Source organism: Eptesicus fuscus, chromosome 1 (genome assembly GCF_027574615.1).
Source record: "Eptesicus fuscus isolate TK198812 chromosome 1, DD_ASM_mEF_20220401, whole genome shotgun sequence".
NCBI lineage: Eukaryota > Metazoa > Chordata > Mammalia > Chiroptera > Vespertilionidae > Eptesicus > Eptesicus fuscus.
This window is the reverse complement of record NC_072473.1, coordinates 14,887,313-14,959,401: the sequence shown is the minus strand read 5'-3', so window position 1 is coordinate 14,959,401 and position 72,089 is coordinate 14,887,313. Positions and strand designations below refer to the sequence as shown.

The window sequence follows — 72,089 nt, the reverse complement described above, 5'->3', positions numbered from 1 at the left end:
GTGAGGATTAACAAAAAAACAAACAAAAAAATTAACTAGTCAAAAATTAGCAAGGATATAGAGAACTTGAAAATATAATCAGCCCTGGCTGGTGGCTCAGTTGGTTGGAGCGTTGTCCCATACACCAAAAGGTTTCGGGTTCAATCCCAGGTTGGGGAACAACTGATCAATGTTTTTCACAGCGATGCTTCTCTCTTTCTCTAAAACCAATAAAAACATCCAAAGAAACTGGGAACACCAATCAGAAAGGATATATGCACCCCTATGTTCATAGCAGCACAATTCACAATAGCTAAGATTTGGAAACAGCCTAGGTGCCCGTCAGCAGATGACTGGATCAGAAAACTGTGGTACATCTACACAATGGAATACTATGCTGCCATAAAAAAGAAGGAATTCTCATCATTTGCAGCAACCTGGATGGAATTGGAGAATATTATGCTAAGTGAAATAAGCCAGTCAATGAAAGAAAAATACCACATGATCTCACTCATTTATGGATAGTAAAGAACATTATAAACTGATGAACAAAAAGATAGATACAGAGACAGTAAAGCATCAAACAGACTTTCAAATTACAGGGGGAAAGTTAGGGAGAGGTGGGGGAGATAAGAAATCAAACGAAGGACTTATATGCATGCATATAAGCATAAACAATGGACGCAAAACTTTGGGGGGTGAGGGCATGTATGGGTGTGGGGTGGGGGGGTAATGGTAAGATATGTACACATATAATACCTCAATAAAAAAAATGTAAAAAAAATAAAATAAAATAAAACCAATAAAAACATATCCTCAGGTGAGGATTCACAACATTTAAAAAAAAAAGAAAATACAGCCCAAGCTGCTTTGGCTCAGTGGATAGAGCGTCAGCCTATGGACTGAAGGGTCCCAGGTTCGATTCCAGTCAAGGGCACATGCCCAGGTTGTGAGCTTGACCCCCAGTGGGGGGTGTGCAAGAGACAGCTGGTCAATGATTCTCTCTCATCATTGATGTTTCTAGCTCTCTCTCCCTCTTCTTTCCTCTCTGAAATCAATAAAAATATTTTTTTTAAAAGAAAATACAATCAACAAGCTTATATAAAACTAGAGACCAACACTAAAGAGATTAAGAAAACTTTTACTACTTGGAAGTTAAACATATTATAAAGAGGAAATTAAAACTGATAATGTGATCGCTTCATAAGGTCTAATCACTAAGTTGTACAACAGAAACTAATATAATATTGTATGTCAACTGTAATTGGAAAAAAAACTTAACTATGTAGAACTATCTAGAAAGTGATAAAAAGAACAATTCATTTGCAATGGGACACAGCTAAACCTATTTGTGTAGCAAAGGAAATGCGCAGCTTTCAAGGCGTTCATTTTAAAATAAATTAAAATAAATGATGTTTGAAACATAAGACAGTTTAACTAGATCAACAAAATAACCCAGAAGAAAATTGGAAAAGAAAATTAATAACAATGCATGAGGAAACTAATTAAATAGAAAACCAACAAATATAAATAAACAAAATTGAGAGCTGCTTCTTTGATAACATCTATGAAATGGCTAAGCCTCTGAAAGCCTGTTTAAAGAAATAAGAGAGATGAAATAAAAACATTCAGGATAAGAAAGAAGATGCCATCCGAAATACAAGAGATTAAAATAATTATAAGAGAAAAGTGTGTGCATCTTTATGGCAATAAACTGAAAATCTAGAAGAGTGGTTCTCAACCTTGGCTACACATTGTAATCATGTGAGAGGTTTGGAAAATTACTGATGCCCGGAGCCTCACTCCCAGAGATTCTAATTTAACTGGTCTGGGGTGTGGCCTGGGTAGTTGGATGTTCAAACTGCCCCTGAATCCTTAGAGGGGGATGTGTGGTCCATGGACCAGCAGCATCAGCATCTCTAGGGCGCTTGCAAGAAATGCAGAGTCTCAGGCCCCACCCCAGATCCACTGAATCTAAACGAGTCCTTTCACAACATCCTCCAGGTGATCTGTGTACACATTATTATGTGAGATGTACTGATCCAGAGAAAATGGGCAAACTCCACGGGAAATATACGTGCCGGCGTTTATTTAGGAAGAAAGGTTGATGGATGAATTCATGTTGAAGAGATCAGAGAAGTGAAGACCTACCGTTTATAAAGAGGCGTCAGACCCCAATGCTTTCACTTAATCCTTAATCCTTAAAAATCAGACAATGCCTCTGGTTTTTAAACCATTCCAGAATATAGAAAAGTTCCCCAAGCTTATTTTATGGAGCTAGAATTACATTAGTATTCAAACCTGATCGTAATGGTACAAAACAAGAAAACACCAGAATTATGAACATAGATACAAAAGTCCTACATAAAATACTAGCCAATTTATGCTTCAGTATTTTGAAAGAACAATAAAAATTGCCGAAGTAGGGTACTTCTATCCTAGAAATATGAATAGGGTTTAACGTTAGAAAATCCAGCACTGTAATTCAATATTCTTCATTACATCAACAAATAAAAACAGAAAATCAAGTAATTCTATTAATAGGTGGCTAAAAGACCCTTGATAATATTATTTAGTCATTGCTAATAAAATCTCTAAGTAAAATAATAACGGAAGGAAACTACCCAACCTTGGAAAATGCTATTTTCCAAAACCACTATTATACTAAGTGGTTAATTACTGAAGTAGTGCCATTAAAAGCAGGCATAGCACAGAAATTCCTGCTCTAATATATATTATTTATTCAGCATTGTTTTAGAAGTTCTACCTAACATAAGACACAAAAACGAAATAACTGACATCTTTTTGCCATATAACTGCACACATAGAAATTCAAAAGAGTACTAAAGCACAATTAGAATTAGGAAGATAATGTGAAAAAGTAGCTGGGTACATGAAAAGTATATAAAAGTCTTAATTGCTTTTCTCTATACTTTAGCAGTATCTAGGTGGCTAAAAATTATAATGGGCTTATGAAAAGTATATGACCTATATATGAAGAAAGCTATGAAGATTTTATTTAAAAGATATAAAACAAGACCAGGATAAATGGAGGGATATGAATATGAAGACAAGATGATAAAAATGCCAGGTTTAATTTAATATTGAAAAGTCATGCAATTTGCCCGGCTGGTGTGGCTCAGTGGCTGAGCCTCTACCCATGAACCAGGAGGTCATGGTTCGATTCCCAGTCAGGGCACATGCCTGAGTTGCAGGCTCCATCCCCAGTGGGGGGCATGCAGAAGGAAGCCAATCAATGATTCTCCCTCATCATTGATGTTTCTCTCTCTCCCTCTCCCTTCCTGTCTCTCTAAAATCAATAAAAATATATTTTTTTAAAATTCATGCAATTTGAATAAAGAAATCCCAATGGGCCGAAACCGGTTTGGCTCAGTGGATAGAGCGTCAGCCTGCGGACTCAGGGTCCTAGGTTCGATTCCAGGTCAAGGGCATGTGCCTTGGTTGCGGGCACATCCCCAGTAGGGGGGTGTGCAGGAGGCAGCTGATCAATGTTTCTAACTCTCTATCCCCCTCCCTTCCTCTCTGTAAAAACTCAATAAAATATATATATATTTTTTAAATCCCAATGGGTCTTCTTAGTGGGGTAAAATGATCTTAATGTTCCTATGGAAGAATAAATGTCAAGAAAACTATGAAAAAGAAAAGAACTTGCATTCTTGATATTCCAGTTCACCATCGAGCGCCGTGAGTGAAAGGATATGTTGGCACAAGAAGAACAAAGAGATCGATCGGTAAAGCAGAAGAGACTTCAGAACTTAATCCAAGGTTACATATGAACAAAGTATCGTTTCAGTTCAAGGGAGTACTAAACAAACAGTACCGTAATAACTGGCTCTCTATCCAAGAGACAAAAGAAACTAGACCTACCGAACAACACAGACGAAAACAACACCTCAGGCCAAAATGGCGGTGGAGTCTCGATCCTTCGATGGATCCATCGATCACGGCCCTGGGTCCCCCCAGAGCTCAGGTGGATTGGGCTGAGCGACAGTAGCTGCGGCTGCGACCCTAAGCGCAGCGGCATCGAGCAGAGAGTCTGCGGCCTGAGGATAGCGAGTGGGAGCAGTCGGTGGGTTCACTGGGTGGTGGAGTTGGGGGACTTTTAAGGACGATTACGCCTTAAAGGGGTAGCGCCTGGCTTTCGCACTTCAAGGTAGTCCCTCCCCTCCGAAGTCTTTTTCCTCTCTTTTCATTTGTGGGACCTTTATAAACGCTGGGTGAAAACGATTTGTTATTGTGGTTGTTGATGCCATGGAAAGACGCCGGGTCTTAGGAGACGCGGAAACCGGAGTTCAAATCGAATTCTATTTTCTTGCTGTGTGACCTTGGGTGAGTTCCTTCACCTCTCTGAGCCTCAGTTTTGTCCTCTCTGAAATGCCGTAATTAGTTCGTTTCACAGAAGATATTGTATAAGGCAAGTTTTAGTACTGTGTCAGACACTCAGCTGTCAATAAAGGCAGCTGGAGTTAATGATATCAATAAAGAAAAGCTAGTATGAAATTTCACTCTACTCAAAACCAAAAAAAAAAAGGAAATTTCACTCTAACTTAGCCCCACAGGCAGCCTTGCATTCTCAGCTTCTCTTTGTTGTTCTGTCAGTGGGGCACTCTGGAGATTTTATATATATATATATACACACACACACACACACATATATATATATACATATATATATATATATATATATATATTTTTTTTTTAATTTCAGAGAGGAAGAGGAGGGAGAGAGAGAGAGAGAAGCATCAGATGAGAGAGAATCACTGAACAACCCACACTGGAGATCTGAGCCCACAACCCAGGCATGTACCCTGACTGGGAATTGAATCCTGACCTCCTGGTTCATAGGCAATGCTCAACCACTGAGCCACACTGGCTGGGCTCTCTGGGTCCTGTGTGTTTCATCTATACTAATAAAAGCGTAATATGCTAATTAGACCAGACAGCCAAACGACCTTCTGGACGTCCTTCCGGACAAAGCCGCAGTGGCAGAGGCTGAGGCAGGGGCGATCAGGCAGGCAGTAGAGCAGTTAGGGGCATCAGGCAGGCAGGCAGAGGCGATTAGGGGTGATCAGACAGGCAGGCAGAGGGGTTAGGAGTGATCAGGCAGGCGAGCAGTTAGGAGCCAGCGGTCCCGGATTGCGAGAGGGATGTCCGATTACCAGTTTAGGCTGGATCTTGCAGGGGTACCAGATTGGAGAGGGTGCAGGCCAGGCTGAAGGACCCCACCCCCCACCCCCGTGCATGAATTTCATACACTGGGCCTCTTGTTTATAAATAATTGCTTTGGAGTTAGACCTGAGTTCAAATTCAGGAGCCTAGCGACCTCTGACAAGTCCTGTCCCCTCTCTACATTTCATTTTCTCCCCGTGAAGGTGAGCTTGATAATAGCACGCATCTAGGTTGTGGTGGTCATTAAACCTGGCTGCCGATCTATTCCCACCATATGGGGAGAATCCTTCTGGGCTCAGTCAGCAGTTGGTAATTATGGCGCTTCACCCTTGAACAATACTCTTCGGAGTCTCCGCTCTTTCATAGTTCCCCATGAAGTTGGCCTTATCCAGAAAAGACTGATTTTGAGCAGGTCTCGTGGGAATATTGAAGTAAAGGAGAGTTTGAGACCTGTCTCTTTGCATTAAAATATAGGCGCTGACCCTTACTAATGGTCTAACCTGGGCTTTGGGAGATACTAAAAGATCTTGCAGTGTTGCTGTTCTTATTAGAGGAGATTACTTAGAAAGGACTTGGCCCATAGCGGGTATTCAAGCAATGTGTTTTCCTTTTGCTTTTCATAGGATCCTGATTATGATCAACCTCTTGTCTCCTAATCGTCCCACCTATATCACTGTTATTTTTCTAACTGGATTGTAAGCTGCTTAAGGACAAAGCAGTAAAGCTCACTTATATGCTATTCGTTTCCAGATGCTTTTATTAATATTTTCTCATTTAATGCCAATTACAATGTCATGATGACAAAAATCTAGGTATAAGAAGGGTAAATGTTTCATGTAATCCTTTCAGCAACCCTAGGAAGGAGGTATGTTAGTTGTTCTCAATGTACAGATAAGGAAACTGAGGCCTAGAGAGGGTAAGTAACCTGGCCAAATGAGATAGAATCAAAACTAAAAAGAACCAAGGACTGCTTTGTCTGATCCAAAGCTTTTTCTGTTATACACAGCCTTCTCTTTGCTTCTCAGTGGCATCTAGCAGTGTAAGCCAAGCATGTCAAACTCGCGGCCCAAGGGCCGCATGCGGCCCACAACGAATATTTTTGCAGTGCAGCCAATATAACAGTAAGAAACATTTTAATAAAAATTTCAATAACTTAATTTTTACAATATCCTGTATATATAATTATTAATAATGAACTACAACGTTCGCTAATGACTGATTACTATAATCATGTTGCATTCATTTCCCTTACGCGCCTTACACGCAGGCGCACCATTTCTCTCCACTAATACCAGCAGCGAATATTTTAGCAGCCGATGGCCACATCATTAGTCTTGGACTGACTTGTTTGGTGTGCACAACAGGAAATATTTCACTTTCGGAGAACAAGAAAAATAGTTTATTTGCGTTACGCTTATTAATTTGTGCAGTTATTCAGTGTCTGGTAAGTTAATGTTCAAGAAAAAATATTAATTTTTATTAAAATGTTGTATTATTTTATGTTCATTATTAGTCATTTATTTCAGCCCTTTGTATTCAGCATGTCTCTATCGAAATAAACCTACATTTCTATGAAAATTGAAGCTTTTGTTTTTTTGTGGCCCACAGAAACTTAAACTTGTTTATTTGGCCCGTGTCAGCCTTTGAGTTTGACATGCTTGGTGTAAGCACTTCATTGATGAATTGTAGAAGACACAATATAGAGAAGGTGAATAAGAATTCAAGCCTTAACCGTTTGGCTCAGTGGATAGAGAACGGCCTGTGGACTGAAGGGTCCCGGGTTTGATTCCTGTCAAGGGAACATACCTCAGTTGCAGGCTCTATCCCCAGCCCTGGTTGGGGGCATGTGGGAGGCAACCAGTCGATGTGTCTCTCTCACATTGGTGTCTCTTTCTGTCTCCCCCTCTCCCTGCCACTCTCTCTAAAAAAAAAAAATCAATGGAAAAAAATATCTTCGGGTGAGGATTAAAAAAAAAATGAATTACAAAAACTGCAAAGTATAGACTATCATATGTTGTCAACAGAAACCGACATATAACATTGCTGAGGGGATGGAGGGGATGATCATTTCAAGGAAGGATTCTTATCCAGAGAGGCCCCCTGGGAGAAGTGAAAGTTTGAAATCCAGCAGGTCCTCAGATAACATTGTTTTGGTCAATGTGTGGGCGAAAAGGGGGGCCGCATGCTAACCTGGCTAAGTCAGCCAAGGCCTGCGTAGCGGCCTTGCAAATTCAAAGATCTACACCACAAAGGACGGTCTGACATTAAAACCTTTTAATGAAAAAGCAGTTTACAGTGGGTAGTCATGTCCTAGGCCAGTATCTTCCCTGCCAAAGATCAGCTTCGATCTTTACTGAGCCTATTGACTTTTTGCATCTAAGATAACTTACCTGTGGAATGTCAGGGTAATTTGTAACTTCCCTTTTTCCGGACCCCCCAGGGCACAACCATTGTTATTGTTATTGAGGTCATTGTTGACTGTTAAGTATCCTGTACCCACTTGTGTAAAGGAAGTATGTGCCTATCATTTTACTTTTTACCCAATCCTAGAGGTCCCCCCCTCTCCCCCATTTGCTTTCTACCGCCTCCCTAATCTATCATCAATGGATTTCTTGTAACCCACTTAAGTCTCCTCTTTTTATTGTAATGTATAAGACAAGGTGAAATTATCTCAATCCAGTTAATTGTCGACAGTTTGGCTCAAATAAACTCACAAAAATTCTTTACAGGTGTGAATGTTTCTTGTCTCCTTTCATTATAAAACATTGATGAGATGTCCTAGGAACTTAACTCTTGTTTATATCGATTAGCCTGTGGTAAAATTGGTTTCATTATATGTCATTTTTAAAAATATATTTTATTGATTTTTTACAGAGAGGAAGAGAAAGGGAGAGAGAGTTAGAAACATCAATGAGAGAGAAACATCGATCAGCTGCCTCCTGCACACCCCCCACTGGGGAGGCGCCCACAACCAAGGTACATGCCCTTGACCGGAATCGAACCTGGGACCCTTGAGTCCGCAGGCCGACGCTCTATCCACTGAGCCAAACCGGTTTTGGCAACCTTTTTAAGTAGGACAAGAAACCCCAGGAATCATAAAAGGGGGGGGGAGACATATATTTGATTAAACAAATATTAAAGATTTTGGGGTATCAAAAGGCAACAAACAATAACATGATAAATCACAGACTAGAAAAATATGCAACAAACATTAGAAAGCTAATAGTGGTGATGGAAGGAGACTTGACTTGGGGTGGTGAACACACAGTACAGTGTACATACAGATGATGTGTTGTAGAACTGTACACCTGAAACCTGTATAATTTTGTTAACCAGTGTCACCCCAATAAATTCAATCAAAAGGGGAAAAAAGAAAGCTAATAGGCCAAATGTACAAAAGGCTCTAAAGAGAAAATGGACCACAGGATTTGAATAGGTGATTCATGATAGAGAAAACTCGAAGGGTTATTAGACATATGAAAGTACCGTCTTACTTAACTCCACTAAGAGCCAGGTTAAAATAGATTGAGACAATGATGGGAGAGCGAGCTTTTCTTAACCGTGCTATTGACTCTAACACCCACTGTTTGTAAGACGGAGAATGGGCCCTCCCATATGTTGCTGTGGGAGTGTGGACCTGCTAATGGTAAATAACCTCACACTTTGCTAGTGGGCTAATGCCCCAGGACCGACCACCAGAATTGGACTAACCCCTATTACTTCGCTAGAGGCCCAATGCATAAAATTCATGCACGGGTAGGGTCCCTAGGCCTGGCTGGCGATCAGGGCCGATCAGGTTCTCCGCCTACCCGCCTCCTCCTTCCCTGTCACCCCCGCACCACCACCGCAGTTCCCCACCTCCTGCTTCCCTCACACCCTCAGTGCGCCGCTGGTCGCCCCATGTTCCGCCCCGCCCCATGGTGGTCAGCGCACGTCATAGTAAGCGATCGAACACCCGGTCTCCCAGGGGACACTTTGCATATTAGCCTTTTATATATAGAGATGAGGATGACATAAGGGAACACTTCTCTGAATCTGGGCCTGGGAGTTCTGGGGAGAATACTGCAGCCAGTCTCACCCACGTGCTCCATTTCTCTGGTGGGAAGCTAAGCGGTCTCCCTCTAGCTCACAAAGGGGAGGGTGGGCCGCACACCTTCGAGTAATTGGCTGCATCACTCAAGGCCTACACTGGGGGGGGGAAACAGATGTGGCCTCCAGACCTCCCAACCCAGCTTTACAAAATGAAGTCACACACTCAACTGGTGGTTTCTTTTTTTTTTTTTTTATTATTTTTTTTTTTTCCTAATATATTTTATTGATTTTTTACAGAGAGGAAGGGAGAGGGATAGAGAGCTAGAAACATCGATGAGAGAGAATCATCAACCAGCTGCCTCCTGCACACCCGCTACCAGGGATGTGCCCGCAGCCAATGTACATGCCCTTGACCGGAATCGAACCTGGGACCTTTCAGTCCGCAGACCGACGCTCTATCCATTGAGCCAAACCGGTCTCGGCAACTGGTGGTTTCTTGTGTCTATTTCCAATGTAGTTAGAACCCAGAGAGGATGGGTATAATTAGAACCTCCAAAACCCCAAGACGCTTTGCAATCCCTCCCCTTACTTCAAAAAAGCCCAGGCAAAAGGAAACGGGTTCTGCTTTTAAAGCCAAACATAGCATGAAGCAGAAACTGGCCTCTCTTAGATAAAAGCAAAATAATATAGTTCTAGTGAACTATTCTGTTTTCGTCAATACATTTGGATATTTCTGTGGTGATTCACATCATGAATAAATGCCATCTACAATTCCTAAGCAAGTTTTCTGTAGCAAAGTATCCTAATGGCTTTACAGTATCAGCAGATCACTATAATGCCAAATCCCTTGTGTTCACTGATACCAACAATACAAGTAACTTGGGATCAAGTGAATAGAAAAAAAAACAAGGAGAATCAGTCTTGAGTTTTACCTCAAACTTAATAACTACAAGAATTGCCATCTCAGAGATCACAAAAGTGATTTTAAAGTCTAAGCAGGTGCCCTAGCTGGTTTGGCTCAGTGGCTAGTCGGCCTGCAGACTGTAAGGTCCCAGGTTCAATTCTGGTCAAGGGCACATGCCAGGGTTGTGGGCTTGATCCCTGGTGTGGGTTGTGCAGGAGGCAGCTGATCAATGATTTCTCTCATTATTGATGTTTTTCTCTCTCCCTTCCTCTCTGAAATCAAAACAATTTTTTTTAATAAAAAAATGAAGTCCGAGCCGGTACAGGTGTTATACCTATATGCAACACTGATACTCTCATTGGTGCTGTAAGTGCTCAACTACTAAAGGGGTCACATCACTTCCAGTTTATACTGTGTCAAGAATTTATTAACCCTGTGATTTATGTTTCTTCATTTCCATGGGTGTGTGTGTGTGTGTGTGTGTGTGTGTGTGTGTGTGTGTGTGTGCGTGCGCGCGCATGCACGCACACACCCTGTCTATAGCCAACACTCCACTAGGGTAACTTAAAACAAAATAGGAATTTATTTACAACAATAGCAGATGTCAAAAATAACAGGAACAATATATAACAAATCCAAGAATTATTTTATGAAAAAGGCAAACAATATATACACAAAAGACAAAACAAAACCCAAATGGGCAAAGTTAATTTTTACTTTACCTAAACAGCTACCGATATGGGTTTTCAGATATGAATTACTTAAGTAACGTCGGGCCAATTAATTAAACACATACACACTTTCCAGTCCTTCTCTTTTACTTGCTGACTCTTCCTCTGAATTCTTATCCACCTTTGAGGAGTGTAACTTAGGGGAAGCCATACAAGATTAAGTGCAGGCTATTTACATGTGGACTAAAGGATTTACTTACTGACCAGCAGGCTCACACTTTAAAAGGGGTAAATCCAAGATATAAACTGAGTCCCATGTCACCTTTAACTGCTTATCTCTGGCTTGTGTGTATGTGTGTGTTTCTAATCTTTGAAGTTCCTCAAGTGCTCTAAAACAGCGTTTCCCAAACTTGAGCATGCAGCAGAATTACTTGGAGGACATGTTAAGACACAAGATCACTGGATCCCACACCCAGTTTTCTGATTCAATGGGACTTGGGTAGGGCTGAGAATTTGGCAGCACTTGAAAACCACTGCTCTGAAACAGCAACCCTTTAAGAGTTTGACTGGTCATGCTTTTCTTTACATGAATTCTAGAATTTGTGGGAGATCAAGGAAATTGTCAATACTAGGATTCCCAGAGAACAGAGCGATACACTGCCTGGGATCACAGACTGGTATGATGTTATCAGGTATTTTATCACAACTCAGTTTCTCAGCATGCTACGATTTTTGTCCGATTTACAGCTCTGGACAGTGACATTCACCATGTCCTCTTGATCCTTTACCTCAAGTTTTTATTATTCACTGTCTCAACTATTAGGCAAATACTTATTCCTACATAGTTGAAGATCAGCAGGATCTCATCTTTAAAAATCCATGACTGCAATCTAGTTCTCTTTTAACTCCTGATAACTTTGACCTAACTTCTCTTATTATGACAATAACCATTCTCTAGTATGTTAGTGTCTTCTAGAACCCTCCAAACTGGGCACAAAGGGGAAACTTTAGGGCAGGGTTCTGTGGTGGAGGTGGGGACAACCCCCACTAACCCAATATGCTATGCATTGATACTAAAATGAACTTTAAGTGCTCTCAAAAACCACTTTATGCAAGGGAAATTTATCTCCGGGGAATCTGAGATGCTAATAAAACAAATCCTTTATGAAGATAAAAAGAAAAAAATAAATTTCAAGGACATGCTCATCAAAGGACTCACCAATCACCTCTTAACTCCTCTGAAATACTTGCAAATCCGCAGGGCTGAAATATTATCAGTATTTGCATTCAAGTCATAAAACTCAAAGCAATCAAGCATTTTGAATTCCACTGCTGCATAAAAGGAATTAAGAAATGGGGAAATGAAAATAAACCACTGCTTTTGATGTTTATTAGGTTTACAAAAACTGTACATTTTTTTTTCTTAAGAAAAAGCATTAACTTAGTACTGGTATCAAATAGACTAAACATTCAGTAACAGGAAAATATTCTGATTTTTATTTTTGCACGTTATTCTCAAGTACACAATTACAATAATGTCACACATCCCTATATGATTTTCTTTTTATGTATTTTACTTTTTTTACAAAGTGTACAGAGGGAGGGACATACAATATTTAATAGGATATTTCTACAGAACAATAACTTATATTATGTCCTTGTAAAAATCTGTACCTCTTTAAAACATTTAACTGAAACATCCATTTTTTTTAGCTTTGCTAATCAAAATTGTTTTAAGTAAAACTAGGTTGTAACTAATGTCAGTACATAACAGTGACTACAATTTCATTTTCTCTTTATACAGACAAATACATTTTATCATATTCACTTGACCAAACCCTTAAATAGCCTTTAAAGGTTTCAATATTGTGCTTTAAAAAGAAAAGAACTGTGTATGATTCCAGACTATGTAAGAGAAATATAAAGTGTGTAAAATGCTGTGTTCTTTATCTTTCAGTTTATTTAAAAAAATATAATGACCAATTATTTATATTTTCTGTATTAATTTTATAGGATGTTTTAAAATTAATAAATTTCCACTTTCACTGAAGTGTTTTTACATTACCTCTGGGAAAAATTAAAAATTAGGGAAATTTTAAAGGTTCTCAAAAAAAGACAGAGCTTTCAAGAATAGTACTGCAGGGCAATGAATCACACAATTTTAAGTTACTTTTTTTTAAAAAGCACGTTATAGAGGCCAAGAGGGCACAGGAGCTCCCACTGGGACAGGCCCATGCCTTGGTTTTGACTGGCATTCAGGTTGGAGTTCATACCAGCTTAAAAGTACTTGACTTAGAACTGAAGTAAATCAATCCAATACTTCAGACGCTTGCCAAACACACGATATTTAGAGTTCTAATCCTATAAACTCTTGAATACAGATCAACGGCAAAGAGAAAGATGAAAGGTAAAAAACCTAAAAGCACAAAGAGGATGGAGCACCATAATGAAGTGGCAAGGCAGCTATCAAGTGGGAAGCAAAGTCCAAAATCTCCCACGACGTGCCAGGTACTCGTATGTGCTGACAGCCAATTTAAAGACCCCTCCCCCCCAAACTGTCTTCTGTTCTCTAAAATTTATTCTAACATAACCAAATTCTAATTAACTTTAGTGTTCCTTTTATGAATTTATAAATCTGAGTCTGAACTATCAGTTTTAAAAAAAAATCAACTCAAAGAAAAATAAAACAGTGAAAGACATGATGATGTTCCAAATAAGGCATCAGATTATTTTCCTCATGCACTTAAAACATACCTTTAATGTTATGTTCTAATCAAAGCCAACTTGAGCGTTAAGTTTTTGAAAGTTTCCTAACTACAACTAAGAAATAACAGAGTAGGCTGAACTTGCCAAGTGTAAATCATAATTAGCACCCGATCTCTGATACTGAAGCCGTAGCTTCTTGAGTCTCCCTCGCTTGGTAACACCGAGTTCCCTCGGGGGCTTCTCAGAGAGAACTGAGGAAGGTCTGTCTGGATACTCGTTAGCTTTTCAGAAAAATATAAAGGCATGGAGCTGAAGGTGTATGAAAACATTCTATCTAGAAACATCTTAACTTCTATTTTTCAATTACCAAAGATATTTAAAAGAAAATACCTTTACTCTTTAAAAATACGAGTGTCCTTATTTTCCTTCTAATTCTTCACCTGAGTAGTCTCTCTGAAGAGCATGATTTAAAAAATGCTCTCATACATCCCTGCATCTTTCATGTTATTGTAAATTTAATACTTTTCATTATAGATTTTAAACAACTACTACTTGGGGTTGTGTGTATAAATATGTAAAATAAGCAATACACACAGATACATGTTTTATATATATATGTGCATATACATAGTTCAGGGTACATATACATATATAAAGTTGCAAAAGATCCTATGAGCCACAAATTACCTCTAGGAGATTCCAAAATGCAGTCCTCAATAAGTCTCATTTGTAGCACACAACCATTCCAAGACAAAGCAGCACAGACAGAATAATCAAAATACAACAGGATCAAGCAAAATTTGTCAATAAAGTTTTCTAAGACTTTGCTATGCAGACAAAAGATGTAAATACTCCAAAGAAAGCCCCCCAAAGGTATATTTTGTCCACTAAACAAAATGAAAAGTAAGCACAAACCCACCCACTGTTCTTTACTCAGCAATGCCAGGGATGCAAAGCTCAAATGGAAACTTTCATTGTCATGTGGTCAGAAAAGATTAAGCAAGACAAGTACATGACTTTCGTGTTAGCCTAATTGGACGTGACTGTTAAATCTCCCATTTATGTTAGATGTCTCTGACAATTTTACTGTAAGAAATTTATGGGGGGGGGGGGGGAAGATAGTTACTCTGAAAGTGATCATGTTGACTCAATCTAAAGTTACCCTAGCTTTATGTTAAATGGTCTTAGAAGAGTACCATCAAGATAATAAGCAAGGTAAATATTTAAATAAATATAAAACTAATAGAAAATTTCAGTATAGAAGCAAGGATTACTTCATTAAAAGCAACTTGCTTGTTGCTGCTTTTCCCCATTAATTAAACAAACTGAATAGAATTCAGAACACACTACTGAACAAAATGTTAAAAAAAAAAAAAGTCAACTACAAGCAATATTCTATTTGTACACAGAATAAATCAATATACAGTATTGTATGTGAACAAGACTGATTGGCTTTAAAATGAATTTTCTGCTTCAAGGCCAGCATCTCCACAAACGTCCGTAGAAGTATTATTAGGGCAGGCCCACTTCTTTATGATGCCGCATTATGTGCTGGTTCTTTTCCGAAGGTCTTCGGAACCCTTTCTTGCAGTACTCACAACGGTGAGGGTAGTCTTTTGTATGAATGGAAATAACATGCCGTTTAAAGCCTGAGGCATCTGTAGTGCTATACTCACAGTACTCACACTGATACACCTTCCTGCCACTGTGTGTCTTCATATGCTTTTTAAGCTCATTCTGCTGCCTAAATCCCTTTCTACATCTCTTGCACCTAAACGGAAGATCTTTTGTGTGAACCGAGAGAATATGGCGACTTAGAACAAATGGATCTGCAATCTTAAAGTCACAATGTCTACACTGGTGCATTTTTTTACCCTTGTGGGCAGCCACGTGTTTCTTAAGTTCTGAGGGCCTATGAAAGCCTTTATCACACATGTCACACTTATGGGGGTAGTCCTTCGTGTGAACTGAAATTATGTGTCGTTTCAAATCACTCGAGTTTGAACTCTTGTGGTCGCAATGCAAACACTGGTGTGTTTTGCTTTCTTGGTGAATAAGAGCATGTTGCTGCACCTCTTTGGTATCTGAGAAAGTCAGAAGACAAATGTCACACTTGAATGGCATCTCTTTACTATGCTTAGTTTTAACGTGCGTTTTCAAGTTAGAAGAGTCTGCAGACCTGTATTCGCAGTACTGGCATTGGTACGGCTTCTCCCCGGTATGGATGCGCATGTGCTTTTTGAGCTCTGAGGGGTGACGAAAACCTTTACCGCACTCCACGCAGATATGAGGAAAGTTCTTGCTGTGGACCGCCAAAAGGTGGCGATTCAATAACCCTTGTTCAGCTGTTTCATATTCACAAAATTTACACTTGTACATTTTGTTGGCTCCTTTTTCCTTATGCACCATTTTGTGAGTAAACAAAGCCCCAGCGTGAGAGAAATGCTTCCCACATTCATCGCATTCGATGGCCTTCTCTGTCTTGCTGGTCAGCTTGTGGCTCTCCAGGTGGTTGTGTAAACTTATCTTCTTGTTGGTAGTGTAATCACAGTCAGTACAGCGGTACTTCTTCTTGGCAAGGTGTTCAGGATGGTTTTTCATGTGCCTTTTCAAAAAACCTCTGGACTTAAACTTTTTCCCACAAATCATGCAAGGATAGACAGTTATGGGATGTCCATCAGGGCCAATTATTATTGCTAAGAAAGGAAAAGAAAGGTACATGAGAGATCAAACCAAGTTCTATTTTGGTTTCGTCAAGAATTTAAAGGGTGTGTTCTGGACATTATTGGGCAAATACTCCGAAGTTAAGCTATTTGCTACTTAACATTCCTTTTAGCATTTTTCAACACAGGAGATATATCAACCTTGTCATAAAGAGGAACCTGGTCTGCAAACTTTATTTGGTATGACTGTACCAACCTCACTCCCTCGTTTAAAACAATAAATGAATATGTAACTTCTATTAACTTGTGATTAAAGCTATTATTATCGATTTGGAAATCAGTGGGAAATTATTCATAAAAATTAAGTGTTGTAATCCCAATTTCTTCTTTGGTTATTCCAAAAACATAATTTATGTCAATTTACAGTAAAGCTTATATGGGCATACAAAAATAGACAGGAATACGTCACATGAACTGAAGTACCCGTTCTGCTGCTCTGTAAAGTATGCCTCCTTACGCTGACATAATCAGATTCTTTAATATATTACTTTTTAAAAAGTTAATGTTTGTAACATATTTGAGGGATTTCTTTTCATTTCCACAAAAAAATCACTGAGTTTTTAATTATTTTCATCCGTGTTCGATCCATTCCGTTTCTTTTTATCCAAGAAAATCATTCATGAATATCACTGAATTCTTAAAATTATATTTTCAACTTTGATATGCAAAAGTTACATGTGGTCTATAGCAGCTAAAATGCCATCACAACACCTCTGTGGATACATACTAGTTTCATCTGAGAGCTCGCAAAGCACGCTGCGCTGTGGAACTCGTGTGCCCTCACCTGTTTGGTACTGCCTGGAATCAGGTCTTCTCCTTTTCTTTGGTTTTTGTTTAGCCAGTCTGCCGAGCCCAGCAGACTCATCTATGTGCAAGAGGGCACTTGCAGTGCCATTCCGGTTTTCAATTCCATCAGAATTATTACCTAACGATGCGCATTAAAAAACAAAATTATACTGTATTATAAATTATAAAGAATTAGGGATTCTTTATTAACTACAACAACGAAAAGTAAGCCATGATACTCATGAATGACAGAAATTCCCCATTCTAGATAATGGGTTTCATGACCATATTTATTACAACAAGACCGGAAGAAATGGCCTAGCTTCCAAATCTAAAAAACACGTCAGCATTTTGCCCCATGGACTCCCTTGTCTCCCCAAATTGAAAAGGCATTGGGACAGATATAATCACGATGCAAGTTTCAGCTTGAAAGCCTGTGTGCTTCTTGCAATACTTCATTCTACATGCTATATACATGAAGAAAAACCTTGTTAAAAATAAAGACAAAAAGGAGACTTTATAATCTTCCTCTACTCCTGTTCAAATCAAGTAACCATTATAGGGTACTGGCATTACAGAGTTCTGAAACCTAAGACCACGGAAACCGTTTTTTCAAGCACGAATTCACATTCCAGAACCAACTCAATTGGAAGAGCTGCTATGCAACTTACCGTAAGCTGCTGCCCACGCTATTGGCATGAAGGTTTTGATTTCATTGTCATCGATTTGCTGTTCGTGTGCGGCGGCTGCTGCGGCTGCTGCAGCGGCATCCTCTTCTCCTACGATCACTTCCATATACACTTCATCAGCAATTTCAGCAACATCTAAGTAGAAAATTATATAAACTTTTGTGACCAGGTTTACAGAGATTATAGGAAAGACACTGTCATTTGAATTCAACTAATAGACAAGTAGAAAGAAGGTTCAAATGTTATTTACCTAGAACATAGTTTTCACATATAAGCACTCAAATACTTGAATGAATCATTCATTTCTTGGTTTTCACCATAATTCATTTTTTCATTATTGATACTATTCGTTTTTAAAGTTCTTAGAATACATAATGAGTTATTGGTGTTTCCCTTGGAATATGGCAGCATAGCAATCTCTACAATAATGCTACTTGTTTCCTTTAAATATTGGCCATATTTAAGATTTTTTATTTTTTCACTTTTTGTTAATCCTCACCTGAGGATATTTTTTCCATTGATTTTTGAAGAGAGTGGAAGGGAGAGGGAGAGACAGAGAGAGAAACATTGATGTGAGAGAGACACATCGATTGGTTGCCTCCCACGCGCACCCCGACTAGGGCCGGGAATCAAGCCTGCAACAGAGGTACATGCCCTTGACTGGAATCAAACCTGGGACCCTTCAGTCCACAGGCTGACACTCTATCCACTGAGCCAAACAGGCTAGGGCCATAAAGTGTTTTTTTAAAAAGAGCTATGAGAACATTAAATTTTTGCCCACAAAAAGACCACCTACTTACTTAGATCTTCATCTTCTTGCTGAGAGTCATTGACAGTCATATAAACCATCTTTTCCCTTGGCACACGAATACTGCTATTCTGATCAAGTAGTTCAACTCCATGGTCATTTTCAGGCTCACTCTCCACAATGTCTACGGTGCCACCTATTAGGGAAGATGACAGCTCCAAGAATTTATGAGAGAACTTCATTTCCACCTATTTCACATATCACATTTTACATACTTTTCTACTGCTACATTGGAAACCTTCCTTAAATATAATTTTATTTGTTCAGAAAGGGAGGGAGAGTGGGAGAGAGATAGAAACATCAATGATGAGAAAGAATATTGATCAGCTGCCTCCTGCACACCCACTACTGGGGATCAACCAGGCAGGTGCCCTGAACGGGAATCGAACGCCTACCTCCTTGTTCATAGGTGGATGCTTAACCACTGAGCCATGCTGGCCGGGCTGGAAACTTTGCTTAAAAGTTATCTTCAGAAAAGTTTTCAAATGTTCTCAATCTAACCCACCCAAAAGTCATCAGGTTGAAGGGTTCAGATCAGGATGAGTGATATGCTGAAGGTGTCCTCTTACCTAAGTCATCCTCTCCAGGGTCAGCTTTAAAAATGTACACCTTGATGACTTCAGGGCAAGAACCATCCACTTTACAAGGATCAATTTCCGACTCTGCCATTCCAGAGGAACCACCATGTTCTATTTTGCCAGCATCATCCACTAAAAAGGCAGGAAACACATTACAAATAACATTAGTAGGTATTTAAATGTTACCATTTTCAAAAGTCTTTTTTACAAATATAATCGTTGATTCACATAAAAATGAACGATTTTACCTAGACAAGCAGACACGTGGAGCATGATGGGAAATGTGGCCAATGGCTACTCTCAAGCCTGGTCACAAAGGGTCTTGTGTTACCTGGCAGAGAAGATCAGACTTGATCCTTGGCTGGAGGTTTCTCAATCTTATCAGGTGTCAAAATCTCTTTGGGAACTTAAAAACACAGGCCAGCGCCCAGCAGTTCTACAGAATCAGAATCTGCAGGGGTGGGAACTGATATATAGACAGATTAAGAGGTACCCTGCCCTAGGGATTCTGATCAGAGTTTTGAGAACCTCTGCTATAGGTAATGGGACACTTCTATGCTAAGCAGTGATGAAGTGAGATCACCATTTTTGCTATACCATGCGGGCCTTGAGAAAGGTGGACCCAAAGGGGTTAGGACATGAAACAGGATACCACTTGTGAATCTACTTCAATAATGCAGGCGACAGATACCAAGGCCTCGAATCAGGCAGAGGCAGTACAGATGGGGAAGAGGGCTGGACTTGAGGCTTATCTTAGAACTAAAATGGCAGTACTTGATGCCCAACTAAAAATTGAACATGACAAAGGATAACTATGGGATTTCTGACTTGGGTGATAAGCAACTGGGCAAGAAATGTTAAGAGAAATAAAGAAAAGGATCTCTCTTCCTGCATGTTAATTTAATTAAGGTCCAAAGGGTAACATCTCTGAAAGCTCTCAGAGCTGGTGTCTGTCCCTATCCCTCTGTACTCATAGCACCCTTTGATTGTTTCTCTGAGTGTACAATTCACTGTATTGTTACTATCTGGGGTTTTCCACCTAGCTTTCCCATTGACAGAGTAGAACCAGTATTTTCATTATTCAGTCTTTTAAGATAGAGTCTGGTGATAGTAGATGCTCAGAATATTGATGAATCAATGATTTAATGGGTGGCTGAGATGTGAAGTCAGTTGCGGGAGTCCATCAGCTCCATGCTAACCAAGCCTTGAGATCATACAATGAGAACATGCAGTGTGAGGCAAGAGCGGGCTGAGAAAATCCTAGGAATGTCATAGTCTAAGGGAGGGACAAGAAGAGTTCACAAAGGAACTCAAGAAAGGAAAACTGAAGAGGTTGATGGAGAGTCATAAAGGAAGCTAGGGAGCTAAAAGTTCCAAGAATTCTACTAAGACCCAAGGCAATAATGCAACATGCATTATTCAAGGAGGAATGTCTGCATTGACCGGAGTCACCTGGAAGTCATTGATGTTCCTGGTGAAAAGTGGTGTAATGAAGGGTATATGGGGTCAGATGTGGGTTGAGGATTCAATGGAAGCTATGAATTTCTTTATGAAGTCTAATTTTAAAGTGAACAGAGAGGCAGTGACCGGAATGGGTTGCAGGGCCAAGGACTTGTCTGTTTAACTGAGAAAAATATTTATGCATGCTCAATCTGTAGGAGAAAATATAATAGAAAGTGAGGGGCTAAAACCAGACATGGTGTGAAATTTATAGATCAAGATCTCAGAAGAAAAGGGAAACGGAAACGAAACTAGGTGCAAAGATAAAGGAGCCCTGGCCGGTGTGGCTCAGTTGGCTGAATGTCATCCTGTGCAACAAAAGGTCTCGTTTGATTCCCAGTCAGGACACACGCCTGGGTTGCAGGCTCGATCCCCGGTAGGGGGCGTGCAGGAGGGGGCCAATCGATGTTTCTCTCCCTCTCCCTCCCTCTCTCTCTAAAAAAAAATAAAATAAAATAATAAATAAATAAGAGCATATTTTTTAAAAAGATAAAGGAATTTCCCTTAAATAGGAGAAAAAATATGCTGTACTTCTGAGATGAGAAAGTAAACATGGATGAGAACATAGCTTCGTTGTGTTTAGGGAAAGGGGGAAGGTTGTAATGCAGAAAATTGGAGGAGTTCATGACTGGTGGCTTCAACCGTAGGTATGAAATAGGAAGGAAGGACTTGGTTACCAGTGAGAAAATGGCAGACTGAGTTAAGAACTTAAAAAGCTAGAGAAAATGAGTTGATCCAGGACAAGCTTGATGATATGAAGGGTCAGAGACCAGTTGGTTAAACTCTGCAGTTTAAAAAAAGAGAGGTTCTCTGAACTCTGAATGTAACTATCTATATTCAAGTATCTGGACTATGTTTTATAAAAATGGTTTGTAGGGGGAAAGAATCAGCATTATGTCCTAATTTCTGGCCTGGTATGTACCTGCCCTTTTTCAAAACTAAATATTTTTATGATATACCCAAGCTGATTGGGCCAATGTTGTTTTCTTAAAGGTAGCTTTGGAATTTTAAGCTGAGATAACATTAGAAAAATGAAGATCTCACCGAACTAGCAGGAAAGTCCTGAATAAATTTATGTCTTCAAAGACCTCATCTCTGACAGGTGACATTGTTGATGAAGCTTGGCCTCTTTTGGCAAGGTTTGTCCAAACCGATTCTAACAAGTACTGGAAAATCAAATGCCCTTGTGTTTACAAAGAACAAGGTCAGGCTAGCTGTTTTTGCGTACACTAGTTTGTCGGTACTCATAAGATAAACCTTTGATGATTGGAAAATCAAATCATTTTTGAGCTTACAAAATGTCATGTATTTACCGATAACTTGAACTAAAAGGTTTTTCTGTTTGTTTTCATAAATGTGTGGGAAACACATTTCAAATATACAGGCTTACTGGAGCCAAGCAGAACTATTCTATCATTTGACCAAAAGCAGAATTCAACTTTAGATTTTCACCTTGAGAATTTGCCCCACTAACTCAACCTATGAAGTTATTCTAAATATGAAATATTACAGAAGTGATTTGTTTTAAAAAGTACTTTGCTGGTCCTCTTACTCAAAATTTCACTCTGATTTTAATGCTACCATTAAAAATGAATTTCTATTCAAAACAGACAAAGGTGGCTTAGATAAAATTGAGTCATCGTACCTATGATTTCTGCATAAGTGCCTTCTTCTAATGCAGTAAAATGAAGAACTAGAGCTTTAGAATAGACCTCTCCAAAATAGCAGAGCATAATTCCTGAAAATTAAGACTACTTCTAATAACTACCATTTGCATGGCATTTCACAATTTCCTTAGCATTTCTATGTACTTTTACTAACTTGATTCTCATCTTTTCCAGATAAAGAAATAAAGGCTCTGAGATGGTATGTGACTTGCCCAAATAGGTGAACTAGTAAGTGAGAAGTGGGAGACCAAATGAGGAGGTACCTGTCTTTAGAATCCAGATCTTTATTTTCATCTTTTAATTTTTTTAAGAAATTTATGTTCACTGTATATAATTTAGTATTTTAAAAAATCAACAACAGTCCCACCAACCAGAGAGTCTATCATTATCTTAGTAAATTTCCTTCCCAGTTTTTTTCTTTTAAGTAAAATTGGCATCACATTTTCCTCCAGCCTTATGGAATAATAATCTTTGTATTTCATCCAGCAGTTTTACACTGTAAAACTGAAGAAAAAATTGACTTAGCAACTATCTCATTAGTAATAGCAAAACTATGGCAAAATATAGGCATACTTTATGCTGCTTCAAGGGAGCTTCAGTAAAATCCCTGAAGACCAAAAATTAAGGGTTGCTTATTTGCAATACTAAGAGATGCTATGGAGTCTAAAAATATAGTTAAGACTTCAGAAAACTCAGTAGTTCCTGGAAAAGAAAAAGTACTTGGGGTTGGGGGATAGAGGATACTCCACTTCAAGAAAACTGCTTGTTAAAGGAACACTGATCTAATTTAAAAATCAGCAAAACAAAGCTGATTTGGAGAGCATTTGATGGAGAATCTATATAATAAGAAATGACGATGGTTGTGATAATGATAACACCAAATATTTACCTACCACATACCACATGCCAAGCATGATACTAAGCCCTTAAAATATACCATTTACTCCTCACAACAACCTTATAAAACAGGTGATAGTTTTGTTATTCTCACCTCTCAAAGCTTCAAAACAGATTTCATTATCATTTTTGCCAAGATAGAAAAATATATGGTATCGGATTGCTATAGAATTGCATTTTGTGTACATTAATATTGTAAAAAGAGACATCACACCAAAATCCCTTAGACACTGCCCTCCGTCAGCTTTCTTAAAACAAAGATCCAGTCACCTTACTCTCTAGCAGGGAATGGTGCCCCATTTCCTACCAAAATACAAATTGCAGTCTAGCAACCGAACTCTGACCAAACTGCCTTCTGCCTTCACAGTTTTGTCTCCCCAGCACCCCCAGACTACCCCACGTACCCTGAACTTATTAGTATGTTATTTCCATTCCTTTATGCTTCTGCAACTTTGCTTTAAAATCTATACATATTTATTGTAGAAATTGTACAGCTTATTAAGAAAAGTATAAAAAGAAATTAAAATGTGCTCAAAAGCCCACCACATGGAACTATCAATAGAATTTACAGATTATTCAGACATTTCTGTGCATATTTAGGCATTGAAAGAACGGGAGGCAGACTGGACAGAGATTTTTTAGTGAAAATTGGATACTGTAACATGCTATTTTTAAACAAAAAATATATTAGAATTTACTCAAACTTTAATTCCATTCCCTGGCTTACCAATCCCTTGCCCCACACCTCTCCTTTTTTATGGTGAGGAGAGGGAAGGACTACACATCTTTGCCTTATTTAAGCACTTTATTCTTGGTATAAATCTAATTGAAATCAGACTGAACAGTAAACTGAAAACTCTTAATTCATTAATTTTAGTATTGATTTCTAAATAAATCTGAGTGCCTACAGTAAAGACACAATAACTTTAGAGTAACAGAAAATTTTTTAATTTTATCAGAACAAGCTTAAAGCTTGTTTAACACATCTTCTCTAAAATATTCTTAGTTTCACTAAATTAGACTTTTCTCACATTTCAGAAATATCCCCATGCAAATATATTTTTTAAATTCTAAAATTTTATTCTGTGGTTTACCAAATGAAATTGATCAAGTACATACATAAAAATAATGGTAAGATTTTTACAACAATCAGCCTGTAGGACAAAGAAATAAGCAAGTACTTTACCATGTCTCCTGTGCTAATATCCCTAGAATAATTCAATTCTAAGCCATTAGACTGTATTGATCCTCAGAGTTCATACACTGAACATAGGGGTTTGGATTTACTTATTTCATTCATTCATTCCCTGAACCACTTTTTATTGGATGTCGACTATGACCAAAGTTGTGCTTAATTAGGAGCTAATATCAGACCAAATGGTCAAAACACCTAAACTAGAAGGCCAGGGCCAATAGGCTCCACATCTGCAAGGGTGCCATTCACACTGTAGCTGGACAGCCGACAGCTGCATGCAGCAATCCTGTAGACCAGTGGTCGGCAAACTCATTAGTCAACAGAGCCAAATATCAACAGTACAACGATTGAAATTTCTTTTGAGAGCCAAATTTTTTAAACTTAAACTTCTTCTAACGCCACTTCTTCAAAATAGACTCGCCCAGGCCGTGGTATTTTGTGGAAGAGCCACACTCAAAGGGCCAAAGAGCCGCATGTGGCTCGCGAGCCGCAGTTTGCCGACCACGGCTGTAGACAGATCTCTAGCGTGTCTAAATGTATTCCTCTAGTAAGTGGTTTGCCATCTGCCCAGATGCACAAGCCAGAAACCAGGAAGGGAGCTTCAAACCCTCCACCTCCCTCCTCCACCCTAACTTTAATCCAAATTATGTCAAGTACTTTCTGCCAAACCCTACTGATAGAACCTCATTTCAAACTATCATCATCTGTTTCTTACCTGGACTACTACAACCATCTCTCATTGCGTACGTTTTGTTTCTAATTTTACACTTCCCTTGTCTGCTCTCAATATTGCCACTAAGATTACTTTTGTAAACTATAACCCTAAGCATATTATTATTAATCGGCTTACAACGCTAATAGCTCCCCACATCAGAAAGGTAAGGCAGGCTTATTGTATTCCAAGGCCTTTATGATTTGTGCCCAATTTTGCCACTCTTACTTCTCATCATTTCCTCCATTCTCTTCATTAAAGACATTTGCACTCCAAAGAAAAAGTCTCTGAACACTCAAAGAGCTTCCACATTTCCATGCCTTTAAGTATGTTCTCTGCCATTCCTCCCTCCTCAGGTACCCACTGAACATTTTATTCATCCTTCAAATTGAATTCATCCCAAATTATGTTTAAAAAATACAATAACCCCTGTCTTATATAAATACTTATGAAAGAAATATGTGGGGCTTGCTTCAAAATAGAGGGAGGAAAATGAATAGGAGGAGATATGAAATAAATTTAGTTATATCTTCAACCAAGCTCCCACAGAACTTTTGGTTTATGCTTTCACAGCATTTAGCTCATTCAAGTGTACCAAAATTCTCAACATTTTCTCCCTTAGTGCTTCCAAAATACTTTGTATATCCAGTTATGTATCTTTTCACACTCAACTATATAACTACATGTTTCTGTCTGTCTTCTCTCCAAGACTGTGAACTCTTAAAAAGCCAGAAACTTTCACTGTTTATCTCTAATAGCTAACAAGATTCCTAGCTTATCATGGCTGATTAACAAATGTTACTGAATGAAGACATAAGAAAAGTAAACATAGGCAAGAGTAAAAATAATCATTTAGATATGATTCCTTTTTCTTATACATAAATTTGAAAAATAAAATAAATTTTTTAGGTAGAACAACAAGGGAATAGGGTGGGGAGGTTGTCCGGGTGGCTTCTGCTATTAAGGAGTAAGAAAATGTTTAAGCGTCCTCCCCAAATTATTTCCTAACATTGCTAAAATTGGGTATTCATGTAAATTTTAATAATCACTGAAATTCAATTTGCCTCCTCCATTCACCAATAATCACTATTTATCCCAAACTCTACTGCGTTATAGTATTAACTTTACACACACATACATATAAACACATACACAGACCAAAAAAAGACAATATGAGAATGGAGTAGATACTTTGTTTTTTCCTTTATTTTGTTTTATTTATTTTAGTTTTTTTCCTTGCTTTTGTTATCTTCTTCTTTTTTTTTTTAGTAAACACTAGAATAAAACTTTTCCCATTGATTTTTTTTAGAGAAAGTGGGTGGGAGGGGAGGGATATAGAGAGAGAAACATCGATGTGAGAGACACAACACAAACTGGTTGCCTCCCCCACGCGCAGGGATCGAGCCCGCAACTGAAGTACCTGCCCTTGACGAGAATCGAACCCATGACCCTTCAGTCTGCAGGCAGTCGCTCTTACCACTGAACCAAACCAGCCAGGGCTGGAATAAAACATCTGCTTTCAAATCTTCACCCTAATGCTAACTGGCTGTGTAACCTTGGACAAGTTACATAAACTGAGCCTCAGTTACCCAAGCTGTAAAATGGTGATTAACACCAACATTATAGGGTTGTTGTAAGGAAAAAATAAAATAAAATAAAAAAAAAAAAAAAATATAATAAATATATAAATAAAATATATATATATCGTTTTGGAACACAGATACTATTTATTAAAGGTTTACTATTACCTATTTTTATTATTACCAACTTGTTACAAATCTCCAACTGAATAATCTTTCTTGGGATAAAAAACCTCGTTTCAAAAAATTTAAAAATTGGCCATACTGACAACAATCCTAAACATTTCTCCCCTGAAAAGAGAGCTTTATTAACAACAAACCAAATAAACTTAATTACCTCTTCTGATAAAAATGTCAATTGACTCAAGGGTCATTAGAAGATGGATCTGATGAGTCTGAAAGCATTCAGCACACATTACCACCTGAGCTCTTCCTTTGATATGTTAATTCAAATGGACTTAAATCATATATATGCCACCAGACCAAAAGTTTTAATAAGCATTAAGAACTAAACAATCTAATGATTTATTAACATTCAGCTTTTATAAAAGCAGTTGCATATTGTAGAAAACAGTGTTTTGAACACAATTTTATCCTAATAAAAGTCATTGGCCTTAGAATATAAAAACTAAATGGAGAGATCACAGATACTATACTGTCATCAAAACTTTTATTCAAGTTATGGTCTGTACAAAGAAAAATTTCCAATTAATCAACATGTTAAAAATGGTGACATACTTTCATTTAACCAAACTAGTTTAAAGGGTTCTAAGCTTAAATTATTCGCTATAGCCCTGGCTGGCATGACAGTGGTTAGAGCGTCGGCCACACACCGAAGGATCATGGGTTCGATTCCGGTCAAGAACATGTACCTGGGTTGCAGGTTTGATCCCCACCCCACTTGGGGCGCATTCAGGAGGCAACCAATCGATGTCTCTCTCTCTCACATCAATGTTTCTCTCTCTCTCTCTCTCTCTCTCTCTCTCTCTCTCCACCCTCCCTCCCCCTCCATTCCTCTCTCTCTCTAAAAAAAATCAATGGGAAAAAATAACCTCAGGTGAAGATTAACAACAAAAAAATATTTATTTATAATTTTTAATGTCTTTTTAAAATAACAAAGCAATATTTTATTAAAATGTGTATTAGAAATGAAGCATCATATTGGTTTATATTAGAATAGAGGCTCTCTGGCCAAGGTTTTTGGCAGAAGGGAACCCCATGCTCCAGAGGCATATTAGTTGTTTCCTTTGATGTTACTATAAAAGGTAGGCACAGATATCCAAGTACCCTAGTCTTCCATAAGAATGCATTATGTTGCCACTGCCTATTAATTCTGCTAATCCTTTTAAAACTGAACTATGCAGTTTTGCCTGGACTTTAAGTTTTAGACTTTAATATTTAGGGTAATAAATTTTGCAAATTCACTACCCACTCCTGACAGCATAAAACTAGTATAAGGGTGGGCAGATCCATGGAATAGAATTAAGAGTCCAGAAATTATCCCCTCACATTTACTATCAATTATTTTCAATAAGACCCTTGCTGGGTAGCTCAGCTGGTTAGAGTGTCATCCTGATACACCAAGGTTACAGGTTCCATCCCTGGTCAGGGCACATATAAGAACCAACCACTGAATGCATAAGTAGAACAATAAAGTGATGTCTCCGTCTCCCTTCCTCTCTCCCTAAAAAAATCAGTACATAAAATTTTAATGCATGTGTTTCAATAAGAGTACCAAGAATATTCAATAACTAGAGGCCCGGTGCACGGGGGGGGGGGGGGGGGGTCCCCTCAGCCCAGCCTGCACCCTCTCCAATCTGAGACCCCTCAAGGGGTGTCCGACTGCTCGTTTAGGCCCAATCCCGAACTGCTGGCTCCCAACCACTCGCCTGCCTGCCTGCCTGCCTGATTGTCCCTAACCGCTTCTGCCTGCCAAACTGATCACCCCCTAACCACTCCCCTGCCAGCCTGATTGACGCCTAACTGCTCCTTTGCCAGCCAGATTGCCCCTAACTGCCTTCCCCTACTGGCCCAATCACCCCTAACTGCCCTCCCCTGCCAGCCTGGTCGCCCCTAACTGTCCTCCCCTGCAGGCCTGGTCTCACCCAACTCCCCTCCTCTGCCAGCCCAGTCACCCCTAACTGCCCTCCCCTGCAGGCCAGGGTCCCCCCAAACTGTCCTCCCTTGCAGGCCTGGTCCCTCCCAACTGCCCTCCCCTGCTGGCCTGATCTCCCCCAACTGCTCTCCTCTGCTGGCCCGGTCACCCCTAACTGCCCTCCCCTGCTGGCCTGATTGCCCACAACTGCCCTCCCCTGTAGGCCATTCTGTGGTGGCCATCTTGTGTACACATGGAGGCAGCCATCTTTGACCACCTGGGGGTGGCCATCTTGTGTGTTGGAGTGATGGTCAATTTGCATATTACACATATTACTACTAATAATAATTTTATTAGATAGAATGAGTAAAAAACACCATTTCAACAAATGGTGCTGTGACAACTGAATATTTATGTGCCAGAGAGAGTAAAGTTAGCTCCTGACCTCACACTATATATAAAAATAAACTCAAAATGGATCAAAGGTCTAAATGTAAGAGTTAGCCCAGCCAGCATGGCTCAGTGGTTGAGCATTGACCTATGAATCAGGAGGTCGAGGTTCGATCCCCTGGTCAGGGCATATGCCCAGGTTGCAGGCTCAGTCCCCAGTAGGGGGGCATGCAGGAGGTAGCCGATCCATGATTCTCTCATCATTGATGTTTTCTCTCTCTCTCTCTCTCCCTTCCTCTCTGAAATCAATAAAAATATATTTAAAAAATAGTGGGTCTTTATTTATATGACGTTTAGTTCCTAAAGGCATACTAATTTCCATACTGGGTCAGAGCTGTGGTCTAGCCAACTGAGGACTTGACCTCTGAAAGCAGTACCAAGAAATATGTGTAAGAAGACACAGTTATCCTCCCAGATGTAGTTAAACATTTAGAGGTGTGCTCCAAAACACCTTACTTTTCTTCAATAATCTGAGTCCATCATACTTGAAATCGTGTTTTAGAATCATTTGTTTCAATGCTATACCAGAGCCTTTTTCCATGCTGTTATATAATTAGTATTTTACATAAACATATAAGTATTACATAAGTACTAACATACATGCATATACAAGAATATAAGTAGTTTGATTATACATTTTTTTCCAATTTAAACTCCTTTTACGTTTCAATAGGGTTCCTAATTCTAATAAAGGCTGGTAACAGCCTAATCACATCCTTCATGATTTCACAAAGTTCAGTTCTATTCCTTTCCGTCTTTGTCTTTCTAGACTGAAGAAATTTCATCTTTCTATTGTGTCCTTATAAGAGAGAAATGATGCTTTAATCTGTACAATTTTACTTTTCTTAATTTTGAGTTATCTTACAGGCTCCAAACTGAAACAACAATGCAGGAAGGTCTATGAAATTTACTTTTAGAAATTTTCATCTCTGATGTAAGTTAGGAAAGACAGCCTTCAAAAATACCTTTGAGAATCACTGTACCCCAAGACTTACAGGAAATCATAAGGTAGTCCTCACAGTTGTTCTTGTCATCATCTTGCTGGTCCACGGGGATCCCATTGGCATCTATGACTGCTTCCGAGGCACAATCTGCTACCAATACTTCTTCTGAAACTACATCTGTTGTCAGAGGATCAGTGACAATTTCTGCCTCAACTACACTATCATGAACCACATGTTCAACGTGTCCAACGTCAGACACATGTATAGATTCACTTGTCAAGACGTGTTCTGGTATAGACATTGATGAAGTAATATCGGAAGCTAAAACATCATCTGGGACTGTGCAATGTTCTAAAGAAACTTCTTCAGTTACATCTGAGTCCAGCACTTGCTCAGGAATGATGACCGTTTCCGATACATCTGCTTCTTCCATGATATCTGGGCACTGAACATCTTCTATGACAACGTCCTCGATAACATCTTGGATTACAACTGAGTCTGGGTCATCAGGAACAAAGTTATGCACAGTTATGTCTGAATCCACAACATCTGAAACAAAAACGGTTTCTTGAACTTCCACAACAATTTGATCACCATCCATGTGTGCAGCATCAGTTCCTTAAAAAAAAAATAAATTTAAAAGCACAATTTCAGGCAGGCATGTATGACTACCTCAGCTAATGTAAATGTTATTTAATTCCTACCAGGCAAACAGACTAGCTCCTCAGTTTTTTCAAACATTCAGATAGATTTAAAAAATTAAAAGGGAATCTATTTTTGAATATCAGAAATGAAAAATTTTAATATAAGAACTTTTGTACTCATCCCAAATCAATTAATAGATAAGAAAATAGAAAAATCAAGCAATTGAGGCAGTCACAAAATAAAAATGTTCATGAAAGTAAAATTCTAGGCTCACTAAAATTAAATCTATATGCATAGGTACTTAAGGGATGATTATCAAAATTAATAAGTAAAGCAACTTCAGGTGGCAAATATACCATTTTCCTTGATTATGTGTGTTTCTCATCTTTCATCTTGCTCCATCTCTCCCTCAACTAATACTTTATCTTCTTTCCATCTCTCCCATGTATTTCTTTTATTTCCCTTCCATTTTTCTCCTTTCCCCCTTTGTTCTGATATAATATCTCATCAATATCCTACATTATTACTATGAAAACTTAGAAATTATCCTCTGAATCTAAGATATGAGAGGACTGGGGCATAAATAAAAGAGGGCTAGGGCGGGGGCTGGGTGGAGGGGGGCAAAGTGGGTAAAATGGGGGATATCTGTAATAGTGTCAACAACGGGGCGGAGGGAAAGACAGCTACAAGGCCACAGCTAGAGGAAAGGCAACTAGTTAAGGAGCCTCTGTGAATAGATAAGATGAATAAAAGTGCAACTGCACTGGAGCAGCAGAGAGTGAGGTTAGTTGGAGCGGGGCCTGCCCCAACTTCACCAGGGTACTCTGCCTCCATCCAGCCTCCTTGCATCGCCCCATACCCTAATGCCCCAGGCAGTTCCTCAGAGTATAAGAAACACTACGCTAGTCCACTCTGCAGTTAAGAATAAAGGTACAGGGATGAATCAATTAAAGCCCAGTGAGATTAAATGACTTCACCAAGATCACACTGTTTGTACAGATTATGGTGCTCAGTAAATATTACTCTGAATAAATGCCACAAATAGGACTCTAAATCAGATATCCTTGTCAAAACACATAACACAAAATAAAACAAATCTGGTGTCTTGGCTCCTGGTCCAGAGAAAAGCAAATGAGGTTTTATAAAAATCTTAGTTAAAAAAGCAATTAATTTAATTAGTGATTCTGGATGTGACTCAGATTAGGCTGAATCCAAGCAGCTGCCTAACTCAATGACTGTGTATCACTGGCCAGGCCCTCAGAGAGACGCATGATTTTGTTTAACAAACACAAATGATCAACAAAGGCCAAAGAACCTTTAAAAATGTAGGAAATCTTGAAGTCAATTAATAGCGATTTTAATTACATCTATAAATAATAAAAAAGGTTTGCTTTATTTTCTATAGAACTTCTACTAAGTGCTTTTATACTCCTTTGTTTTCAATATTCTAATATTAACATCAAGCAAGAGATCACTATCATCTCCATTTTGCAGATATAAAGATGAAAGCATTTAGTGGCAAGAGCAATAGTTAAAAAATCTAAACCAGAGAACAGGGTTTGGACACTTATTAGTTTTGTGACCTTGGGCAAGTCATTTAACCTCTGAGTTTCGGTTTCCTCATCAGTAAAATGAGGATAGTAGTATCTGCCATGCATACCTCACAGGACTGTTGTGATGATCAAATGGGAAATGTATGGGAAGTATTCTGAAAAACTGTAATGAGAGGTTTCATTATTATTAGGACAAATGAAAATGGAGGCCCTGGCAGATTAAGTGACTTGCTCAAAGATAAACAAACACCATAAGTGTTAAGAACCAGGGCTAAAATGAAGTAGCCCTTCAATCTACCACTTAGCCCATGACCCAGGATTGCTCATGACAAGATTAAGCTAGCAAATACCGTACATTTTTCCTCAAAGAGCTTCTTTCTCTTTCAAGCACATTAATTATACATGTTCTAATAAAAGAAGAATTATAACTGCATTTATTACTATCAAACTAAAATTACCAAACTTTAGTCAAAGACTATTCCAAATTGTTAAGAAAAATAAACATACCCCTCCAACACATACACACACTGGATATGGAGATTAAAGAAGTTAAAATTAAAAACTATTAATATTGAATTTCCTGATACAGTTAATTGCTACTTCTTTAATATTCTGCAATATGATCATTTTAAGCCCAATGGAAAACTCATTAATATTTTATTTATAAGGGTAGCTAGCTACTGTGATATAAAACCACCTTATGTCATAAAACCTAGTGTAATCACTTTACGATGTCATATAATTGGAACGATGGATAACCTAAAATTATGAATAATTTTTTTCTATTTTTAAAACGTCATGAATTTAATTTTCCTTGTACAGTTTGGAGAGTGGGGTAAGACTGTCTCCCTGAAGCAAAAGGCTCCTCTTCTCAACCTGTGAAAGATAGGGTTGTAAAAGTAGGATGAGGTCAGAATGTAGAGGGCCTGAGGTTTATAATTTAACTGCTGGGTAATGGAAAACAAAGAAATTACATGATCCATGTGTTATTTTATGATGAGTACTCTGGCTGGGGGACTATATAAGAGACTAAGGCCCTAGCCGGTATGTGGCTCAGTTGGTTGAGCGTCATCCTGTGCACCAAAAGGTTGCTAGTTTACTCTGGTCTGTGTTGCTTAGTAGTTAAGAGTGTCAAAGGGTCTCAGGTTCGATTCCCAGTCAAAGGCACATACCTGAGTTGCAGGTTTGCTCCCTGGTTGGGCCATGTGTGAGAGGCAACCAGTCGATGTGGCTCTCTCACATTGATGTCTCACTCTCCCTCCCTCCCTCTTTAAAAGACTTAGTGCTCTATCTGGGCAAGATGAGAGTAACTGAGGATAACACTGAGGTTTTGATACTACTGCTGTTACTGACAAAAATGTAAGAGTTGGTTGTAAGGGAGCCAAATTTTTAAGGAGGAGAATAATGTGCTCACTTTAATATTTGTAGACTTGACACAAGATACCTAAGTGTGAATATCAATGTGAGAGTCTAGCAATTTGTCCACTCGATAACCAACTCCAAATCTGGTAGTTGAAAAATAGAGCAACCCAAGTAGTTATACCTGTTGCAGCAAAAAATGAATTTGGCTCTTGTGGTTGTAATTCAAGTCCATCTTCATCCATGGCCTTTAATTTTCATCAGTCACAGCTCCTAAATTAGGGAAAAAAGTAAACCAAGTATTACTTTTATTATATCATGTATTTAAAATGCACCATGATATTTACATTTCTGAAACACTCAAAAGTATGTCACAGATGAACATCTATCAAAAACATATCTACTTAGCCCTGGACGGTTTTGCACAGTGGTCAGAGTGTTGGCCCTTGGACCAAAGCGTTGTGGGTTTGATTCCTGGTCAAAGGAACATACCTGAGTTGAAGGTTCAATCCCTAGCTCCTGGTCAGGGGCACATAGGAGGCAACCAATGATGAGTCTCTCTCACATCAATGTTTCCCTCCCCTCTCTCTCACATCTCCCCCTCCCATCCACTCTCTCCTCGGGAAGGATTTAAAAAACAAAACAAAACACACATCTATCTAAAATAAAAGGGAACTTAATTGATTTCCAATTATAATAGGCATCTATAAGACAAGCCAAGGCAGAGAAATCAAACAAGTCAACTTTGCCTAGACTTTTTGCTTGAGATACTGCTTGCATACATCAAGTGCACACATTTTGATTAATTTTGACACATGCTTTTAAACCTGTGTAATCACTATACTACCCAGATCAAGATACAGAACATTTCCAGCACCCTAGCACTTGTCTCCTCTCAGTCCATACACCCCACACTCCCACAAGGGTAACTGGTTTCATTAAGGTTCAACTTAAGCATACTCTGTACCTTACTGGGGGAAATTTCTGCACGATTTTCATATTACTTCTCTAAATTTAATGTAGTCTGCTTTCAACCAATACATAAAAGAGCAGTAAAAACTCAAAGTGCATCATTATAGTAAACACCATTTGGGATTTCTGCCTAACTTATAATGACATCTCTTAACTAACCGTCTGATCTAGAGAAGTAAATTCCCACAGTGTACTTATACTCTCCTGGCCATGTAGTTGATTGGCACTGGCTATAAAATGATAAAAATAAGTTCATCTTTGAGCACAATAAAATCAAAGTCCTGTCCCTGAGAACTAAAACCATGAGCAAGGGTCACTCAGTCTCTTTCCTAGTAGCTATTATATAGGACCTGAGAGAGGCCCTTTTCCAACTTCGGCTTAGACTAGTGAGATCAAGTTTACAAATGAAAAAGAACCCAGTGAATGCCCTCAGAAACAGAGTAGAGAGAACAGGGAAGGGAGGCTTACCAGTATTTTTTTAGCTCCTGGCTCTAGAACTTTCTGAGGTCCAGCTATAGAACCTTGTCTGCCTTGAGTTTGTTCAAGACATCCCAATGACCTCAATGCTCCCTTTTCTACTTAAGCCTAAACTTACAACAAAAAGAACTTAGTCCATAAAATAATATGCTACTTAATACTAATGACTGTTTCAAAAGAGCAGACATCAAAGATTGTGGTTTACTCATATTGTAAGTATTGCATAAACCTCCTCCCCTTCATTGGTTTCCTTATCTCTATCTACATTTTCACTTTCTAATCCAACCTAAATGGTACTATTAGACACATCTTTCTGTTACCTTTATCATTTTTTGTTGATAACATAAGCTCTGCACGCTTATTAAAATTTCAAATGACAGGAGTCATTTTTATAATGCATCAGCTAGGTGATGTCATTCCTGTTAAAAAAAAAAAATGTTTAATGGCTCCTGCCATCTTCTAAGTCTGGGGACTAAACTATCTTTCCATCATCTTCCCTTTCTTTCAAGCACCTCCCCCCACCATGACACACACACACACACACACATTTCAGCTAAACAAAAATGCCCAATGTCCCCATAAGACCCCAAACTCTATATTTGACTCAGGGTTTCTTCTACCTAGATGGAACACCTTTCCCCTATCATCTTGCTTGAGCCTTTCCCCAAATTCCCCTTCCCCACCAAAAAAGAAAAAGGTGAAAATCTCTCTCTCCTCTGAATTTCCACAGCAATTTATCCCTTTTCCTTTTTTTCTGATTGTACTTGTTTGCTATAAACCATGGTTATTTATATATGCTTTTCAAATGCTAAAACATATGTGTGTGTTTATGCCCCCTGTTTGAACTGGATATTAATAGTATTTTAAATATTTTAAGACATGAATATTTATAAATGTGTTTCTTTTAAAATGTGATCTTTAATTTCTAAATCAGTTAATTAGTGAAATTCTTTTTTGCAAAAGAAAATATTAAACAATGACATGCTATAATTTAAAAAAAATTTTTTTAAACATATGTGTGTTTGTGTACATATTCCTTAAAGAAATATCCATGAGAAACTCAATTAATAATTGGATTTTCAACATGTCAACTGAGACATATTCTATTTATTTTCAAGAAAGAGCATGTTTCATGTTATTTATTCAAACTGCTTCAAATTAAAAGGACCAATAAAAACATTTTCAACTATGAAAAATGGAAAGGGTATATGCTAAGTAAGTTGTCACTACTCTCTCCCCACCAAAATCACCTCTGGCCATAATTCTTTTTCACCTTTAAAAAATGTAATTACAAAATGATAAACGTGAATTAAGCTTCTAAGCATAATGATTGACTACTAAAATGAAATTAAGCCAATTAAGAAGGCAATAAATGCAATTCATTAATGTATTAAATGCCCCTCTCCCCAATTCCTCTTCATAAACCCAACCCCATCAGCTCTAAGAATTCTCAACCTGTACAATAGCTCCTGCACAATCCTCCTTAGCTTTTCTCTATTGGGGTTGGACAGATAATTAATCCCCTCAATTTTGAAATTCTCTCCTTCCTCAGTTTCTTTAAACTGAGTTCTAATTCTCTTCCCACCTTCCCAGCTGCTATTAACTCTGCCTCCCCTCGCCCATTATGGTAGCCTTGCCCAGGGTGGTGCACTCAGCCCTTTTGTTTTCTGCTTCCTCTTCATCCCAAGGTTTCAACTGCCATTTACACCAAGGTGATTCTCCAAACACACATACTCAGGCTAGCACCTGACGCTTCCACCAGACTGTCTGCTGAATATTTTCATCGGGATAAAGCCCTGCTTCTCCTGACATGACCACTGCGGACTTTTCCTTCTTCTCTGCTTATATTCAGTCAGGTTGTCAGACCTTATCCATTCCTTATCCACAACTTCTCAGGAATCTATCCCCCTCCCCCCTTTTTTTATTCCCACTGTCACCGTTTACTCTCAGCTTCATATTTCCTTATCCCAGGGGACAAAAATAACCTCTCAACTGGCCTTTCATTTTTCTGCCACTCCCACAACAAATGACTAGGAACCTTACTACAAATAAGGGCTGGTGCCAAGTACTGCGGCAGACTAACCCTTCAAAGCACTGCTTTGATCACGGCAGTCCCCTACTCAGAAAGCTTCAGCAGTTCCCCAATATTCAGTGTGCTCTAAAAAATTCACCCAAGCACCGCGATAGACCTATTTGCTATATTCCCATCATTGAACATCATACCCATTTCCTAACAGATATTATAGCCCAAATAGAGGCTGTCTCCTCACCTTATTTTTTAATATATTTTTTATGTTAGAGAGAGAAAGGAAGGGGGGGAGGCACCGATTAGCTGCCTCCTGCAAGCCCCCTACTGGGGATCCAGCCCAAAACCTGAGCATGTGCCCTGACCAGGAATCTAAATGGTGACCTCTGGGTGCATGGGAGGACACTCAGCCAACTGAGCCACACCGGCCAGAGCCCTTACCTTATTTTGACTTAGGTGATCAGTAAGTATTCAACAAAACAGTTTTGACCAGTTATTTTTCCTTCTGTTTTGTCACCATAAAAACTCAAATCAGAAAAAAACATGTTCTGTACTTCCAAGCAGTGATGACTATACTTAACTTTGAAACCCCAGTGGGGTTAGAAGTAATTCCTCTGACAATCAGAATGAAACCAATGTTCTTAGAATGGCATCTACTCAGAAGATTCTAAGGATTGTGATCAAAGTAAGGGTGCTCCTGACTTTGCTGCAGGATCCGAGGTCAGAGACCAGTTGAATCTGAAGACAAACAAGTAGGAAAAAATCTAACAATTTGGGTGAACACATTAAAATTTGGTCCTAAAATGACAAGCCTTCTTAAAGCCTTATTTTTCCAAAGCCCCTATTCGTGCTCAGATTAAAAGTTGCCAAAATACCCTCTGAATTTAGCTGCATTAATATTCTATGAACACTAAACCTTTCAATGCCTTTGCTTGAGATTGTAGCTGGATATTAGGAACTGCATACACTTTCTAACTAGTTTTTCTTAAGTAAAGCAGTATAGCCTCCTTAATGAAATGCTGCTATTTAATGCACTCAATAATTTACCAATCCATGTTCATTATATAACATTCTGTATATCATAATGTATAACTCAACTCTTTGGATCACACTTTGATTTTGTAGTGAAATTTTAAAAAATAGTTTAGTAACTTTTGTTGAGATTATGGACAGAAATCCTATTTATGTTTCCTCTAATGAAATATTCGCCTTTAGTTGCAGGTGTAATGGAGTGGAGTGTTTGAAGCACTTGGTGTGATCAAAGGATGAAGACAGTGTTTTGACATAATATGAAGAGATTAATTTAGACTACATTGTACCCGATATAAACTAAATAAAACTGCCAGGGGAAAACTTTTTAAAGGGTAATTTCTGGCAAATGCAATACATGATGAAGAAAGGTCGGTATCTTATTGAACTCCGTAATGAGCAATGTGTCTCCTTGTATTAAAAAAAACCTTTCTGATAATGCAGAATTATGGGTGGGTTGTTTTTTTAAATTAAAGCATTCTTGCTTTTATGTTATTTTATTCAAGCTAATAAGTGCTTTCTTTAGTTTTCTAGCACTACTTGTAAAATTCATGTAATGCACCATTTACAGTTTTTAAACTTTTAAATATCCTTAAACTATAAAACTTCTTTAAATTACTCTCTTGCCAGATCACCAACATAGTAACTTGACTAATACTGATCCCTAGTCTTTCCCTCACCTACATGAACACATGCTTTCTATTATTGTTTTTCCTAAATATATTACTTTGGGTCTGTAAGGTTCTATAAACTCAGTGCTGACACTAACAATGTTTTCTGTACATCATAAATACTGGCAAGAATGTAATTTCAAGCTTTTCAACAACTATAAAAATTTTAAATTGAAAACTGCAGAATTATGGAGTGCTTATACATTGATCTTTTGCTAATGCAGTTAAGCAGTATGTTTTGTACCTATAACTTAATAAATCCTTAAATTTTTGTTGTTGTTGTTAATCCTTACCCAAGGATATTTTTAGAGAGTGGAAGAGGGGAGGGAGAGAGACATATCAATTGGTTGCCTCCCACATGGCCCTCCACTGGGGTCAGGGATCAAACCTGCAACCCAGGTCCGTGCCCCTGACCAGGAATCGAACCCACAACGCCTCGGTGAGTGGGCCCATGCTCTACCATTGAGCCACACCGGCCAGGGCAATCCTTTAACCATTTTTTTTTTTTAAAATAACAGGCTGGACAATGCAAGGGGCTGGTTTACAGTACACCTGCTTCTTACATGACCAATAATGGGCATGCTCCATTGAATATCAGCTCCACTGAACATCAGCGGCATTAATTCCATATAAATTTGAGAACTGGTCTACCAAAAAAAAATTGTTTTTTTTTTTAAATTGAATTTATTGGGGTGACTGGTTAATAAAATCCTGTTAGGGTTTTGACCAGTTGGGCAACAAAGGAGACCAAGCCCCTCACCTTGGAGCACACCATCAACCTGTATCCTCTTATCAATTATACTTCTGCTATAAAACAGCACCTCTCCGAGAAGGACAGCTCTGTTGCAGCCAGATTTCAACACATGAGGGTGATAGCTGATAAAATTGGAATGAGGACTGTAGAAAGGGTTCCAATTGTACACGAGCACTGGCTACAACTGGGAACAAATTTCTTCAAATTACCTGATGGTGAACTTAACCCAGGAGAAGATGAAGTTGAAGGACTAAAACGCTTAATGACAGAGATACTAGGTCACCAAGATGGAGTCCTGCAAGACTGGGCCATTGATGACTGCTTTGGTAACTGGTAGAGACCAAATTTTGAACGTCCTCAGTATCCACATATTCCAGCACATATTACAAAGTCAAAGGAACGTAAGTTGTTTTTGGTTCAACTTCAAGAGAAAACCTTGTTAGCAGTCGCTAAAAACTGTAAGTGGGTAGATGGACCATTATTTGAATTGTATGGACAATGCACCAGGATACCGGCCCATCATTTCTAGCCTCCTCTGCTTTTGTGCAGATTCAGTTTTATATACAAATGAATTCCTGCACAGTGGATCAGTAAAAGAAGCCATTTCTGTGAGCACAGTATAAAATAAACATGGTAGAAAAGTTTTCTTTGTTGTATCTTTCCCAACCCCTAAATTGCCACCTGCTTTCTTTTGTTTGAATAGTAAAGTTGATATGAAGAACTAGATAGTGGTATAAACAAATATGATAATGTTTAATTTGCTTTTGTTTCTACTCATACATTTTGTACATTAAAGAAAGGCTTCTAAAAAATAAAAAACTTGATTTTTAAATTGTTGTTAATATAGAGAAATACAATTGATTTTTCATATCAATGTTCCCCAACTATAATGCAATAAAACTAGAAATAAATGTCAGAGACCAAAGAAAAAAATATCCCATAAATTTTAAAACTAAGTTCTAAATAATTCAATGGGCAATAGGAAAATCATGAAAATCACAATATATTTAGGACTAAATAATAAAAATCAATTCATATCAAAATCATCACAACCAGTTAATAGTTCAAGGAAAATTTATAGTTTTAAAGGCACATATTTATAAGAGTACAAATTAAATACTAATGAGCCAAACCTCCAACTTAAATTTTTTAAATGTTAGAATAAATGCAAATAAAGTAGAAGGAAAGAAATCTTACCAAATGAGCAGAAACACAAAGGGTCAATAAGAACTATTTGAGCCCGGCCGGTGTGGCTGTCAACCCACGAACCAGGAAGTCAGGGTTCGATTCTCGTCAGGACACATGCCTGGGTTGCAGGCTCGATCCCCAATGGGGGTGAGGGTAATGCTGAAGGCAGCCGATCAAAGAGACTCTCTCATCATTGATGTTTCTCTCTCTCCCTTCCTCTCTCTGAAATCAACAAAAAAATATATTTTTAAAAGAAATGAACTATTTGAAAATCTTAATAACATAGGCAAGTTACTGGCAGTGCTGAAAAAAAGAGGGACAAATTAATCAAATTAGATATTTTAAAGGCAGAGAAACCTGTATCTTATACCAATATAATTGAAAAGTTACATTTTTCTGAAAAGTCAAGTTCTGGACTGGTAGCTCAGTTGGTTAGACATCACCATCCTGATATGCTAAGGTTTCGAGTTCAACACCCAGTCAAGGCACATGCAAGAATCAACCAATAAATGCGTAAATAAGTGAAACAACAAATTTCTTGTTTCTCTCTCTCTCTCAAATCAATTAAAAAAAAAAAGACAAAAAGACTTACCACCACGAAAGAAACTTAAATCAAATCAATTCACAGAAAAGACACCAGCAGTTTCACAGATGAATTCTAACTTTCAAGAACAGAGTATTAAGTAAAACTTATTTCAAAAAGAAAAAAATACTGCCAAACTCACCTTATGAAGTTAGCATAACCTTATTTGTTATCAAAATAATACAAAGCCTACATGAAAAAGGAAAAGTACATAGCAATAATCCAGGAAATCCAAAGATAATTTAAAATAGAAAATCTACATCCTCCTTTCAAGATAGCAAACTGAAACTAATACAATATTGAATGTCAACTGTAATTAAAAAAATGTTTAATTTAAAGAAAGAAAATCTATGCAATCCATCAAACCAATATATCCAGCAAACACATTAGAAAAACCAACTTCTGTTCACAATGAAACGCTAAAATAAGCATAAGAGAATGTAATAAATAACATCTACCCCATCCAAAAAACAACCCACTACAATATCATGCTTAATGATAAAATATTAGAAGCACTCCATTCAAGTATCTAGACAAGAATGCCTGTTATCAATGCTTTTATTCAACACTGTGCTAGAGACAGTAGTCAATGCATTAAAAAAAAAAAAAAAAGAGCCTTGGCCAGTGTGATTAAATGGTTAGAGCATCGGCGCGCACACCCAAGAGATGTGGGTTCCATTCCCAGTCAAGGGCACATACCTGGGTTGCAGGTTAGATCCCCACCCAGGTCGGGATGCATGCCAGAGGCAACCAACCCATGTGTCTCTCTCACAATGTTTCTCTTTCTATTCTCTCTCTCTACATACACCTCTCCTTACCTTCCATTCTCTCTAAAAATCAATGGAAAAAATATCCTCAGGTAAGGATTAACAAAACAAAACAAAAAAAAGAAAGAAAAACAGGAGACAAAATGAATGGAAAATAAAACCTCATTCACACACAACTACCTAGAAAATACAGAAGAATTATAAAGTGTTATTGCTCCCACATTTCATTGATTCTAAAGATACCACCAATTTTAAGTTGCATCCTTATTTTATATACAACTAAGAAAAAAACACTGCCAATTAAAGGAATGCCATACTTTATTATCTAGAATTTTCATTTTAGACTTAGAGAAAATTCTTTTAGACTTAGACATATTTTTGTATTTTGTGCATATAAAAAAAGAAAAATAGAAGCAAAAGAAATTGGTAGGGTACTCCTAAAACTTCACATTCAGCATCCTATGAATTACTTTTCTACTCAAAACTATTCAAACTTTCCTAATAATATTGCCCTCTGCCAAGAGTGTTAGTGAGGCAGCATTTCTTAAAATGCTCCATTATTATCTTTGGGATTTTCTTTCCAGTCAAGACACCTACTTCGCCATTCCCTTTGGTTGTATTGTTTGGCATGAAATAACTACACAACAATGCACATACTCATTTAAGTGATGACAAAATGAAGAGTCTTGATCAAGTTTGTGCATGTGCAGGCAACAATAACTATATCATAACTGCTACCAGGACAACACTGATTACAGGACACCATCAATTCAAGATCTATTTTGATTTCAGAGATGTTAAAATGTAAGGGAGGAAACTGGATCTCAAAATCTATGAAATATGGTAATATGAGAGTTCAGCGGGGTTTTATGTCAATACATATAAGTCCATAGTGTTCCCTATACATCAGCTTAGATACTAAATAGAAATAACTAAAAAAAAAAAAACCCTATTCATAACAAAAATTACACAGTTATCTAGAAAAAAATCTGATGCAAGTTGAGCAAGACTTTATGAAAAACAATAGAGCACACCCAGATTCAAATCCCAGCTGCACTACTTAGCATATATTTATCTGTATCCATATATTTATTCTATAAATTTGATGCAAATACAATAAAAATCTAACAGTTTTTCATAGAAATTGACAAATTGACCCAAAAATAAACAAAAGAAGGAAAATAGCTTTTACCTGAAGAAAAAGAACATATATTAAGATTTAATTATAAAGCAATCATTATTAAATCAGAGTGGTATAGTATGTTTAGTCAACAAATGAAACCAGAAGAGAGAAACTAGAAACAGATATGTATATTGTGAGAATATGATAAACCTCAGGAGTTGCATTATAAATCAGTGGGGAGAAAGGCTAAACTACTTGGCAAATCCATATTAAAAAGATAGAATTAGCCCTGGCCAGTGTGGCTCAGTTGGTTGGAGCGTCGACCTGTACACCAAAAGGTGGCAGGTTTGATTCCCAGTCAGGGCACATACCCAGGTTGCGGGTTCAATATAAGGTCAGGGTGCATGTAGGAGGTAACTGATTGATGTATCTCTCTCTCCCCCTCCCTCTAAAACCTATAAAAAATAAATTAAAAATTTAAATTAGCCCTGGCCGGTGTGCTCAATGGTTAAGAGGATTGGCCTGCACACCTTAGGGTCATGGGTTCGATTCCCAGTCAAGGGCATGTACCTGGGTTGCAGATTCGTTCCCTGGCCCAGTTGGGGTACGTGTGGGAGGCACCCAATCTATGTGTCTCTCTCACATCAATGTTTCTCTCTCTCTCTCTTCCTTTCCCTCCCTCCCTTCCTTCGACTACTCTCTCTAAAAAATCAATGGAAAAAAATATCCTCAGGTGAGGATTAACAAAAAAATAAAAATAATTTTAAAAAATTAGATCATACAATAAAGAAAAAAAGTTCCAGATGAATTAATGACCTAAATATGAAAAAGCATAGCACTATTATAACCTTGGAGGCTAAATGGGGGTGGAGGGGGAGACATAAGCCATAAATGGGGGGAGGGGGGGAGAACTACCTTCTCATCAAGAAGTCTTATACCAAAAAACCCCCAAAATATTCCATAAACAAAGCTAAAAGATAAGCCACAGCCTAGGAAATGGTATTTTCAGTGTGTATAATTACAATTAGTATTCAGAATATAAAACTATCCATAAGCCAATGAGAAAAAGACAACCCAATTGAAAATGGACCAAGAAGGATAGGCACAAGCAAGTCATAGAAAAGTCAAATGGTAAATAAATATGTGGGGGGGGGGGGGAGCTCAACCTCACTAGAAATTTAAGAAATGCAAAATGAAATCAGCTATGAGATATTCTTAACACCCAACAGATTGGAAAACAATATGTAGTGTAATCTTTTGGCATTGGTCTGGAGAAACAGAGGTTCATACACAGCTGGTGGGAGTGTCAAACAGAACATAATTTGACAATTCCCAGTAAACGTGACAAATGCAGATTCCTGAATGTAGCAATTCTACTACTATAATCCCAAGAGAGAAGAACCCTGTACAGTATAAGGATGTTCACCACAGCACTGTCTGGAATTATAGGAAATTGCAAACCAAATGTTCCCTCCATAATAAATGATCACAATATATTTATACATTGAAATACAAATAAAATGAATGAACTAGATCAATAGTTTTCAAACTTCTTGGTCTCAAGACCCCTTTCACAGCCTTAAAAATTGAGACCTCCAAAACGTTTTTGCTTATGTGGGTTCTATCTATGTTTACATTAGAGATTAAATCTGAGGCATTTTAAAAATAATTTATAAATTGATAAAAAATAATAAACCCACTTTATGTCAACATAAGTAACACTTATTACTATTTTCAAAAAAAATAAAAACAGTGAAAAGAATAGCATTACTTTACATTTTTGCAAGCCTCTTTAAAAATCAAGCTTACTAGAGGCCAGCTAAGATCCCCTTAACTGCTTGTGTTCAATTTAAGACACCATGTGTCATATAGCCTTTGTACAGCACCCATGCAGTGTACAGAAGAATGCAGCTGGAAGAATCTTAAGAGATCCCTGGGAACTTCTGGAACACACTTTGAGAATCACTAAACGAGATCCACATACAACATGGAAAAAACTCAAAAACACAATGCTAAGTGAAGAAAATGACAAACAGTATGATACTGTTTATGTAAAGTAAAAACACACAAAGCAATACATACTTGTTTTTGGTACATACAAACTGGGACAGTGGTTATTTCTGGCAAAGAAAAGACAGGAATGGAATGAGGGGCACTCTTTAACTGGATCTATGAGATTTTCTTTACACAAACAAAAAATGTTATGAAGCAAATATATAATTAAATATTAAGATCTGTTACTTGCTTCTCTGAAATACTTGTAAATTGACACTTGTAATTCTGAAATATTTCATAATTTAAAGTGGACCTCCCTTTGAGTAAATATAGTTGTAAGATACCTGGATTTTATAAAACATTGCTTAGAAAAGTAATTTCACAGGAATAAGAATACACTGGCTATATTAACTCCAAATAGTTAAGCAGTGGGGATGGGGTGGGGGTTACTCAACTTATGTGGTGTACCTTAGTATGTATACCCCTTGGTCAAAGGACACACTGACTAGATGCTTGAACAGTTGAAAACTATTCAACTATATAAAACTCTCTGCACCCAACAATTAATTGTTTTTAGATAATGACCATGTGCCAGGTACTGCTTGGGGACAAGAATAAAACTATTTCTACACTGAGAGTGTAGAAAAGATGACAAAAATATAAACACAGTTAAAATATAATAAATTAGCCCTGACCAGTGTGGCTCAGTTGGTTGGAGCGTCATCCCTTGCACAGAAGGGTCTTGGGTTCAATTCCCAGTCAGGGCAGATACCTAGGGTGCAAGTTCAATCCCCATTTGGGGCGAGTACAGGAGGCAACTGATTGATGTTTCTTTCTCACATCGATATTTCTTTCTCTCTACCCCTCTCCCTTCCTCGCTTTCTAAACTCAATTTTTTTAAAAAACATCTCCTCGGGTGAAGATTAAATGCTAATAAAGATGTCCACATTGCTGTATGAGACAGAGAAAAATGAGCCTGGGAAAATAATGATGCCATTAAGAGAAAGAAAACCAGAAGCAGGTGTTGTTTTAGGGGCTCTGGATTTTAAAAAAAGATTATTTTTCCAATATATAGTATTGGACATCAATTTACTATGTGCCAGATAAATCTTATTTCAGCCGTGTTGAGACAGCCGGGCACCTGGGTGAAGATGGTCAGTAAGCAACTGAAAATGACAGATGAGAAACTAAAAGAGAAGGTGGGCATGGTGTGAAACACTGAAACCCGGGGAGATTGAGGAAAAAAGGACAGAAGATTGACCTTGACGGAAATGTCATGATATAAGACAGAGTTTCTGAAACACAGAATACTTTTATGTGACACACCCAGTGACATGCTGAGGAACAGTTACCCAATTTAGGAATAAGTGGGATGAAAAGAAAAGTACTGGTGAAAGAAAAGAAGGCAGGTGAGGTTTTCTGCACCATGAGAAACCTAGGAATGTTTCTAAGGGGAGGGAAAGGCACCAGCGGAGTTACAAGGCAATGATGCAATCGGCAGATTCAGATTCACTAACAGGTCCGTCCTTTGGGACGGGTGGGGTGCACAGGCAGAGCAGCTGGGCCTGAAGGAGGCCAATTCTTCCTGCAGGGAAAGAACAGGAGGGAGGAAAGCCTTAGAGACTAAAGAGCATGATATGGAAGGAAGGAAGCGCAAATGCTCAGATTAGGTGATCATCTATCCTGATTTAAGTAAAAGATTAGGTAATCTCTGCTAATGCTGAGCGGTTTCAAGGGCGGGTTGAGAAATTTAAGAGTAAAAAAGTCTAGAATTGCTAGGACGTGCACACAAAACAAATACAAGGTCTCATCATTGACAACACAAATACAGATGGGGTTAGAGAGAAAGTATTTACAAAAAGTAATGTGGGAAAAAATTGTTTTGATGTACTGTGAGCATGTTTTCTTTTAAAAAAAGGAAACTTGCACCTATCTGAAACATCTACATAACTTAAAAATTAACACTTCGGGTATCCAATATGGTAGGGTAATAAGGTTTTCCACCAGTCAGTTTTCCAGATCAAAGTCTACCCTTTCAGGCTAAAAGCATTTTATACGTGACAGTTTGAGATAGAAATCTTCCTAAACTATGCACTTATCTGTCTTCTTCCTTACACAACTTGAGTTGAACAATCTTTATCTTGAACATCCACTCTTGCTGTAGTAAAACATCTGCTGCTGTACGTGCAACAATTTTCTATGTCTTTCCCAGCTGGCAAGAAAAGCAACTGGTTCTTCTAAGTGTACGTTTACTCTCACCACCGCGACAACCCAGCCAGCCCCTTAGCAACTTGCTTCCAGTGGGCCTCCTACAATGCACTTTCTTAATCGTCTGTAAACCCATAGCCCTTTATGACAACCATGAGAATCTCCGGTTCCCTCCCGTCCTCTCATGCAGCATCAATACTCTGACCTGCCACAGTCTAGGCATGGAAAAACTACAAGTTTCTAGTGAATATTTATGTTTTCCATCATAAAATTCTAGGGCACACATTCCCCACAGGGGCATCTGTAACAGTCAAAGATTAATCACAACGTGAGACGGCTTCGCGTAGCAAACAGCCTTGGTTCCTCTCACAAGGGAGAACAGGGATTGCAAAGGGCCATCTGAAGGCTGCTGCCTTTTTAGTAACCGGCTCTTCTAACCTACTTCTCAACACGGACTTCTTTCAAAATTACCACGGGAATGCTTACCAATTCATTCTTCATTTTTGTAAAGTAATCTACGGCACTAGTCCTGTATTTTCCACCTGGTAAATAAAAAGTTAGGAACCCCTTCCCATTTGTTTACTAGAGAAATTATAATAACTGAGCAAAAGGTTATTTGAAATGAGAAGTTAGGATAGAAAAAAAAAAGGAGCAGCTATCTAATAGATGGATCATCGAAAAGGTAGTTAAATTGGCTTAACTTCGGAATATTCTTCACAATCATTCCAGTAGTGAAAACACTGATGAACTTACTACTTTCACTATTTCTCAACTTTGAAACTTTTCCTAGTCTAATGGAACCACGAAGCGAATATAAAGCCCAGAAACTTGAGGGCTCCCAGGGCTCCCGCACTGGGTTTATAAGCCTGAACACCTGGCAAGCAAGCCTTTCCACCACCTACCTTTTCTGGCCAGAATTCCCACCACTCCCATCCCTACACTATCTACTCCAACCAAACTGTAAATACTTACTGTTTTCCGAAGAACATTCACCCTTGAAATGTCCTTTCCCCACCTCCGCCAACTGCCTAATCCAGTCCTACCCATCATTCAGTAACCTCAAAATGTCAGGAACACTTCCCCGATGTTCCAGAAGGAAACCTTGCCTTCCCCCTGAAACCTCAGTAATTAATTGTACCTTTCTCTCGCGGCACTTGCGTGCACTTCACCTCGTCTCCTCTACCACTAAACAACGAACTTCTCGCAGCCCCGCTTGCATTACAAGAGCCGTTTTAAATGGTTCTTAGCACCCTGCACAATGCATCGCTAACACTGGGCTCCGAGTTTCCTGGAGAGTTTGCACAGTGCACCACCAAAGGCGCTTGAAAGGATGGAATTACACCTTCGAATTGTTCCAATCAAAGACTCCTCAATACCATGATACGTACAGGAACAAAAAATACCGCATCACATTATGTTGTCCTTCAGTAAGAAAATCAAAACTTTCTGCCCTTTCCCTTACTCCTTAAAAAAAAAAAAAAAAAAAAGCACATACTACCGACAGATCACTAATAGCTTAAATGCACCTTTTTCAAGACCGTCATTTCAAAAAAAAAAAGTTCTTTCCAAATAAATGAGCTCAAAAGACTCCTTCAAATGCTATTCCTCCGTTTTCGTCCTGGGTAATTTTCACTTTTTCTCCTATTGGATAAGAGAGTGGTGAGAACTTCTTCTTAGCCAATTGGATTGCTACTGCTTTATTTAGACACTGGAGAAGGCAATGGTTGTTGGAAAACCGCATCGAGGGCACCCTAACAGCCATGTAGGACTTTGTTCGACTTACAATAAAATGTCTTGGGGTGCCACTTGCCGTAGTGAGCCCAGATATCTGGGCTGCCATCCGCCCCGATCGCCCTTGGGCGGCTAAGAAAGCGAGGAAAAGACGCGGGGCTGGGGACGCGGAGGGAGGAGACGTCCCAAGCGTCAGAGCGGCGGCGATGGCCGCCTGCGCAGCTCAGTTAAAATGCAGCGGAAGCAACAGCCCCTCCAGGGGCTGCGCGAGGCAGGGCAGGAAGGTGGCGCTGCCGCCGAGCGCCAGGAGCCCATCATGGCGGCGAGGGCAATGGCCGCGGTGGGGAGCGAGCACACGCAGCCGCGCCTGGCCTCCAGGGCCCGTCACCGGAGCCGCCGCAGCCACAGCCCGCCCTCCGCCCCCCCCCTCCCGAGCTGTAGCGGAATTTTCTCTTCCGACACCGCCTTCAAGATGGCGGCTCCCCCTCCCGGCAACCCCTTCAATCGTCCCCTGCAGCAGGCGCCGAGCCGCCGCCATCTTGTCCCCCCGTCCCTCCGCCCCCCCCCCCGCCGATATTTACATAGCGAAAATCGGCCCGGTCGGCCTGCGGCCTTCACCTCACGCCTGCAGCCTTCGCCTCCTGGCCAGGCCTCACCCTCGCGCGATGCCCCACGCCGGCCGCGGCGTCGACCCGCGGCCCCTCAACCGACTCCCAGGCCACCGGGCGACCCTCCCCCAACCCGCGCCCGTTCACTGAGCGCGCCTCCGCCGCAGCTCGGGGCAGCCGGGCTCCTCCCCGGGCCTAACTGCGGCCTCCTCGGGGCCTGGTCGGCGCCGCGCGCCACGCCGCCCGGCCTAGCGCGGAAGGGCGCCTTGAGGGCCGCCGACCAGGCCGGGACCAGGCCGCTGCACGCGCGCTAGGCCCCGCGGCCGCGGCGGCGCCCGGAACTCACCGGACGGGCGTGCGGGCGGGCGGCGACGGTGGCGGGTACTGCAGGCCGGCCTTTCTCTGGAGCACTGGGCCGGGCTCCGGCTGGTGGGGCGGGCGGAGGGAGGGAGGAGGGGCCGAGCTCGGAGCTGACAAAAAGCGGCCCAGCTCCCCGGCACGGGCCCGCCGTCAGCACGTCACGTCACCGCCCGGGAGAGAGACCCAGGAAAATGCGGAAGGGTAGAGAGGCCCCCTCCTCCGCCCGGTGGGTCCCCCTGGAGCCCCGGGTCGGCGAAGCATACGCCCCGCGGCCGGGAAGCCTAGTGGGCCTCGCTGCGACGGGGTCTCCGTGACAGCGCCCCCCCTTCTTTCCACCTCCTCCGCGCTCCCGCCCGCCACCGCTACACACGCGCCGCTGCCGCCGCCTCGGCTGTAAAGCCCGCGTGGGGCCCGGCCGCCCCCCACCATCTCCTGTGGGCCGCGGCCGCCCCCCGGGCCCTCCCCGGAGACATACTGCCTGTCCTCACCCGTCCTGGCCGAGGCGCCTGCTCGAGTTGTTTGCAGGCCCTCAGACCCCCGCCCGCAGTAAATGTGTTTTCATCCCCGTGGCTGGAGAAGATAAATTTAGCAACCCCCGCCGTCCCCTGCTTTCGCTTTAAAAAAAAAAAAAAAAAATCTTTGAAATAAAATGAAAATAGGCTTGCCAGTCTAAGTGGGTATGTGGGAAAGAGGAGGGGTAGAAAGGTGATCCTAAAGCAACTACGAAACCATTTAATTTAATTTTTTAAAAATAAGCATTCAGCCAGAAAGCCTAACTGACTATTCGTTTGCGGGAGTGGGGAAGAAAAACAAGGAAGAGGGTTGGTTACATTTGAAACGGGTTTCGCACGTTGCAATGAACAGAGATTTTGAATGTATATTTTCTATATATATATCGGTGTTTCAGAGTTTGGGAGCCTATGAAATGCAACTCTTGTGTAATTGTTTCATAAGATCCAATTTTTCACATTCTCCAATAAAGACGGAAAGGGAGCAGAATTGGGTATGGGTGTTTTTTTACAAACTTCCTTAAACAGCCTCTTCAAGTTTAAAAAGAAAACGGACTGGAGAGAAGGGGTAATATGTATTTGATTAAACAAAGCATTTATCAGCCCCCAAAATGCGTATTTTGCTTTTTCATTCGTTTAAATGTTTAAGCTCTTTCCATACTAAACTTGGGACCCAAATTATGTTTAAAAGTTACACTTAAGTGGTAAACAGTTTGGTTTTTTAATCAGGATATCTGACGTGCTTTATTTCTTCACTAAATGTTAGATAAAAACATTTTAAGCGGTCCAGAACACAAAAGTTTTAACATAAATAGCATATGTTGTGAAATCTCATTTTAAATACAGAAGCCATATATTTTTAATTTCCTGTCATAACTTTTTAAAACTCCCAGAATGCAAGTTGTCCTTTCCTTCAGACATCTTACAAACCAAAGGTACAATAAGAAGAAATCTCTGAGAATGTGCTGGATGGTAATTTTCCTTTCAAGACTTCAGCTTTGATTTTTTTTCAAGCGGTTCAGTTTATTTTAAAAATGATAAATGACAACATGTCTTCATCATTTGTAGAAAACCCCATCGGGCTATGATATAGACTCTATTCACAGAAAGGTAAATATAAGTGAGAAAAGAGAAATATCTTGTATACTCACACTAATATAATTTCAAAAAAAATTGATTACCAGCATGTAGGTACTTTCCTTCCAAGTGCCTCTGTTTAATGCTATGGTGTGTCAAGAATGGGGTCTCATCCATGCAACTGTAAGCAGCATGAACACAAAAACCTAATGTCAGCCTTCCTATTAGTTCTTCCATAATTACCATCAAATACTTCTAAGCCCACCAGTATGAAGCACTTAAGAGTGTCAAGGAGCACAAATGAAAAAAAGGTTTCCTCAACTTAAAAGACCAGAAGTAGTTTAGGTATTGATACTTTTATAATAAAAGAGCCCTTTGCCATTACTTTTCATGCATAAAGGCTTTGATGGGAAACAAGAAAAGGAAAGCCTATTTCTATTAATTACATTAAATAAACTTTTATTGAAGTCCAACAAAAATTAGCCCATAGATGATTATGCAGGTGAAATCAACTATACTTCTATTTTTTCAAAAAAGGGAAAGTAACTTCTACTTCAAATCCATTTATGGAAGGCTGTAAAGAACAGTGTATGATAAAAAGCATTTTACTAGAAATACCCTTAATATTAAATACTTATGATAAAGTGAAGGCACAAAGGAAGCGTGAACAGCAGAGATCAGAAATCATTCTATGTTGCCCTGGCTGGATAGCCCAGTTGTCCCAATATGCCAAGGTTGCAGGTTCAATCCCCAGTCAGGGTACATGCAAGCATCAACCAATGAATGAATAAATAAGTGGAACAACAAATTGATGTCTTTCTCTCTCTCTCTCTCTCTCTCAAATCAATAAAAAAAATTTAGAAATCATTCGATGTTATAATAAAATCAAAACATAGTTTATGAGAATATTCACAATAGAACCTTGAGGACACCTAAGATCACTGAATGCATTTGGTAATTAATCACTGGGTGATTAACCTGACACCTTGCACTTAAAGGACCTACTACAGCCTACTAGCCTTGATACTTTTGTTCACCGTTTTAGTATTAAGGACCTATAGAATTCTGGGCACAGGGAATAAAAAGATGTGGTACTTGGAGAAGTCTGAATAAGGAGGTTACCTATGGCAGAATAAAAACATTCTTGCTGAAACCGGTTTGGCTCAGTGGATAGAGCGTCGGCCTGCGGACTGAAGGGTCCCGGGTTCGATTCCGGTCAAGGGCATGTACCTTGGTTGCGGGCACATCCCCAGTAGGGGGTGTGCAGGAGGCAGCTGGTCGATGTTTCTGACTCTTCTATCTCTCTCCCTTCCTCTCTGTAAAAAATCAATAAATTATATACAAAAAAAAAAAAAAGCTAAAAAACATTCTTAAGTCCTTCCATTTTCTCAAATAAAATTTGACTTAGGGACATTGAGAGCAGAACATTTCAAAGGTATATGCTGTGACTACAAAATAGATGATTACAAAGCAGTCAAGGGATTTTGGTTATGTGCTAAAATTTATTTGTTCCTTCAGAGCTGTTAATGTATATCAGATAGTTAAAAGCATCTACTCAAGGTTTTGACAATGTTTTAATAACTTAACTAAAAATTCCTGACATGTTTATAGGTCCTTGAGCCAGAAATAATACAAGGCCTTTCAATCATTTTTCCAGAGAAAGATTAGTCAGAAAAGAAGCTCTTAAAAAAAAAAAAAAAGGAAAAATACTATTGATTTTCACTTCACATCACTAACTGCTGGAAATCCAAATAGAAAACAATAAGTTATTGGTTTATGAGAAAATATAGACCTTGAATAATGTTGTGCTAATTATTTTATGTCCCAAAGGTTAAAAAATACTTACTTTCCCCTAGGAAGGCTCTAGTTTTATTGAACTAAGCACACCCTATAACAATTAACCATCTATCTGATACTTGATACTCAAGTCATCTTATGTGTACTTATCTTAACATGAGCAAGTTGCATCACGTTGGAATTCAGCAGGCTATAATTAATGCCAAGTAAGAATTTTTAATTTGAGTTTTTAAGCCACACACCCTCCCCAAGGGAAATAATTTTAAAATGAACAATGACTGACAATTAGGTGATTTTTCAAACAGTATTTTATACACGAGTCATTAGTTGAATAAGACATTGTTTAATTCCTGAATATAAGTGAGGAAATAATGAGCATGCCGGGTGTCCAGATTGCTGCCTCTATGTTCAATTTTCGACTAGAGGAACCACAGTTCTGAGAGACATGATTGATTCCTGGGCTGGAGTGGAAAAATACAAGATGAACCAGGAATATCTCCTCCTAACAGAAAGCTTACTAGGTGTCAAAAGGTGTCAGGAACCAGTGTAAAGAGGTGCCGGTTTGCTAAAGATTTAAAAATTTGAATGTCAAAAGAATAATTGCTATGAATTGAAATGCATCAAGTAGGTGGATGCGTTTGTAATGGCATTTTTAAAAATGATCAACTAGCCCTGGCTCAGTTAGCTGGACATCCTCCTGTGCACTTAAAAGGGTGCTTCTTGGACTCCCCAGTAGGGCACATGCCCAGGTTGCAGGCTCAGTCTCCATTAGGGGGTGTGCAGGAGGTAGCTGACTGATGTTTCGCTCTCATATCAATGTTTCTCTCTCCCTCGCCCTTCTTTTCTCTCTAAAAACAACAAAAAAAAAACAATAAAAATATTTTTTAGAATGATCAACTAGTGGTGATGGTTGCACAGCTTTGTGAATATACTAGAAACTAGTGAATTTTATGGCACGTGAATTATACCTTGTGGTGTGTTTTTTTTAATGATCACCTTTGGAGAATGCTACAGAACCAACTCATTATTTTGAAAACTAGTAAAGGGAAAGATGAGGCACTTCATACTGTCTGAACTGTTCCTCAGGTTAAACACATAGTTGATGAAGGGCATTTTCTTTTCATAGAAGTATTTCAACGAATACATGAAGACTTGCTAGAGTTAGATATCACCATTTTGCAACCCCTAATGAATCAATGGACCTAGGCAACAGTCATCAGTGGCTGCTAAGCAGAGCGACAACCAGACATATGCCTCATGATGGAAGTACACAACACCACTGATACCATTGTAATCAGCTAGTTATTCATAATAGGAAAGGAGCAAAGGAGAAAGGCCAGGCATTAGAAGTATGTCATTTGGGCAGCTTTAGCAGGAAGCTGCAACTTTGCACTCCCCAGGGAACCACAAGCCAATTCCCTGCAAAACACTGGGGGAAGGGATCTAACAAAAGGAAAATAGATGCGTACCCAGTAAAGTTGGGGTGACATAGAGGAGGTACTTGCCTGTCAATCACACCTGGGGACAGAGATGGTTGGCCAGAATGGGCTTGAGGACTGCAAACAGGCGAACATTCGGGAATACATAATACCCTAAAAGGAGCGCTCTCTCTGGTTGCTCTCTTGTCATGCTTGACTCTTTTTTTGCTGCTGTTTCCTTGCATTCACTCATAGGACCCATGGCCATGCGGACCCCACACGCAACGGACTGATGGACTGCAGCGGGAAATACAAGCTAAGCTAGCCTGATGCTGGCCTGGCCCCAGCTCCAACATGGAAAGGAAACTCTGGACACTGGCTCTGATTTTAGCTCTGCCGAAGCCCCTGCTACACGTCTATGACTGGATTAAAGGAAAATGGGACTCTGGAAACCGAGGGATGTAATGACACAGAAATAAAGCTTTCTACTATATCTCATCCTCCCCTGTGAGCCTCAGAAAACTCCTTTTCTCGCCGAAACCGGTTTGGCTCAGTGGATAGAGCGTCGGCCTGCGGACTCAAGGGTCCCGGGTTCGATTCCAGTCAAGGGCATGTACCTTGGTTGCGGGCGCGTCCCCGGTGGGGGGTGTGCAGAAGGCAGCTGATCGATGTTTCTAACTCTCTATCCCTCTCTCTTCCTCTCTGTAAAAAATCAATAAAATATATTTTTTTTAAAAAAAGAAAACTCCTTTTCTCTGGATAGCACAAGAATTCCAACCCCACTAGCAACCAGGGAAGAGGAGGCCCCCTCCTATCCATTAGCACCACCAGCCAAAAAAGTCAAACCTGAACTTGATCAAGCCTCTAGCTCTAACTGCCAATTTACAGGAAATACAGGGGACATGGAACCATATCAATGAAACCACAGGGATGCAATCGACTAAATCAAGATGGTGGGAAACTCTGGGACCTGCTTTCTTCAACAACTAAATTCAGAGAAAAAAACTGGAGGAGAAACCAATAGATAAGAAAAGACTTAAAAGGCATAGCGATCAATTGCTGTATATGCAACCTATTTCAATCTTGATTCAAGCAAGTGTAAAAAAAAGATGAGACAATTGAAGAAATGTGAACACTGAGTGGATTGTTGTCAACAATGACAAGATACATGTTGATAAAAAACAAATTATTGTTAATTTGGTTTAGGTGTAATGATAGTGTGATTATATCTTTAAAAGAGGACTTATGTTTTAGAGATACATTATCAAACCATTTACAGATAAAACAGCTATCAGAGATAGCCTTGAAAATAATATGGGTGAGGACAGAACAGGAGTTGAGGGTGCAGTGGGTGGGGGATAGAATTAAAATAAGACTGTCCATGAGCACACAATTGTTGAAGCTGGATGATGGGCACATGAGGGTTTGATGTATTATCCTCTTTGTGTGTATATTTTAATTTTTCTTTTTTTTTTTACATTTTATTGAATTTAATGGGGTGACATTGGTTAATAAAATTATACAGGTTTAGGTGTACAATTCTATAGTACATCATCTATATATTATATTGTGTGTTGACCACCCTAAGTCAAGTCTCCTTCCATCACCATTTATCCCCCGATACCCTCTCTTAATTCCTCTCCCTCCCCCCCCCCCGCCCCCGCCGCCCCGCTTTCCTTCTGGTTGTATATTTGAAATTTTCCACCGCAAGTCTAAAAAACAAACAACAATACAGAGACAAAAATACTTCAAATATCAAAGAATCTTTGGAGTGGGGCAAGCATTAGTTGCACTTACTTTCTAAATCAATAAAACTAGACCACTTATGATTAAGAAAACTGCAGTGGTTTTCAAACTTGCAAGGGCACACCTTACTAAAGATGCAGACTCCTGGGCCTCAATTCCCAGAAATTCTGATTTTTAGTAGATCTGTGATAAAGCTCAGGAATCTGCAATTTAACCAGCATTTCAGGTGAATACACAGACCGGTGGGCACACACCAATGATACTATAAGAAATATTAGTACATCCTGGTAAACGCCTCTTTGCTCATATTTATAAGTTTCGCTTGCAGTATAAAGAAGTAAAATTGCTGGATATGGCACATTTTCAAAATTACTCTCCAAAACGACTATACTAATATACATTCCCTCCAGCAGAAGAGAATTCCCAACTCCCCATTCCGTGGCCAATACTTGATGTGCTCATACTTTTTACTTTTTGCCAAGAACATAAGTATCTTACAGAATGACCTTTCAGTTAGCAACATTTGTTAAAGCAGCTCTTGAAAATTCTCCCACATTTTGAACAAAGACTCCTTTTTAACGACGTTTCATTATTGTAATTATTTTCATGATTCTAATTCAAATGACTTTTCACCCCAAAATGCTTAAATAAATATGCTCAAAGGAGTGACAACTAAACATTACATTTTAAGGCAAAAATGTTCTCACCAGTAATCGGACATGATTCCTCGTCAGAGAATCTCATATGGAATAAATTTGAATTGTGCTCTGTGTTTACATGAACCACAAATGATTTTTACTTGTTTTTGCATTCAGGCATCAAGCAAATAGAAACAACCCAAATTGAGAGCAAAACAGGAAGAAGCAGCTGGCAAAAATGTGGAAAGTTTCGTAATTCTCAAAAAGGTGAGGCAAGCCAAGGACACAGTAGTAATCTGACTGAGTAAAATTAAGATTTCTATAAAGTGTGAATTGCGCATATGACTGCTAAGTGATCCAGCAATGGAACCCCCACTTTATGGTCATTATATTCAGGGAAAATTCACATGAAAATCAAGTGTCAGAGCATTACATGATCTGGTCTGGTCAGTTCGGGAAGGTTTTTGTTGGGTTGTTTTGTTTTGTTTTGTTTTTAAAAATATATATTTTATTGATTTTTTACAGAGAGGAAGGGAGAGGGATAGAGAGTCAGAAACATCGATGAGAGAGAAACAACGATTCAGCTGCCTCCTGCATACTCCCCACTGGGGACGTGCCCGCAACCAAGTTACAAGCCCCTGAGCGGACTCGAACCTGGGACCCTTCAGTCCGCAGGCCAACGCTCCATTCATTGAGCCAAACCAGTTAGGTCTGGAAAGGTTTTTACTGGGGGTGGAAAAATAGACTTTGTGAGAAGACCCCAAAAAATGGATTATGAATAAAAGGTTCAAACTGAACCTGTGCTCTGAAGCAGAGCTTCTCAAACTTTAATGGGCACACAGGGCCCCTGGGGATGTTGTGAAAATGCTCCTGATATAGGATGGGGCCTGAGAGCCTGCATATCCCAGGAGCTCCAGGGCACTGCTGAGGGAGCAGGGCTTTCTGGGATCCTGCAGAGCTGTTGCTCCTCACTCTGACCTTGCATGCAGTCTGTTACTGAGAAATCCTGTAGCGCAAATCCCTGCTACTAGAAAGACAGTGGGACAAGGACAAGGCAGAAACCCATTTGGGGCTGGGCTTGTGGCAGCCCGTGGCTTAGAGTCCTCCCGTGGGCATGGTATGGCCCAGGAGCAACAGCTCTTGGCATTGGTACTGCATCACCCACGTCCATGCCCCTGGGAACTCGGTGTTCAGATGTGGAGGAGAATGAAGAGAGCGTTGACACTGGGACAATGATCAACAAATTACAGGTGCGTGACGTTCCTGGCCAAGAAATACATGATGAAAGATGTTTTCTTTTATTTTTTTAATGTTCATTTATTGGAGAGAGGGAGGGAGGGAGGGAGGGAAGGAAGGAAGGAGGGAGGGAGGGAGGGAGGGAGGGAGGGAGGGAGGGAGGAGGGAAGGAGGGAGGGAGGGAGGGAGGGAGGGAGGGAAGGAGGGAAGCAGGGAGGGAGGGAGGGAGGGAGGGAAGGAAGGAAGGAGGGAGGGAGGGAGGGAGGGAGGGAAGGAGGGAGGAAAAGAGGGAGGGAGGGAGGGAGGGAGAGAGAGAGAGAGAGAGATTTGTTGTTCCACTTATTTATGCATTCACTGGTTGATCCTTGTGTGTGCCCTGACCGGGAATCAAACCAGCAACCTTGGCATACTGGGACGATGCTCTAACCAACTGAGATAGCCGGCCAGGGCATGAAAGATCTTTTAGAAAAAAAAGGTTTTTCTGAGTTTAAGGGAGATCTCCATGTGTAGACTGAAGGAAGGAACTTACCCCATTTCAGGGAGGATTATCTAATGACACACACATGGCAATACGTTTTCGCTACAAAAGAAAACAGCCCGGGATCATCAAGACAGGAGAAAACATCATTTGCTCGGCACACTGCTTGATGCTCTGCGTGACTTCTCCCTTTCAGACTTCATAGCATTCCAAAACAGGGTGGCGCTGGCCTCTAAGGTGGCCAGATTCAGGAACTCCAACTATGTTGTCGGGATCCCTTTGCTCTCCAGCTGCCTCGGCGGCTCTCTCATTCCTCCGGGGGGCCCACAGGCTTCCTCCAGACGTGGCACCCGCAGCTCCTGGCTCCCATGATCAGAGCTCAGTGACGCCAGAAGAGAGAGATGGAGTCTCTCTCCTGGTTTCACCAGAGAAGGTCTCCAGTTGTCTTTCTGCCACGCGCTCGCCCTTGGATCCATCACAGTGGCCAAGAGAATGGAGTAAGAGAACTGGCCAGGGGCTGCGGGTCCTGTGATTCGAAATCCCACCGGAATGAAAAGGGCGGAGTGAGAAAAATAAGCGAATCAGAGAGACGCTTGGCCAACAAATGCTAAGGGTACACGATGGGGAGGTGTAGGAGTTGCCCCACTGTACAGATGATGGCAGTAAGGATTAGAGGTCAAGACACTTGCCCAAGGTCATGCATCCAGTATAAACTGAGGAGGTCAGAATACAAACCAAGGCAGGCCGACCAGCGTTCTTCACCGCTATGCTCCAAGGCAACAAAGACAATTTGGTTTCAGACTTCTCTGCAATATCAGCTTTCAGAAGAAAATGGAGCAACAGGTAGACATTTTTAGAGAAAAAGGTTGTAACCAGAGATCCGTACACTCTGCCAGTCTTTCACAATAATCGCTAACAAATATTACACACACACACACACCGTGTGACGGGCACCGCTGTCAGTTCTAAGAGGACCTCGGCACTACTACACCTGAGCTGGGGGAGGGGAGGATGGCGTCCCACTTCTAGAGTGACACATCCGTTTTACAAGAGGGGAACCGGGCAGGGGTCGTCGGCCTGGGTCTTCTCTTGCTCCTCCTCCTGATTTAGAACCTCTGCCCTGTGAGCAAGCTGAAGCAGGGGGGATCAGGTGGGACCCAGTACCACGCTTAGTAGAACTGTTGTCCTACTGGGGAGGCTGGGCAGGGGAGGGAGCTCCAATCCTCTCCCCTGCATCTGCCTGGATGAAGCTTGGGCAACACAGAGCTGATGAGAGATGAGAGATTCTGCCTGACGGCTTGCCCTTCCTGGAGTGAAACAATGGTCTAAGACTGGCAGCGGGAAGAAAAGGGAACCCCATCTTCTGGGCTGAATTTTCCAATAGAGCTTTCATCACACTGAGTTGGGGAGTGGGAAGCAGTTCACGGCTCAAATGCTACAGACTCCCACTGTTCTTACTAAGGTTTACGCAGGAGATTTTCTTGAATGAATGTTTCTATTTGCTGTGTGTCCTTGGGACAAATTCCAGAAAGTTTAAATGGTTGGGTTTTTTTTTTAAATAATTTTCACCAGCTAAATGGTTCTTTTACTGGGGAGAGTGTTAGTAGAGACTTGTCACCTCAACAATTTCCATAGTCACCTCAACGTTTTGGAAATCGGCTGCCTCAATCAGGTGTTTTCTTTTTAAAGTGAAAAATACATTTGCGCCCTGACCGGTTTGGCTCAGTGGATAGAGCGTCGGCCTGCAGACTAAAGGGTCCCAGGTTTGATTCCCGACAAGGGCATGTACCTTGGTTGCGGGCATATCCCCAGTGGGAGGTGTGCAGGAGGCAGCTGATCAATGTTTCTCTCTCATGGATGTTTCTAACCCTCTATCCCTCTCCCTTCCTCTCTGTAAAAAAAATCAATAAAATATTTTTTAAAATACATTTGGTAGCATTTTAAACTCATGATTCAAACATATTCCATGTGTTTCAATCCACTGCAATTACTTTTTTTGGTGCTCAAATTATACCAACTGTGGCTAATGGGAACTTCTTTAAGTTGGTTCCTGAGTCCTTCTGACATGACCCTGACAGTTGTTCACAGCTTTCTTGCTATTAAAATACTTGTGTACATTCCCTCCTCCAGACCCAGAGGATGCTTTTGAAAAACCTAAAAGTCACGCTTAGCAGTATCAAAAAGAGTATATATGTCTTCCAAAGAAATGAATTCGATAAAAGCAAACAGTCAAAAGGGAAAACAAACACATTTTTTAAATCACCACGGATAAGACATGGAAACAACCAAAGTGTCCCTGCAATAGAGGACTGGATAAGTGAATTAAGTCAGTCAGAAAAAAGCTAAGAACTCTATACTTTCACTCATGTGTGGGATATAAAACAGAAACTCATGGACACAAACATAAATAAATAAACCACAAAAATTTTAAATCGTAAAACAAATAAAAATGATAAAGAATCATTAAAAATAGCATAAAATATGACATAAATAATTAAACAAATGTAGTCGTGATCATGATAAATATAAATGGAATCTACTCCCCTATTAAAGATTAAGATTCACAAATTGGATTAAGAATTCAATCTTGCTATTTGAGACATGGATGGACCTAAAGAGTATTATGTTAAGTGAAATAAGTTGGACAGAGAAAGACAAATACCATATGCTTTCACTTATATCTGGAATCCAAAAAAATAAATGAACAAACAAAACAGAAACAAACTCATAGATACAGAGAACAAACTGATGGTTGCCAGAGGGGAGGGAAGATGGGGGTTTGTGTAGAAAAGAGGAAAGGGATTAAGAAGTACAAACTTCCAGTTATAAAATAAGTCATGGGGATGTAATATACAGCATAGGGAATAGAGTCAATAACATTTAATAACTATGTACAGGGACAGATGATTACTAGACTTGCTGTGGTGATCACTTTGTAAGGTATATAAATGTTGGGTCACTGTGTTGTACACCTGGAACTAATATAATATTGTATATCAACTATAATTAAAAATAAATTTTAACTCTAAAATCAATTATATATATATATATATATATATATATATATATATATATATATAAACAAAATTCACACCTTAAAAAAGAATTATGACATGGCAAAAAAATAATAAATAAATTAATAAATAAATTTTAAAAATAAAATTTGAATTTCATATTATTTAAATGAATCACAAAATGAAACAAAAAATTAACGTAAAGAAAAGGGGAAACATATAAAACAAATGCAAATTAAGAGAAATCAAAGATGGAAATATTTATATATTAGTAGAATCTGACATTAAAAAGTGACACTGAGCCCTAGCCAGTTTGGCTCAGTGGCTAGAGTGTTGGCCTGCAGACTGAAGGGTCCCAGGTTCGGTTCTGGTCAAGAGCATGTACCTAGGTTGCAGGCTCGATCCCTGGCCCTGGTTGGGACACGTGCAGGAGGCAACCAACCGATGCGTCTCTCTCACATCAATGTTTCTCCCTCTCTGTCTCTCCCCTCCCTTCCACTCCTAAAAATCAGTGGAAAAATATCCTCCGGTGAGGATTAGCAACAACAACAAAAGTGACACTGTAGTTTATAAAGCCAAAATATGAAGGATAGAGAATCATTTAATAATATGACTAATAAATCTGAAAACAAATATGCATACTAGACGATACCCCGTTTTTCCCCCCTCATGCCCATGCAACCTTTACAAGAATAGAATATATAGCTGCACTCACAATGGCACTTGAACAGGGTTTAATTGCTGAAGAAGTGACCCAAAAGGACAAAGCTTTCAAATGTACAGGGAAAGGACACACTATAGCAAGAGCCTGAAAATCAGAATAAACATCACAGCATGGGACTCCCAGCAGGGGTCTGGAGAGGCCAAGTGCAGGCTCCTTATCTCTTCCCTGCCCCAGGCCTAGAATCAGCCATTTCTTCAAGGAGTCCTGGTTCCATTTATTGGAGAATGGTGTTTAGAAACCAAGGTCTGGATGTGTTCTCATTGCTGCTGAGTGCCACTGCTTCTAGGCCATCACGGCACTCAGAGCCAGGAAATATATCTAAGTATACTACCTCACGTATACTTACATATCTATATTTCTGTATCTGCCAACTAGAGTACAGTATTTACGTACAGTTCTTTTTGTCATTAGTTTTACATTATGTAGTCAAAGCACCATCTTTCTTTAGTTTTAGGTATAATTGACACATAATGGGTGTCAGGTGTACAAAAATAATGGTTCAATAGTTGATCACCACAGTAAGTCTATTTAACACCCGTCATTGTACATAGTTACAGACTTTTAAAAAAATATATTTTACTGATTTTTTTACAGAGAGGAAGGGAGAGGGATAGAGAATTAGAAACATCGGTGAGAGAGAAACATCGATCAGCTGCCTCCTGCACGCCCCCTACTGGGGATGTGCCCGCAACCAAGGTACATGCCCTTGACCGGAATCGAACCTGGGACCCTTGAGTCCGCAGGCCGATGCTCTATCCACTGAGCCAAACGGGTTGGGGCCAGAACTATTTTATTAAAAAAAATTTTAATGTAGCCCAGCCAATGTGGCTCAGTGGTTGAGCACCGACCTATGAACCAGGAGGTCGAGGTTTGATTCCCAGTCAGGGCACATACCCGGGTTATGAGCTCGATCCCCAGTAGGGAGAGTGCAGGAGGTAGCTGATCAATGATTCTCTCTCATCATTGATGTCTCTCTCTCTCTCTCTCTCTCACTCCCTCTTCCTCTCTGAAATCAATTTTTTTAAAATCTTAAAAAAAAAAAAGACATCCATGTCTTAATCCCTGCAATTGATGAATGTTACATCATATGGCAAAAGGGACTTTGCAGATGTGATTAAGTTAAGGATCTGATGATGGAGATTATCCTGAATTATCCAGGTTGGTCTTAAATGTCATCACCAGGGTCCTTAAGAGAGAGCTGTAAGAAAGTCAAAGGAGGTAGGAGGAGTCATGAGAATGGGCGCAAGAGGATGGAATGATATGAGGAAAGAGTCAGCTAAGGAATACAGGAGGCTTCCAGAAGCTAGAAATGTCAAGGAAACAAGTTTTCCCCTAAGGCTCCAGAAGGAACCAGCCCTACCACACCTCAACTTTAGCCTAGTGAGGCTGATTTCAGACCCCTGGCCTCCAGAACTGTAAGGGAATACATTTGTGTTGCCGTAAGCCACCAAGTTTGTGGTCATTTTTTTTTTTTAAATATATTTTATTGATTTTTTACAGAGAGGAAGGGAGAGGGATAGAGAGTTAGAAACATCGATGAGAGAGAAACATCGACCAGCTGCCTCCTGCACACCCCCTACTGGGGATGTGCTCACAACCAATGTACATGCCCTTGACCGGAATCGAACCCGGGACCCTTCAGTCCGCAGGCCGACGCTCTATCCACTGAGCCAAACCGGTTTCGGCTGTGGTCATTTTTTACAGCAGCGATATTCCTATCGCTATACACATCCCTATGGCTTTGCCTTTTCCCAAATGTCACATGAGCGGAATCATACAATACGTTTGGGTCTTTGGAGTCTGGCTTATTTCATTTAACAAAATGCATTTAAGATTCATCCATGCTTATGTTATGTATATTTTACCACTCAAAAGAGATTCATTCATGTTGAGTGAATCAATAGATATTTCCCTCACTGACTAGTGTTCCATTGTAGTCAGCTACCAGTTTATCATCCACTTGCTGAAGGACATCTGGTCGTTTCCAGTTTTTGATGAAGAAAGCTGCTATAAATATTTGCACATAAATTTTTGTGTGCACATAAATTTTCAATTAACTTAGCTACTAAAACTCATAGGTATTCATAGCTTTTAGGACATGGAGATGTAAATTTAAATACCATTACCCAGGAAACACATTATTAAGTAGTACAAACAAAAAGAATCACCGGCCTTTTAAGGCCAAGGTTACATTCACAGAACAAGCCATAAGTTCTGATTTCCAGATGTCTTACAAGACCCAAAAGTATTATATGGTTAGACATAACATTTTCAAGGACATTTTAAGAAACAAGAAAATCATCTTATTCTGTTTCTGGAATTTCTTTCTTTCTTTCTCTCTTTTTTTAAGAGAGAGGAAGAGATAGAGAGAGAAACATCGACCAGTTATCTCCCATATGTGCCCTGACCAGGGATCGAACCCGCCACCTTTTGGTCAAAAGAACAGTTCTCCAACCAACTGAGCCACACTAGCCGAGGCTGTTGCTGGGGTTTCTTACCCCAGCAGTTAGGAGGGCCTGTGGGTTTCCAGTTCAAATGCTGGAATTCCGTTATTTAGAACTGGGGGAAATAAAGACAGCTCTAAGAAGATTAAAACTTAATATGGAGCCCTAGCCGGTTTGGCTCAGTGGATAGAGCGTCGGCCTGTGAACTGAAAGGGCCCAGGTTTGATTCCAGTCAAGGGCACATGACTGGGCTGTGGGCTCGATCCCCTGTGGGGAATTTGTAGGAGGCAGTTGATCCATGATTCTCTCTCATCGTGGATGTTTCTATCTCTCCCTCTTCCTTCCTCTCTGAAATCAATAAAAATATATTTAAAAAAATAAATAAATAAAACTTAATATGGGAAAGAAAGGAGCAAAATAGAATTATAAACAATGAAAAATGACCATGTAGTGTTATCCATCTATAGTGTGAATTAAAAAAACCTGACAATGAATATTTGAATTTCTGATTTATTATATTGGCAATACATTCACCCCTGGTCCTTAGTATTGTCTGCTATGAAACTTGTCAAATCGTTTCATAAACTCAGTAAAACTTATCTGCTTTTTCTAACAGATGTGCAAATTATACCTCTGCCAGTGGAGTTTTGCCTGAACAAAGATAAAAAGAAGTCATTCAAACATAAAAATGACAAAAATTTTTCCATAAGGGCCAAAACTACAGAGGAAGAATTCCAAGTCACAACCCCCAATGCAAACTCAGGTATGAGTCACGTAATACCCAAAAGGCTTGTAAAACCACCTACAAAGTGTATAACAAATATTTGTTGGTATATGGGACTTTCTCTTACTTACAAGCTAACAAGTTAGCCTGCTTCCATTCCCTGGAAGCCAGCAGCACAGTAAGTATGAGCATCATCAGCATATACTTGCATGGGTTCCCCACTTCCTCAAGTCCCACAGGGGGGATGTGGAGGGGCCCAGATGGACACACTCTGTACCCAATGAGAGTTTGCATCACAGCCGTGGGGGTACGGGCACCTCCAAGGCTAAGACCCGAGACTGCAGGTTTGTGTGTATGGGATCACTCCATGGGGAGTGAATTTTTTTTTTTTTATAAAGGGTCAGGAGGATCTCTGGACAGCATTCCGCCAGGCCGCTTACGCTGCCGGCTCTCAGTAGCAGCTCTCCCTGAGACTGGGTGACTCCGGCGGGCTGAGAGGACTGGACGCCGCCATCTTGTGGCTATGGGCGCCACCATTTTGTCTTGGAGTGACAGTTAATTTGCATATTACTCTTTTATTAGATAGGATCTCCCTAACTACTCTGTCCCCACTGCCTACTTAACAGATAGCAGGCATTGAATATTTAGTAATTTTTAGAGAGGGAGAAGGAGAGGGAGAGAGAAACATTGATGTGAGAGTGCAACATCAATCAGCTGCCTCCTGCACACCCCCTATCCAGGATTGAGCCTAAAAACCCAGGTATGTGCCCTGACGGAATAGAACCCCAAAACCTTTCGGTGCATGGGACAATGCCTAACCAACTGAGCCACACTGGCCAGGGCTGAACTCACATCTTTTACGGCAAACCTGCTCTCTGTCCAAGGAGATAGCATCTCATCTCTCCAGGCAACTCCCTGCAAATATGGCCTTGAGAGATGAAAGCCCAGGTAAAGAGGATCAGGGCCTCGCATTCTTGGCATACAAAACAAGAACATCAGGGACACTCTGGGCTCTGACAGATTGTATCTCCCAACAATATTATGCCTCGAGAGAAAATAGGCCATCTCTCCTTCCACATGAAATGAACAATAAGACATAATGCTCAAAGTTTTACCCCTAGCAATATTTCCCTTCACCACTGCTTTCAGGGGCTAGAATGCAGCCATCCATTTTTACCCAGTGACAGCAAACTGTGCATATACCAAGCCTGTGTTTTGCTGTTGTACAATCATAGAGAACTTTCTGGAAGCCATAAATGTGAGTTAAGGAAGAAGTATATCAGAGGGAGCAAGTACCATAGCAGGGTTGTTTGTTTTTGTGGGGTTTTTTTTTCAATATATATTCATCTTTATTTTCCCATTATCAATGGAAATATTACATGAGAAAGGGTTTTATTTTTAAGTGAAAATTCTATAGAAAGTTATTAATAGTATTGTCTTCTATGTATTTCCTAAGATGGTGGTTCCCTTTCGATTAATATGTCTATCTTTTCATAGGGTTGGGGTTTTTTGTTTTGTTTTGTTTTGTTTTTGAGAGAGAGGGGAAGAGAGAGACAGAAACACCAATGAGAAACAGTAACATCGATTGGCTGCCTCCTGCACACCCGCTGCTGGGGACAAGGGATGGAGCTTGAAACCCAGGCATGGGCCCTGACCAGGAATCGAACCGGTGACCTCCTGGTCCATGGGTAGATACTCAACCACTGAGCCACACCGGCCGAGCTTCATAGCGTTTTAATAATACTAGCCTCACATAAGCAAAATAAATCTCTCACACACAAAAAATGACAAACGTTTTAAGGATATCTAAACTTTAGCTTGCCACCATTAAGCCCATGGGAGTTTAAAGCACTTCTTCATACGCATTACTTGTGCTTTCTGACTAGCTGGGACTCCATCACATGTACAACGTTATCATTTCCTAATGGAATATAAAATTGTCACATCCAATTTTCTTTTGCCACGGATCAGAAAACACCTATTACCTGGTAGTCATTTCAAGCGGCATACACCCCTCTCCTTCCACGTTCCACATTTCCTGCCTTCGCTTTCTGAGTGAACCCGCCCAGAAACTGGAAGGCAAAGAAACCTGTAGATACAGTCCCTTCCCAGGGGCACAGAGCAGACAGAGAGGAGTGGAGTGGATCTGGAAGGGCAAATGGGAGATAGCCAGCACAGCCCATAAATGGCATTGATGTCACTGGTGTGATTTTCTAAACCATTAAACCATTCTTGGTAAAGTTCCAAACAAAACAACACACACTCCTTTCAGTTTGTATAGTGGTTCCGTTCCTGGAAAATTCCAGGATATTAAAACTGTGCGTAAAAGACTGTGAGTTATGCTCGCTTCAGCAGCAATATACTAAAATTGGAATTATACAGAGAAGATAAGCATGGCCCCAATGCTAGAATGACATGCAGCTTTGTGAAAGCATTCCATATTTTGTTAAAATTCAATTTCAGAAAAAAAGAAGAAAGTACTTGGAGTTTAGATGCAAAATGAGATTGGGTTTAGGCTCAGACAATTACAAATAGGTTTTTCATATATGTGACTTTCTAAGGGGACATTTGAAAATTACATAAGAGGGAGGAAAATCTGTCCTTGTAAGAATGTCACATGCATTGAAGAACATATGACATTCTTGGCTCCTTCCCATTAACTGCCAGGAAATCCCTGCCAGGGGAGTCCTGTCAATCACTGTAGCAACCCCACATGTGTTCAAAGCACACCCTTGGGTGGTGCTGCCCTCAGTGAGACCCACTCTCCTAAGTAAAACATTCTTCCTTGCAGAATTTGAGCTCGATATTTCATCCTCTTAGTGTCCGGGGACAACACAAAATGGAAGAAATGACTTCTCAATTTATGAGTCCTTGTTTAATTCAACACACTAATGTCTCTGGCCCAGTTACCGAACACTGACTGCCATTTCTGGCGACACATACTTGTGAATTTGAATTTTCTGATTTAGTATCAGTAAAAACCAAGAAAATAACTGGATGTGAAGCTCACGCTTCATATGGAGCCCGATAAAAGTTTTCAAAGAACCGTATTTCATGTCACTTGGTATTAACCTATAACATTTTTTTACGTTTAACTTACACATTTTAAGTAATAAATACACATTATATAAAATTACAAAATGTAGACACAAAAGTAAAAACATCACATACTGTGGTAGACAGGAAAATGGCCTCCCCTCTAAGATGTCCATGACTTAATCCCTTGAATCTTTTTCACGGCAAAAGGAACTCTGCAGGTGTGACTAAGTTAAGGATCTTTTTTTTATTATTGATTGATTTGAGAGAGAGAGAGAAGGAGAGAAGAGAGGAGAGGAGTGGTGAGAGAGATCAATTTGTTGTTCCATTTATTTATGCATTCATTGGTTGATTCTTTCTTTAAAAATATATTTTATTGATGTTTTACAGAGAGGAAGGGAGAGGAATAGAGAGTTAGAAACATCGATGAGAGAGTAACATCGATCAGCTGCCTCCTGCACACCCCGCTACTGGGGATGTGCCCGCAACCAAGGTACATGCCCTTGACCGTAATCGAACCTGGGACCTTTCAGTCCGCAGGCCGACGCTCTATCCACTGAGCCAGACCGGTTAGGGCTCACTGGTTGATTCCTATATGTGCCCTGACCAGGGATTGAACCCACAACCTAGCGTATCAGCACAATGACCTAACCAACTGAGCTACCCAGCCAGGGTTAGGATCTTGAGATAAGGAGATTATCCTTGTGGACCCCATGTAATCACAGGGTCATTATAAGAAAAAGCAAGATGGTCAGAAGGCAGAGAAGGTGATATGAAGATAGGAGCAAATACCGGAGTGATGCGGGCAGAGCCAAGGAATGTTAGCCGCCTCTAGGCCAGGCGTCCTCAAACTACGGCCCGCAGGCCACATGCGGGTGTTTTTGCATTTTTGTTTTTTTACTTCAAAATAAGATATGTGCCGTGTGCATAGGAATTTGTTCATAGTTTTTTTTTAAACTATAGTCCGGCCCTCCAACGGTCTGAGAGACAGTGAACTGGCCCCCTGTTTAAAAAGTTTGAGGACCCCTGATCTGGGGGCTGGAAAAGGCAAGGAATGGGTTCTCCTCTGGAGCCTCCATTAAAGTCTGTGGTGTTTTAAAATCTATCATCTCTCTACATTTATTAATTGGCATTCATCTTTGAAGTAGAGCTCCCTTTATCCATTGGGGATATTTGGTTATTGAAATACAGATTCTACTGGAAAGGCAAAAAAAAAAAATGCTTCACTCTTTACTATTAATAGCCAAATTACATAGTAAGAGTTGAATAATAGCTGCCTCAAATGGTGACAAGTAAACATTTTCAGACTTTTGAACATCATTATTAAACCACGGGTTTTCATAGATTCCACCTGTTTCAATTCATTGCCACCATGAGTCTTCATAATCCTCTAAATGCCCTGACTCCGGCCAGTGCAACGGGACCCCACTAATCTTTGAGAACTACTGATTTCTAGCATAACAAAATATCCCTGGCTTTCCTTGTACTTTTCCTGTCCCAGCCCTGGAATAAGCTATTTCTCCAAAAGGCCCAGCTTCCTTAAACTGGGGAATGGTTTTCAGATACAACAACCTGAGCACTAGGGGAGGGGGGTTCATTATTCGAACATGACAATGAATGGTGGCAATGCTTTTAGACCATTTCAATAGACAGAACTAGAAAATTCACATATTGTGGCTGACAGCCTCTAGGGTGGCCCCCATGATCCCTGCCTCCTGGTGTTCGTGCTTCTGTGTGCTCCCCTCCTCAGGAAAGTGGGAGGAACCATGACTCGCTCCTAGTCGTTAGTGTATGACAAAGGTGACAGGTTGCATAGAGTATATGATTGTGGTATGTATGACTGTTGCCAGCCTTACAAGGAGACTATGTCCCTTGCTGCCTTTAAAGAAGCTACCCGCCATGCTGAGGGTTGCCTGGGGAGAGGGCCACTGGGCAAGAAACTGAGGGAAGCCTCCAGCTTACAGCCAGCAAGAAACTGAGGCCCATGCCGAAACCGGTTTGGCTCAGTGGATAGAGCGTCGGCCTGCGGACTGGAAGGTCCCAGGTTCGATTCCGGTCAAGGGCATGTACCTTGGTTGCGGGCACATCCCCTACTGGGGGGATGTGCAGGAGGCAGCTGGTCGATGTTTCTCCCTCATCGACGTTTCTAGCTCTCTATCCCTCTCCCTTCCTCCCTGTAAAAATCAATAAAATATATTAAAAATAAATAAATAAATAAATAAATAAAATATATTTAAAAAAAAAAGAAACTGAGGCCCTCACCTCACTCCAGCAGCCCGCAAGGAATGAAAAGCTGCCCACAACCACGTGAGCAGGGAAGCAGACGCAAATGGAGCCTGGGCGGGCACCTTAACTGAAGCTTTGTTAGTCCCTGAAGCAAAGCATCTAGCTAAGCCATGCCATGCCCCGACTCCTGACCCGCAGAAAAAGAGAGAGAATAAATGTGTCTTGTGTTAAGCCTCTAAGTTTGTGTTAATATTGTTAAGTAGCAGTAGATAACTAATGTACTATTTAATAATGGGTTTATGTGAATATTTCCAATTCAATTTTAATATTATAGTGGTTTCTTTCATTTCTTGGATTTTATCCTAATATTTATTTTACAAATAATGGATCTTCTGGCCCTATCCCCTGGAGGACTGCACACCAAATTGTGAATAAAAGCTGAAAATAAGGAATCTCCTCTCCTTTCTATTTTTTCATTCTTCCTCTCTTTGAAGGGGAACATTTATTCATGAATATTTTTTCTCCTATGGCCTTGCTCATTTAAGTAAACTAAGTCTATGAAATAACTTCAAAATAATTTTAGCCCTAGGATTCCTTTAAATTATTACTGTAATATTTCTTGTTAATGTAGTACTTCATGGTTTAAAGTGAATTTTGCATGTATAAGTTTCTCTAGTAAATTTTGGAACAACATTCAATTAATAGAAATTTTATTTAGGCAAAATTAGAATACAAATTATTTGCTTCTCTCTAACAGTGTTTATTTCCCCAAACAAGGCACACTAATGCTTTTAAAATGTATTTATAAAAAAAACAGTTAAATACATAGTTTGAGTCTTTGTATTTTTAATAAATATATGAAATAGA

At 39.8% G+C, this 72,089-nt stretch overlaps 1 protein-coding gene, 1 non-coding gene and 1 pseudogene across 5 annotated transcripts; 2 read left to right on the top strand and 1 right to left on the bottom strand.

The window, feature by feature from the left end:
• Positions 1 to 14,592: 14,592 nt before the first annotated feature.
• On the bottom strand, positions 14,593 to 50,544 carry ZFX (zinc finger protein X-linked). 4 transcript variants are annotated; one of them, XM_054720787.1, is made up of 9 exons: positions 50,142 to 50,544; positions 40,790 to 41,083; positions 33,848 to 33,936; positions 30,158 to 30,724; positions 19,058 to 19,198; positions 18,481 to 18,624; positions 17,663 to 17,815; positions 16,990 to 17,130; positions 14,593 to 16,178 (listed from the first exon to the last, which is right to left on the bottom strand). In XM_054720787.1, the coding sequence occupies exons 3-9, from the start codon at positions 33,906 to 33,908 to the stop codon at positions 14,995 to 14,997; spliced, it is 2,391 nt and encodes a 796-aa protein (XP_054576762.1). In that variant the 5' UTR covers positions 33,909 to 33,936; positions 40,790 to 41,083; positions 50,142 to 50,544; the 3' UTR covers positions 14,593 to 14,994. The 4 variants fall into 4 exon arrangements, with proteins under 4 accessions (XP_054576762.1, XP_054576766.1, XP_028011601.2 ...); XM_054720791.1 differs by lacking the exon at positions 40,790 to 41,083; XM_028155800.2 differs by lacking the exons at positions 40,790 to 41,083; positions 50,142 to 50,544 and adding an exon at positions 39,802 to 39,832.
• LOC129148821 (cleavage and polyadenylation specificity factor subunit 5-like) lies at positions 37,785 to 40,163 on the top strand (annotated as a pseudogene).
• A 17,756-nt stretch (positions 50,545 to 68,300) lies between the features above and the next one.
• On the top strand, positions 68,301 to 68,405 carry LOC114234061 (U6 spliceosomal RNA). Its single transcript, XR_003620257.2, has one exon. It is a non-coding gene; the product is annotated as a U6 spliceosomal RNA (small nuclear RNA).
• Positions 68,406 to 72,089: the final 3,684 nt, after the last annotated feature.

Coding starts and splice junctions, on each gene's coding strand:
- ZFX (XM_054720787.1), bottom strand. CDS start 33,908: ATGGATGAAGATGGACTTGAATTACAACCACAAGAGCCAAATTCATTT. Junction 30,725..33,847: donor TTCATTTTTTGCTGCAACAG/GTATAACTACTT, acceptor TTTTTTTTTAAG/GAACTGATGCTGCACACATG. Junction 17,131..17,662: donor AGCGTGGGCAGCAGCTTACG/GTAAGTTGCATA, acceptor GCGCATCGTTAG/GTAATAATTCTGATGGAATT.